Genomic DNA, 72,089 nt, shown 5'->3' on the forward strand with positions numbered 1-72,089 from the left:
ACAAATTTAAAAAAAGTAATTTGAAATACACTTTAGGACGTAGAATTGACAGGACTGAGTGCTGGATTAGATATGGGTGGATAGCACAGGGGGTCCTAAGGCCACACTATGTTTGGGGACTCACTAGAAGGAATTCTGGAACTCATTATATAGCTCTTCTCATGCTAAGATTGCTAGAGTAATATTGTAAGGATACACCGCTGGATGATAAAAGGAAAAGGACACAGGTGGAAAATGGAAGAATCCAGGTGCAGGCTTCCTTATGGTCTCTCCCTCTGGGGAGGGATAACACAAAGTTGACTTCTGCCAGCAATGAAAATTCAGAAACAGGTGTGCAATATTTCTGCCCAAGGAAGCTCATTCAAGGCTCAGCACCCAAAAGTTTTTTTTTTTAATGCTTTATTTATTTTTGATACAGAAGAGACAGAGCATGAGAGGGGGAGGGTCAGAGAGAGAGGGAGACACAGAATCTGAAACAGGCTCCAGTCTCTGAGCTAGCCGTCAGCACAGAGCCTGACGCAGGGCTCGAACCCACGAACGTGAGATCTGACCTGAGCCGAAGTCGGAGGCTTAACCGACTGAGCCACCCAGGCACCCCCTCAAAGGTTTTTTTATTGGAGGCTGGTCATGTAAGCACTTCTGTCTAGCATGTACCAAAGTTTTGGACCCTCAGAAGGAAAGCAGGTCGTGGTCAGCATAACCCATATTGTTTGTGCAAACAGTTTAGGCACAGTGAAGCATCTTTACTATTTAGGAAAATCTTATTTCAGTATAAAGAACTATTTACCAGCCACATTCCCAGATGTCAGCCAGGAGCCAACCTTACAAGCAGAGCTTTCTAAGGATAGCAGTCTTAGGTCAGCTATGTTAACTCTTTTCTGTACAGGAGAAGAAAAGGGGAGATGTGATTATGGCATCCAGGTTTCTACCTTAAACACGTGGATGAACAGGGCTTTCACTTAAACAGATAGAGGGGAAAAGGAAGTACAGGTTTATAGGATAAAATTAATATTTCAAACTTGAACATATAAAACTGAAGATAGCTATGAGATGTTAAATTATGCTTTGGTGCAATCATAAACAACCTTAGAATTTCAGTGGTTTAACACAACAGCTTATTTCTCACTTGAGTTACGTATCTTTCAAGGCCTGGTGGAAGGGAGTGAGGGAGGGTTGATGGGTGGTCTCTGTGTCATATGGTCACTCAGGGACCCAGGTCAGTGGAGGTGGAGAGGTGGAGTAAGAACTCTTCTATGCTTCGATCTAGGAGGGACACGAGGCCTCAATCAGCTGTAAGCAGGGTGGAAATGTGGGGTAGTGGATGGGATGTTTGGTGAACACCACTGCTTCTGCCACAATATCCAGGTAGGAATGTCACACAGATGTCCACAACAAACTTTCACTAAGGAGTTATGAGCAGCTATGTTGTATTGAAGCCACGCTTTCTCTTATCTGAATCACAATGGCCTTGTAAGGGCAATGTTATCACCCTTTTCTGGTTTGAAAGAATAGGAAATCCTGATTGGTTGATACTCCTCAAATGGCCTTACAGTGAAACTATCAGCATGCTATGTCTTCATTATTCACAAAATAGATTATGGTTTGGGATTGAAGGCAGTTTTTGAACTTCTCTGAGGCGAAGGGCTTATTTCTGGAAAAGCCAGCCTAGAAACAGCCTGATGCTCAGAGCAAAGAAGAGGGGCTCACAAAGGTAAGAAGAGACATTTAAAACTATGTGTAGGGCTCCTGGATGGCTCAGTCACTTAAACATCCAACTTCAGCTCAGGTCATGATCTATTGGTTCATGAGTTTGAGCCCCGCATTGGCCTGCTTCAAGTCCTCCATCCCCTTCTCTCTCTGCCCTTCCCCCATTCCCACATGCTCTCTCTCTCTCAAAAATAAACATTAAAAAAAACAACAACTATTTTTAGACCAAGATATTGATGAGCAAGTTCACAAAGGAAAAGCTGGAGTTTTCCGTGGTAGGTAACAAAACTAATGCCAGGGCTACCACTAGGTGTCAATAGTAGGAAAGGAAAGGATGAAAGAACAAATGGAGGAAGATTGTAGGGGAAGATGTAGATTGGTTCCAAGGTGTAAGAAGGTAGAAAGTATCCCCACATTCCCACTAAAGTTTTCCAAGCATTTCATATTATTACATGATTAACCCCATTAATATTTTATATAGAAATAAAAGAAAGTTTCCATTTCTCTCTCTCCCTACATACGTATGTGTGCATAACTACTGAGGTCTTCCATATATTCGAAATCAGATTTAAGGTCAATGAATCTAAGATGTGTCTTATTTTGCTGCCCAGATTATGCCAAGGCAAAAAAGAAGGACTTTCCATTAGAAACAGGAAACCTTATTCAGTCCTTTCATCACACAAGCTGAAGACTAACACCCTCCATGTGCCATAAAATAATTTGGAATGGCTAAGAGATAATATACATTATAGACGTCAAAATATATTTTCACTTTGGTAAAGCAGTTCATCAAAACTAGATGGTTAGTTTTTGCTTGGATCAGTGAAATAAATGGTCAAAAGGGAAATTATCCCATAAAATATTACTATCATCCTAAAACTATTCTGAACAGAATAGAAACTAGCATTGGAGGCAAATTCATTATTCTGGGATTCTCAGTCTTTTATATGTTGAGGCTTATAGAAAAATTGAAGTAGACGGACAAGGCACTGCATTTCAGCTGCCTCAGACCCACCGGATCCCTCTATGATCTGAGACAGTATTCAGGACATTAAATACAGATCATGGTTTTCAACCTTGAGGTGATATTGGAATCACTTGGGAAGTTAGAAAAAATATATGAACCCTCCTACCACCCCAAGTTTCACTGGTCTGGGCATGTGACTGTCTAAAACTCGCAGGTGACTCTAAGGTATAGCCCAAGTTAAGAACCACTGTATTAGAACATAGTCTAGGACACTTTAAAAAACATGTCAGACTCAACTAACTAGCTTCCAGCTTTGAACACAAGTGGGAGGTGTTGTTTCTTGTTTGTTTTTAAATTCAGAAAGTACACAGAGAAAAAGTAGCAAAGTTCAAAAACTTAAAGTGAAAAACCATCTACCACTTCCAATGCAACCATTGTTAAGATTTAAAAAAATTTTTTAAATAAAAAACTTATGTACATACGTATCTATTTGTATCATGAAGAATTATTTTTATTTACACTAAAAATTATATATTGTATCCTTTCCTTTATAATATTCATTACATTCATGAAATCTGCTCTTCGGGTATATGACTACAAAGTAATTCACAGGTCTACACTGTATTTTATTTAACCATCATTCCCTTCTTGCTGATCACTTTAGCTATTTGTAATTCTTCCGTTGCAGTGAGCATCCTTACACGTGTATTATATTCACCCTGATGAGCTTTTGTAAATATTTAATAAGGTAAATTCCTGAGAGTGAGATCGGTGGGTGCATTTAAAACGTGGGTAAATGTAGTGAGATTAACACACATTTTAAAATAAATAGATGCCACCTACGGTTGTCAAGCACACTTTTCATGACTGTCAGTCTGCAAGACCCGGCAGAGCGCGGTTGACCTCAATCAGCGGTGATGGGATCTTCAGCCTGCTGTGCCTCTGAGGCGGTCTCGGACCGCAGACTCTCTCGGGTCACGTGGGCGGCGTAGCCCCGCCCCGCGGAAGCTCCGAGCCGTGCTCGACCTCCGGCTCGCTCAGTAGAGTCACGCGGACTCGGCGGCTGGCTGGACTTGCGGAGGCGGAGCGTGGGACTAAAGGTAAGTTCAGTTCTCGCGGCGGGGTTGGGCGGGGCTCGCGAGCGCCGCTGTTTCCGGCTGGGCTGCCGAGCTGAGGTCTGGCTTCCGGCGGCGGCGGCGGCGGCGGCCGCTCCACTCGTCCGGCCTGTGCCCCCGGCCTTTCTGAGAGCTCTGGCTCTGCCAGTTGTCGGTTCAGGGTCGTTAATCGTTAATCTCCGGGCTGACTTCCGCCCAGTCACAGCGAGGCCCGCCTAGCTTGTTCACCTTAGAGTCTGGGCCCACTCGAGACCTGCGCCTGGGTGGGGCTGGCGGGGCGTTTTTAACTAGTTTTCTTGGCATCTGTGTACACTAAATCTGCTCCAGGGTTTTTGCAGCCCAGGCCGTAGTAGTTACTCATTTCCTGAGACTTGTAGGTGCAAGAGTCCAGCACATCTGGACGGCCACGTGTGGACAGTGCCGTGGGTTCCTGAGTGCCTGTGTGTCTAACTATCGTAGATGGTCTTTACTAAGGTGTTAAATACAGCTTTAAAGTCGTGCATTAAGTTGTCAGAACTGGAAGGGCCTTAGAGATGACAGCTAACATAGTTTCCCATGGTCGGGTCCTGCTCTAAAACAATTGATTTATAGTGAGCATTCCTCACTACATCCCTATGTGGCAGATCTTACAGACGTGCAAACTGCAGCACAGGGAAATGAAGCAACTTGCCCCAAATCACGCAGAGCCAGGATTCAAACCCAGGTGAACTCACCTGGTGATCACATCTCTAGCAGCAGGGAGGATGGTAGCAAATTCAGAGCAGCTATGTGACTTTATTAAATCATTAGGGAACTATTCCGTTTTAAACATTTGTTGACGCGACTCTTGCACATTAGTTTCCTAAATTTAAAAAAAAGTTCAGAACCGTGTTTGGTGATACACATATGTATATATACATACACAGATATCTACTAAAAGGCTTTGTACCTTTAAGACAGTTTACTTGCAGGTCACATGTTTTTATAAACCCATGGATGCTGCTTAGATGAAATGTTAAGATTTATATACTGTGTTCACCAAATTTAGACTCAGAAGATGTAGGTTTGAATCTTGACTGCTACTTTGGGTTTAGGAAACCTTTTGTTAAAGAGGATCTTTTACCCTTAGTTTCCTCATCTGTAAAATAGGTATACTATTTACCCCTTGGAGGTTTTGGGAGGGTTAATAAACTCCTGTATGCAAATAGTCCAAGTGGTTGGCACTCACTGAAGGATAACTAGTTTTATCTGTAATATGCTGCCATCCAAAGAGATACAAAGCTGCTATCTAAGGTTGGTCTCTTCTCTGAACCTAAAAACAAGGGTGTCACCCTGGAGCCATGCATTCTGATAATGTGTAGGCCAAGGCCCCAGACTTAGTAAAAGCACCTTTGTAAGAGATCAAGAGGAATAACAAGTAAGTTCCTTTAATTTCATGTCTCTTTTGTTTCCAGTGTCTTATGGAAACATTATTTTTTAATTCAACCTGACTGGATTCCTTATGCTGGAAAGGTATCTAATAGAGACTGAGCATCTATTTAACTAATCTGTAATTTTATATGGTCTTAGCACCTTTAGAAACCTATTTTAGGCACAGGCCAAAAAATACTGCTTGAGAAGGAAAATGGAACAAAAGGGCTAAATTTTTCAGAAATAACTTTTCTTGATCTAGCCCACAAACAGCACAGACCAGTTAATTTTTCACTTTCTTTTTATTTGGTTATGATTCTGCTATCTTAAAGTAGACTTAAATTAAGGAAATATGTGGGAGCATATGAATAGTGCATCAGAGTAGTAGTAACTAAGGTGAATACATTGACTCTTATTGTCTGAAAGGACCATGATATTCACAATATTTAAGAATAATGTGGGTGTTAATTATAAATATTGCTAGGTATCATAAAAAAATATGACCATTATTTGAAGGGTATGATAAAACTTTTGTAAGCAGAAAGCAAGACTATAATCCTAATTCTTTGAAACCTTTATCATTTAGCCCAGTGTTCTCTGCTCATTTCTTATCAGCTCGTGCAAAGTTCACTACAGTTTTCCTTGGTTGGGGTGCAAGACTGTATGTTTGAAGAGACTGAAATTTGAGGAAGGATTGTATTTGGTTCTCGTTTATTTGGAAGAGAACTTAACTAACTTTTGGTGCTACTGCACATTTCATAGATTTTACTTGGGGATACTAGCATTTCTTTTCTAGCTTTTTGCCTGGAAAAAGAAAACTAAATACTCATTTCCCCTTCTAGTGCCAAGTTTTTACATATGCTGAACAAAATTCTCAAATAGTCCCTTCATGATCTATGCAAACATGCAGAGGCACGTTTTCTGAGGATAGAAAATGCCATTTTACTTCCCTTTTCTTGGTTTTTGGATCACTTGTTACATAAATATAAAGTAGGATACAACTTATAGGTTAAAAGAGTAATTTTAAATATAAGACTGAATGTTAAACTTTCAGGCATTTAAGAAATTTTGTGTTTCCTATCCCCTTGCCTTTCTTTATAAATTTACCCTATCTACATGTATCCATCAGTAATGTTTTGTTTTGCCTGATTTTGCACTTGGTAAAAATAGAAGCATACTCCAAATCTTTAAAACATTTTTTTTCTTTAAAGTTATATTTTTGAAATTAATCCAACTTGATGCACCTAGACATTTTTTACTGCTACATTGCATTCCATTGAATGAACGTGAAAATTCTCCATTCTACTGTTGATCCATTTTGAGTTTTTTCCCCGCCTTTTGCTGTTATAACCGTTCCTGTGAGTGTCGCCTACTGTACCTGTGCATGCTTCTCTGGAATGTACTTAAAGAGGGATTACAGTCATGCCAGATTATGGTAGCACTACTTGATGTCATCACTGTCAGTTTCTCCATATCTTCACCAATACTTGCTATAATTTTTGCCACTCAATTGGATAGAAAATAGTATCCCATTTGTGACTTTGCATTTCTTAAACTTTTTCCTTTTGATGAAGTCAAACATCTTTACATGTAATCACTGGCCATTTAGACTTAATCATCTATGAAGTATTTATGTCTTTTGCCCATTTTTCTGTGTGTGTGTGTGTGTGTGTGTGTTTTCACTTTACTGATTTATAGAAGTCCTTCATATTTTCTGAATCGTAATCCTTTGTTGGTTATATGTGTTGCAAATTCCATATTTCTTTTTTTCTCCCAGCCTATTTCAGTTCATCTGTTCCCTTTTTTTCTTATCTTTATTGCCCCTCTGTTCTGTCACAAAATGTGATAAAGGCTGCACATCCGCCCAATACTATGGAGTAAATACTACCACCTGAGCAATTTGTATACTTTGGGTACCTGCCAATATCAAGCAAAACAATATAATTGTTTAGGGATGTGGTAATCCAGCCTTCTGTCAGCCACAGCTAATCCAGAAAATTATGGCATGGCCCTCATTGCCTTTTCTTAAAAATACTATTTTTTTAATTGTGAAATAATTGTTAATTTTTTAGTTTGAGTATAGTTGACAATGTTGCATTAGTTTCAGGTGTACAACACAATGATTCAGCTTCTCTATATGTTAGGCTGTGCTCACCACAAGTATAGCTACCATCTGTCACCGTACACCACTATTACAATATTACTGGCTGTATTCTCTATGCTGGGCCTTTATTCTCATGACTTATTCATTCCATAACTGGAGGTCTGAATCTCCCACTCCCCTTTACCAATTCTGCCGTTTCCTAACCCCCTTCCTTTTGACAACCATCAGTTCTCTGTGTTTATAGGTCTGATTCTGTTTATTCATTTGAGTGAAATCACGTGGTATTTGTCTTTCTTAGTCTGATTTACTTATTGTGGAATAATTTTTTAAGATAGCATATGTTATTTTTTCCATCATCTAAAAAGTAATTAGGTTAATTAGATCAAGAATTAACAGTGCAAATTTTAGAGTACCAACTTGACATTTCTGTAATTTCCCAAGATTCATTTGTGCAGTGATTTCCTTTGTATGTTGAATTCAAAGCTCCTTCCTGCCTCTCCTCATCAATACACATACACACACACAAACATCCCTCATCCTATACCTCGGTTTTGGAGCCCAGGCTTATGAAATACCTAGTGTCTGCCTTATGGCTCAGAATTACCCTTCTCAAAATAGTAGCCTGTGAAGTCCTTCTTTCAAGGCTCTCTCCTAACGAATCCACATAGCGATTTTTACTTTTAAATAACTTGTTTTACAAACTTACTTTTTAAATGATCCATGCTCTTTTTCTCCCAATATTTCCAGACTTCCAATCAGTCACACATGATTAAATAAATATTTAGAGAAGCCATCAGAAAGCCTGGAGCCTCTGGGTGCTGCCATAAGACACATATTCCCTTTTGTTGGAAGGGGATTGGGTCTAAGGTTTATAACCATTCTAAGCTAGATTTATCAAGCTCCAAGTGCCCTTTTTAAAGAAGTTCCATATATGCATGAATATGTAAAATGTTAACCTAAGACTTGAGTGAAATCAAAATGGCCGTTTCCTGTTCTCAGAGAAAGGTACATCATCATTTTGTAGAACTTCCTTTGACTATGACAATTTTACTGTATTTGAAGAGAAAAAGGATTAGGAAGGATCAGTCATCTTCCTAAAATTAGAATAAGTGAAGTTGACATGTGATTTAGAATTTTGTTAAATGCCTTAAATTATAGGCAACTGTATTCTGTTTAATACCATGGGCATTCCATGGCAGCCTTCCTAATGTTTAACAGCATCTGGGTCTCCACAACTCTCATGGGCCATCACTTTGATTTACTTCCTTTTTTATGTGTAATTCCTTATCTTGTATAAGGCAGAGTTGGATACCTCTCAAGTTCTCTGGCGCTTTTCCTAGTTTCCCAGTCTGATGAAATTTATAAAATAATGAAATGGACCTGAAATTGGAAATGTTGAGTAAAACCTAGTCTTGCCACAACCTGTAGAGTGTTTGTTACATTTTGTTTTTGAAGGCTTATGTCAACATAAACATCTATTGAGACATTATTACTAAAGACTCGTTTTGGATTAAACATGAACATATAAGCCACTTTTAAGGCTGATTGTGTGCTTAATTTTGAATGTCAAAAATAATAGCTCCTAGGTGTCATACAGTGATGTATATATAAATCATTATTTTGACTCAAGGGCTAGATCAGATCTATGCAGAGTTGACCCTTGAGCCAGTGTCAATATGAACAATATTGAAATTTTTCTTATTTTTCTCATCTTTCAATTTCTATATCTGGTCAAAAGGATATTTAAGAATCTAATAGGAGACAAACTTTAAAAATACTAGGAAAAAAATTAGTAATAATAATTCTGGATGTAAAGTCTTACTTGGATGTAAACCACTATTTGATTTCTAGGAGAATGGAGCTTAAGGAAGTAAGGAAAACTACAAGAAGAAAAGTAGGCCCAACCCTTAATTAAAGAAACAACCTTTCGGGACAGTTTTCGAGGAAGTCCATATTTTCTGCATGTATTGTGTAAATACACATAGAAGTGGCCAGCTTTAGAATGGATTTTACCTCATTGCCTGCCTTCTTGCTGGGTTACCACTTACCTGCATTTGAGGAGAATGTAGGACAGAAAAGCACCAACTGAATGTCATTTGATTAACAGTAGATTGGACACGTAGTAGTCTTGCCTCTTTGGGCTCTCTTCCACCTGATCTTTAACTGTTAATGTGCCTAAGGAATTGTATTAGACCTATCTACACTCCCTCTCCAACTTACTCCTTTGAATTCTGTAACTTGTCAAATCTCGAATTTCTCTTTCTAGTGATTCTCAACTCTAGTTTCATGTATCCAACTGTAGACTTGATATCTCTGTCTAGATGTCTCTTAGTTACCCGAAACTCAGTATGTGCAAAATGTAGCTAGTTCTTGATTTTACATTCCTGGAAAACCATTCCATTTTCAGTCTTCCCTATCACAGTTACAATCTCCCTGGTTGCACAAAACTAAAACCTGACACCTACTCTTAATTATTTTTCTGTAGCTCCTTTACTCCAGTTCATGAGCCCAACCTCTCTGGTCTCCCTCAGTTTCCTCACTGTACAATTAAAATAATACCTTTTTATAGTAACATGTTAAGAGAGTAAATGAGTTAAGTAAATGTAAAGTCTTATTAAAATAGTACCTGACATTTAATTAGCACAGTGTAATTGTGGCTGCTGCTACTGTTGTGTTGTTGTTGTTACTTTTTCACCCCCACAAAATCAACTGGTCCAAAGCACCATATTCTCCTGTGGATCACTGCAATAGCTTTCTTATATCTATTGTTTCCACTCTTGTTTGGCTACAATCTATTGTCCACACAGCTAGGGCATTCTTTTAAAAACAGATCATGTCACCTTTTCCTGCTTTATACCCTTTAACACTTTCCCTTTGCTCTTAGAATAAAATCCTCACACAGCACTGCACCACCCGGCTCCTGTTTGTCTCACCAAGCTCACTCATTACGCTCCAGCCTCCAAACCGTTCCTCATTAGCCAAGCCTCCTTTCCTCAGGTTTTCATATTTGTTGTCCTTTCAGCCTGAAATGCTTTTCTTTCAGCTCTTAGAATGTCTAGTTCATTTGCATTTTTCAGGTTCTAGTTCAACTGTCATTTCAGAATCATCTTCCTAGCCTATTCTTTGCAAAATGACTCCCATTTTCTCTCTCATATTACACAGTTCATTTTCTTCATGGCTTTTATGGTAGTGTGTAATTATCTCATTTGTGTATTTGTTTACTGGTATTTGTTTGTTGGTTTCACCAACTAGAATATAATATCTAAAAGAAAGAGACCTTATCTGTTTTACTTCTTTGAAGTGCCCGTCACATAGTACATGTTCAGAAAATATTTATCAAATGGTAAACTTTGCAAAAGGAGAATGTAAAGAGACATTGTTGAAATTTTTCTTTTCATTTTGTACTTCTGTGCTAAAGATTACTGTCAGTAGTCCCTTCTTGAGAATTTTGCCTGCTTACTTTTTAGATATATATTCCTCCCTAAATAGATTACAGAGAAATTTGTCCATCCATGATCCAAAGAAAAAAGTAGGTTGTGATTAGATGTTACCATGAACTTTTAATTTCTTTCCTATAATAAAGGGGTTGAAGTAGCTCTGCTCCAACATAATGGTCCAGGTGCATACCAAATCTCATGCCCAAATGCTGTTGGCAGCCTCTGTTCTGTCCACCCACATCTGGGAGTGAGCTTCCCTTATGCCACTTGTGGAGCCGGACTTTGTCCGGATGGTTGAAGGTTCCCATTCTCAGGCAGAGGGCAGAAACCATGAAGAAATATCCAAAAATATATTATTAAGAAGTAAAAAGTAAAACCCTTTGAGTGGTCTCAGTTTGGGTTTCATGAGTTTTATTTCACTACATGTAAAGATTCAAAATATGCTCTTGTCTAGGGAAGAAAGCTCTTTGTCAACCCTAAGGTAATATGTGGTTCTTTGTACTTTTTGAGAGTTATAAAGACCACTACAATCTCCATCCTGAGAGGAAAAGCAGGAATATTTCCCAAAAAATTGGCGGTAACAACACTAATGGAAAGAGGGTGGGGATAAGAAGAAAGATTCAGGGTTAGGAGTGAAGAAAGAAAAAGTACAGCAATTCTTGGCAAAACAGGATATGTAGTTTTTTTTCAGAAACTGTCATAGAATAAAACTTAAATACCATCCCCCCACCCCCACCATGGGAGGCCCTCAGGAAAATCGTCTTATAGAGGCTGACACCCTTGACACTGATGTGTCTTGATGTTTCTTTCTCACATGGAATTAACAGACTATGACTGTTATACATGTATACGTACATGTATGTACTTATATATATAAATTAATTGAAGAGAAAGCCATCTCTTTGAATTCCCAAACAAGGCAGAGGAAAGTAATGACAGTTTCTGAGTTAAGAAAATGAAATGTACCGGTTATACCTATCCCCTTAAGCTAGAATAGTTATCTGGTTGATTTCTAAGACTGGCTGTCCACTCCAGGCAAAATCAACCAAGAGATCCAAGACTGTTCAGACTAATAAAGAATCCCACCTTCAGGAGAAGGTTGAAAATAACACTGGTAACTGGGTGTTGTTTAGCATGGTATTGATAGGGAATAAAAGGACAATGAAACTTAAGTCCCTGGATCTTGGGACTTTGAAGTATACATCTTACACATTAAATAAATCTAATATTAGTCCAGCCTCAAAGTGGGGAGTCTTCCCTATTTGGCAAGCTTTAAGAGTTTTTAACTTGAAATCATGACTAGGACCCAGTGGTTATGAATGTTTTACTTTCTATAGCTAAAAAAAGAAGCATCCATCAGTCTTAGAGAAATCAAACATCTACAAAATGATTTTCTCTGTAGCCAAACTAAGTGAAGACTACTTGCTTTTTGTTTTGTTTTGTTCAACTAGCATGGATCTTGATAGCTCTGAACAAGATCCTGAAGTGAAGAAATATTCTCCTGTCTGTGTTGGCAGAGAAGATGACATTAAAAAATCCGAAAGAATGACAGCTGTTGTCCATGATAGAGAAGTGGTTATTTTCTACCACAAAGGAGAATATCATGCTATGGATATTCGCTGTTACCGTAAGAGTTTACTTTTCACTTTTAAACCTTGTATTTGTTTACTAACCACAAAACTATCAAAATTTCAGGCTTTTGTTTTTTCTTAGTGACTAGATGGAATATTCAATTCCTTTTCAGATTCAGGAGGACCTTTACATTTGGGAGATATAGAGGTATGTAAAATTAATTTTATTCCCTACAAATTCACGTTTTTTATTTACATTATCTCATGCAAAAATAATTCATATTTGAGTTTGAACTGTCTTTTAATGATTTGAGTATAATTGCTAATATTCTAGGAATTTACAATCCTACAATGTAAAGAAAACTATTTCACAGATGAATATGAGAAGTATGCATGCCTGTCTTCTGACTTAACAACTATACTCTGAGATTTGTACCCTACAGATATAATTGCACAAATGTTTAAGTATATATAAAGGAGAGGTTTACTGTGGCCTTATTTGTCATAATGAAAAATTGAAGGCAGCCTAAATGTTTTACCAATAGGAAACAGTTTCAGTAAGGTATGAATAGCCCTGCTATGGAAAACTGTGCAGCAACTAAATTAATGAGGCAGATCTTAGTGTATTGGTATGGAGGGATGTGAGTGATATATTTTTGAGCAGAAAAAGCAAGCCATAGAATGATAGGTCAAATGAGGCCCCATTTTTAAAATAAAAAGTAACATTCATTTTTTACTTTGACCTGCACAGTTTAATTTTTTTCAGTGATTATATATTACCTGTACAATGTAGTAAAAATGCAAATGTGTGTATTTTCAAAATTTAAAAAAGGCTTATCTGAAGAGGGAACGGAAACTGTCTTACTTCCAAAGCAGCTAGCCGCCTCATTTGTTTCCTACTTCATACAATTGATGTCTCTCCCTCCTTCCCTCCCTCTCGTCCTCTCCTCCCCCACTAGTACAAAATCAATATTTAAACTTAGTGTTCCACTCTCTCTACACCTCATGTCTACCCAGTTCCACACCTGTCCTCATGTTAAAGGACATACATGTGTTTACATCATGAACATGAATGTATGAATTATGAAAATGTGAATGTTTGTTGATTGTTCTGTGGGGGTACAGTATCAGCACTTCTGCCCTTCTGCTGTAGAGAAAAAAAAGGTAAGCACCTGGTGATGATCACGTGAAGGAATTTCCCTCAGTTTTGGACCATAATGAGAGCTGTAAGTCTTCGCTACTCCAAGTGTGGTGCATAGACCAGCAGCACTGGCATCTTCTGGGAGTTTGTTGGAACCACAGAACCTTGCTCCCTACCCAAGGGCGAATGAATTTAAATAAGATCCAGGTGATTCCCATGCTCTTTAAAATCTAAGAACCACTGATTTAGGACAGTTAACAAGCTGGGAATGGACTACTTTGGGTCACGAATCACTCTTCAGTTAACGTATACACTCATGCCGTTAGTAACCCTCTTAAGTTTATATTTGATGCTAATGTGCTCCTAGAGACTAGAGGAAATTCCTTTAGAAGCACTTGATGCCCTTGTCCCAATTCTGTCAAGGAAGCAAAGTTCACATGTTATACATAACGGCATAGCTTCAGTCACATGGTGTAGTTGCTTGAACTCATTTTTCTGATAGAGTTCTAACACACTGGGTTTCTAATCAAATGAAAAAAGGACTTGATGACTGCTAAGATTAGGTTCTGCCTTATGCTGAATACGTTGTAAGGGGAAGGAAAAAAGAGGAGCTGGCCTGTTCTTTAACCTGGTTATTCTGCAACAGAATCTGTTCTGAGTCTGAGACTTATTGTGAATGTTGGAAATATCACACTATTAAATTATTTATTTATTTCCGCAGGAGTTTGATGGACGACCATGCATAGTTTGCCCCTGGCATAAATACAAAATAACTTTGGCAACAGGAGAAGGACTGTATCAGTCTATAAACCCTAGAGATCCATCAGCAAAACCCGAGTGGTGCTCCAAAGGAGTAAAGCAAAGGATTCATACGGTGACAGTGGACAAGGGGAATATATACGTGACTCTTTCTAAAGAACCTTTTAAGTGTGACTCTGATTTTTATGCCACAGGAGACTTCAAAGTAATTCAGAGTCCTTTCTGATAAAGTTATATGGCAATGAAAAAGGTTGTGTTTGTTTGGAAAGTATTTTTAGAATAACTTTGCTTCGATACCAAAGAGGACTAATTTTCCCAACACAGGCACATCTATTACTTTAAAAAAAATCGCATAAATCTGCGCAGTTCAAAATGATGTAAGGATTATTATCAAGATCTATAGAATACCTTTCTTCCAATACTCTGGAGTGATTGGAACCTGAAGGTTATAGGTTTGGAATGTGCATTTTAAGGGTGAGAATAATTTGCAGTAACCACAATGAAGAAAAGGTAAACATAAGATCTAATAAGGAAATATGGGGGGGGATCCTTATTGTGATGTAGTAGACTTCATCATGGGAAAGTTCTAATATATACAAACCAAACCAAATGGCGTACCAGGCTCTCATCATCCAGCTCCAACAATTACCAGCGTTCTTCCATTCTTACTTCACTGATACCTCCACACACTCTCCATCTCCACCATTTGATGATTATTCTTACCTTTTTAAAGTAAAAGTTTAAATCCACTGAAATAATTAAATCTCAACTATTCAATATTTTCAAATATATAGTAGACTTTTTATACTTTAAAGCCTACAAAATGGGGTTGACTTACATGCTTCGTTTAAAAATGAGAAACATACTCAACACTTGCGTACAGCACTTGGTGCCTGTCGCAACAAGCGCCCTCCTTAATCCCCATGTACTGCACATTAACACCAAATAAATCCTGGCTCGGTTTCTCTCTGGTCAAGGCAGACACGCTCAGAGTAAGGAAGATACACACAGCTGCTGCCCAGACAGGAGGGGCGTGACGTCTCTTATTCAGTGAGCCAAAGTACTGTGAATGCCTAGATGAAATTTTCAAATAAAGATGTTCTTTCTTTTTTGAGAATTTTGTGATGTATGTAGAGCTAAGTGTTTCATGTAAATGTTACAGAGAAGAGATACAGGATGTTCTTCCTAAGAGGCCTTTCTGCTGAGTTCACACGCAGGGTTGGTGTTAAATTGGCCCATCCTGCTTTTGCATGCCAGTTATTAACGGCCAGCACTATTCTGGTTGTCTGGTGCCCACACTGTACTAGAACACTCGGGGTGCTTATCATCTGAAACTCAGCAACATCTTATATTCTTCTATAAGAATAAGAAGGACCAGAACCAGGATGAACAGATTATGAATACAGATAATTCTGTGAGAAAAGCTGTTTGTCAAAATTGGCACTTTGTCTCAAAAGCACCGGAATCTTCTTAGTGGCATAGGACTGAATTATGGCTCCAAATGTAATACTTAACATTCTAAGGGGGCCACCTGGACTCTTTCCCTTGGTTATTATAAAAATAATAAGTGGGAAAAAAAAACCCTATCACTAAGGGTCTGCTAATTTAAGCCCTTTGCTACATATTATTACATTTCCTTTCCTGATGGAATATGGGTAACATGAGGTAATACAACACTTGTTACTCATTTTTCAGACTACTAAAAAGCCAGGGTTGGACTTTTTATAAATATTGTTTATGGCAGTAGCTATTTACCAGGGACAGGAAATGTACCATCACTGGATGGGTACATCCTACCCTATTATATTAGATGCTAGCCCTCCAATGAGCAGTCAGGTCTTAACGTGTCCAGAATTTAAAACACAGGGAAGAATCCAAAGTTCCTTCTGTAGGCAAAACAGTGGCCCCTCATTTGCAGGGCTAGTTTCAGAAGCATTCTCCCTCAGAACCCAGTGGCCACAATGAGTAACATGAACTTGATTTCTGGTTCTAAATTTGTTCTTCTATATCTGGAAATTAAAAATGTATCCTATTCTCACATACAGAAATCTTCTTTAAGATTTGTAAACAATATTGTATTATAAATTTATTATATACGTGACTTACAACTCCTATAGATGAGTTATAAGAGGATTGATGACAGGCAGATTCAAACTATGCAGCCTATATATAGAAAAAAATATCCTCTCTGAAAAAGTAATGTAGCATTTTGATACAGAGTATGTCTTCCCTCCAGATAAATACAGTTGATCCTTGAACAATGCATCCCACACAGTCAAAATTCCATATATAACTTCGGACTCCCCCAAAACTTTACTAATAGTCTACTGTTAACCAGAAGCCTGACTGATAACATAGTAAATTAACACATTTTTTGAATATTCTGTGTATCATATACTGCATTCTGTAAGATAGAGACAATATTAAGAAAATCATAAGGAAGAGAATATACATTTACAGTACTATATCAAAAAAGACCTGCATGTAAGTGGGTTTGCATAGTTAAAACCCATGTTCAAGGGCCAACTGTAATTGGAAAGATACTTGAAACAAATCTTTAATAAAAACATAAATGTATTTATTATGAATATACCCATGAATATACCCTCCAAAGGGTACACTTTCTTGTTCATTAAAAAATATTATATAGGGGAATGTGCATGGCTTAGTCGGTTAAGCGTCTGACTCGTGATTTTTGGCTCAGGTCATGATCTCACATCTCATGAGTTTGAGCCTCATGTTAGGCTGTGTGCTCATAGTGCACAGGCTGCTTGGGATTCTCTCCCTCTCTGCCCCTAACCCACTCACATGTGTGCACAGGCTCGCTCTCTCTCAAAACATATAAATAAACTTTTAAAAATCATAGTCATACACATATTCTACATCAAGATTCATTTTATTTTCTCTTTTTTTTCATTTTATTTTCTCTACCATATAAACACTTGAGAATGGCATTTTAGTAGTTCCCCACCCTTTTCTAAAGACGAGCATTCAGTATATGAAAATTAGTTTCTTAGTTTTGTCAGTTGAAATGTGATTAGATAGATAACTCTTAAGCTCCACTCAGTGATACTTAAGTTCAGATTTGCTCATTCATTGATTTCAGGGCATTGGTCAAACACAGAATGTAAAACCTGGATCTCATTACTCAACTTATTGGCAGAAAGTTTGGGGTAATCTGAAATATTGTCTGGTTTCTTCAGTAATGACCTGGAAGTTTTTGCTTTGATTTCACCTTCATGAAACGTAGGCTCAGAAAACACAGGCTCAGAAAAAGCTTTTCTAAGGTTTTCACTCTCCTTTCTGTTTTGCCTTATGGATTCTTCTTCTTGGAAAATTTTCTTTACCTTCTTCAGCACAGCATTAACATAGACTGTCTAATAATAAAAAATTTTTTTGAAAAGTAAAGATTCTTCTTAAGCTACTGAACTTTCCAGTAATAAATCCAATAAAATATAAACCCAATAAAAACATAAAGCCATTAATATACTTAATTCTAATACAGAAGCACTTCCTTTTCAGGCACATGATAAACATCAGGAGATTGCTTCCTTGTTCTAAATATGTTACATCATAAGCTAGAAAGAAAATTAAAGCCTGGTATGCTTCAATAAAGACATGCTTTCCCTTTCTTTCCTCCCTAATTCATTAGATGTCTTACATCTTTACTCTCTGATTTAATTAAACTCCTTTATTCTCCTGAATTTAATGAAACATTTTCTGGGAGATGAAATTTGTCACCAAATATGTTAATATCTCAAAGTAGGTTTTTGTTTTTACTTCCCCGCCCTCAACTTTCTTATACCTATGTGTACAATTCGAAGGGTATTAACATTTTGGTAAGAATTTATTAACCCAGTAGATGAATGACTTCTTGGCAAACACATGATCCACTTTCCCTCAAAAAAAAAAAAAGCCATTCAGTACTTTGAGTGTTAAAATGAAACACAATGAGAAAATATAACTTTGAAAATTGAGAACCACCAAGAACTATATCCAGTAAACTTACTCTGTAAATTTACTAATGAAGATGATGATGCCATGTGTTTAAGGCAAATAACAAGAATAATAAAATCCACAAATATGAGAAGACCTAAACCAACTTATTTTACCAAAGTGATGCCTATAGCTGACATAACGGACAATAAACACTTAGAAGATTTTCTTAAAGAGATAATGGAAAAAAGATTGAGGGCCTTAGTTTGACAAGTTCTTCCTGAACTCCTGTCTCTTTTTTTATCTTTTCTTTTCTTTTCTTTTTTAAAAGCTCCTTCTTTCCTTTCTTTCTTTTTTCTTTCTTCTTAAAATTTTAATATTTATTTATCTTTTAGAGGCAGTACAAGCAGGGGAGGGACAGAGAGAGAGATACAGATCCAAAGCAGGCTCCAGGCTCTGAGCTGTCAGCACAGAGCCCAACAGGGGGCTTGAACCCACGAACTGTGAGATCATGCCCTGAGACTAAGTCGGTGCTAAACCGACAGCCACCCAGGTACACGCTGCCTCCTCCTTTCTTGGCCTGCATCCCACTATAGAATAAGGGAACAGCAGATGCTTCCCTTCACTTTCCTGTAGTTACTATATAGTCATGTGACCCTGTTCTAACCAACAAAATAAAGTATGTCTGCTAGGAGGAGATCAGAGGGGATTTTTGGAAGTTTTTCTCCTGTATGAAAAGGAAGACTCTTCGTCTTTTCTTCCTACTTTGGACAATGATACAGATAGGATGCCTGAGCATTAGGCAACAAACCTAAGGACCAAAAACAACAAAGAAGATAGCAGAAAAGAAAGATGGAAAGGCCCTGGGTTCATGATGACATGGTAGATCCACTTTACAACCCTGGGCACCAGGTAACTCTGGACTTCTGATTAACTGAGATGTTCAAATGTCTTCATCAATGAAGGCACTGCCAAGTATTTTCTCTTACTTGCATCCAAGTATATACCAACCCAGAGCTATAAAATTTTGAGGTCCATCACTTTCAGCTGCAAACAACTTCATTTATCCCTGTATATGATCATTTTCTATGTATGCCATGCAAGATTAGGAATGTATTTCTTCTTCCCTCACCTGCAAAATTTTATCTGTGCCCATTCTAAACACTTCTACCCCAGTCTCAGAAAATGAAGAGTCTTGATCAACGTCAGTATTTGTGTTTACTTTAACCTATAGCCTACCTCTTCTCTATTAATAATTGCCTGCCTTTTCAGTGAAAAGGAAGTCATTGAATAAAAGAAATAATCAAAAGAGGATTTATTCCTAGAATCTATTTTTAAAGTACAAATCAATAATAAAAAGGTAGAATAGAAAAATAGACTTTAACAGAAATTCACAAACGAGGAAATCCAAATGTTCACTTAGTGCATAAAAGGGGAACTCAATCACATTAATAATCAAGGAAATGCAAATTAAAGCCACAATGTGATAATACTACATACCCACAAGAATAGCTAAACTGGAAAAGATGACAATACCCACTGTTTGGCAGTATCTGCTAGAGATGAACACATGCACATTCTAGTGGCCCAGTAACTTTACCAAGGCGTATGTATAAGAATATTCATAGAAGCCATATTCACAATGGCCTAAACTATAAATAATATAAAATATATAACTACATTATATATTAGATATATAATATATATTATAATTATATATAATGGCAATGAATAATGTCAATATATGTATGTAAAATATATAAAATATGTGTATATAATATAAAATATATATTACAATTATATGTTATATATTATTATATATTATATAATATTGAGTTCATATGTTATATATTTTTATAACATTATATTTATATAATAACATAAAACATCAACCACAGAATGTTTAGTGGCATATATATTGAATATGTATATGTTCTATATATGTATATATAGAACATATCTATATATAGAACCTATCTATATTTTGACCAATGGAATAATACAAAAAAAGACAAATGTTAAAAAATATATAGTATATGATTTCATTTATATACAATTTAAACAAAACTGTCTTTGTTGTTAGAAGTCAAAATAGTGGTTACTTTTATAGAAGAGGCAAGTGATTTGTGAGGGGAACAAGAAAGAGGCTTCTAGAATGATGGTTACATTTTGTTTCTCAATGTGTGAGTGATAGGCAGGTTAATATATTTTGTGAGAATGTGTCAAGCTGTATAGTTTTGTGTCTTTGTGTGTTATACTTTTTTAAAAAAAATTTAAAGATAAGTATAAATGGCATAGATTAAAGGAAAATAACCACTTATAATTCATAAAGTCCTTTATACCTTTGTCATACTTTGTAATGAACACTTATGAATTACAGCACTTGTAATCCAAGATACATTAATATGTGTATTCCCCAATATCGTAGACCTAAAAGATGGAACACTGAGCTTAGCCAACCATGGCCTAATGGCTGGAACAAAACAACCATGGCTAAGTGAAGGTAAAACCAAAACATTTTGAACAAATCATAAAAAACTTTATAAAAATAATTTTAGTTATGTAAACAAATTAGTTTTGGGTGGATTGACTTGGGTCAGAAATGGATAGACTTTACCTCAGAAAGGTAACCTTTTTTTTAGGAAAGTAAATTTTTAATGTAAAATTGTGTACTAAGAGAATAATACCCTGGTTTATGAATTTATAATATATACCTATATCTTTAATATACATGAAACAAGCATATTTATTTCTAGATTGTAATAGTTTTCTTAACTTACCAAATAAATTAGTGCTGCATAGGAAGCATACATGATGCTAGCTAAAGCAGTCTTTGCTGGAAAAGAAAGGATTTCAAACAAAGAACCTCTCCTGACCTGCAAAAACAGAAAAGAGTTTTATTATAATAAAACTTTTCAATGTCACAATGTTAAGTTTTACCATGTTATTGTAAAATGAGAATTTCAATAGTTCTTTCTAAAGGAAGTTAGCTACTGGAACTATCAGGGTTTTTTTCACATTCCGAAAATATTTTGGCTTATTTCTCTCTCTTTTTTTTTTTTTTTTTTACAAAAAGGTACTTTCTTTTGCTATGACAGATCTATAAAAATCTATGAAAGATCTATCAAAAACCTTGCATTTCCAAAATCTAAATTACTTTTTTACTTTTAACAAGTGTGCTCACTAGGGGGTGCCACTGTGCACATTAGAAAAACAGTCTTTTCTTTGTTCAAATTCATGTAATCATCCTTTACTAAATTATTCACCTCTTCATTAAGCAAACAGCAATCAAAATACTAAGCATTTCCTGCAGATTAATGACCTGCTTGGAAATGTTAATCATGAGACTGCTGACGGCCAGCATTAACCTTAGATGAACATTAAGCTTCAGGAAATGCTCTGTGCTCACATCCAGCATGCATTTTGAAACAGAGAAGGTTTACACCAATAACGAATTTGTCTCTGAGATGTTTCTAGCTTCAGGTAGTAGCTGTCCCTGCCTCAAACATAATAGAATATATTTAGTTTAAGGGAACTGTACTCTCTTCTAGGTCACCTCTGTTGCCTTGAGTAGGGTATGAAATAAGGACATTAGGAAAAACATTCCTTTCCCATTTAGCAGTGAAGTGGCAGTTAGCCATGTTCCTCTGAGGTAAGTGCCAAGACACTCAGTGGCTTCAGTAACTCCCAAAGGTACAGGCTGTAGCTAATAAAATCATGTAAATACACAGTAAAAATGCATACAAACTAGAAAAAACTGTATGTATGTGTCCATTAAAGTTATTTATAACACTGAAAAATTAAAACAATCAATAGCAGGAGGGTTAGGTAAATTAAGCTATATCTACTCAATGGCATATAGCCTTTTAAGAGGTGCTTCTGAAGAATGTGTAACCCCACTTTGTTGAACAAACATTTGTATAGCACTGTGTTCGAAGTGCTTGTAGTATCTTCAGGTTTTGCTTACTGCTGCCACTGCTGAATGAAGGACAAAATTGCCCATCACAATTTACCTTCTTCTTTATCTTAAGTGATTTATGGAATGCTGAAGCCAAGAACACTCTCTAGCCTACCAGCTGAAGGATGGAGGTGGGGGTGGGGGTGGGGAAGAGTTCTTTCTCATTCCTTGTTTTCCAGGCCACACTAACTTCTAGATACCCAGATAGGTAGTCTGGAAAACCTCCCAGAGTTCCTGGCTTCTGGAAAGAGTTTCCAGGAAGCAAAGCAGCTGCTGTTCTTTCCCTCTGTCTAGAAGAATCATATTGATAGTGTGCCTTTGGATCCCGCTATTAGGCTACAGGCAGACAAACATACAAGTAGAGAGCAGACGTTACGGAAGAAAGCAGATACGCTCCAACAAAATGCCTCCTAGCAGAGTAAAAGATTCATGAGTTTGTGAATCTGTGAATTATATGATTATGAATGTACAGTGGGAGGTCCTTATTCAATAATTTGTAGGCCGTATACAATAAAAATAAAAGTGGCATCTGCATGCATGAGAAATGATTGTTTCTACTTTTTTTCAGATTTTGTCTTTCACCTAAAGTAATTAAAATTGATTACTTTTCAAAGTTTCAAAATAGATTATATATCTGATATATGTATGCTTCTGAATGATGAATCTATATATTGCTTAAGGGTCAGTTTTTCACCATTTTAATGCTTTTTGGTAAATACTTGCTATTCCTGTAACAAATCATTCCTATAAAAAATACATTTCCTCCAAAATTTATGTGGCTACTGGCAGGTAGCCATTTTTCAATACATGTTTTTCCAATACATGTTTTTCATATTATAAACCACACTGTTTCATCTTTGTCTTGTTCTAAGCAGGAATAGTGTATGATAAAATAGATAAATAAACAGGAGACACTTGCATATCAAAGGTTTTATTTAGATCGTCTCACCCATTTAAAAATTTTATCCTATCTTATTGTATTAGTTTTATTTGCATATGTAAAAGTATCTTGATATCAGTATTATGCCCATATATTTTTTGAATTTTTAATAGTAATATGAAATAACAGTAAAAACATTTCAATCTTTAATGAAATTTCTGACATAATTTTGTGTTCCACTTCTGCCACATAACTTTGGCTGTCTCATCTCATAAAAGGAGTATCTGTGATTATCTTATTTTCAGTAATACCGAGATAAATCACACAAAAAGCAAACTGGAAATTGTTTAGAAAATAATAAACATCCACTTATAGATGACCTGAAGGATAAAACATCACCAGGCCCAACTTAGTTTATTTTGTTCAAAACCACCTTGAAGAAGGATACCCAGGGAGGAACAGGGGGGAAACTTTAACACCGTGATTCACAAGTAAGTATTGCAAGAAGCACCGACTGGTTAATAGGTCCAGATAAAAGTCTTCCCTGTAAGTTTGGAAAAGATATATGACCATGTCCTTGCTTGAGAAAACCACAGTATTCCCTGAGCACAGGGAGGGCTCCTAGCAGTGCACAGTAAAGAAAGCTATTTAACTTTGTTTACCCAGTATTAATATCCTCTGGAACATTATTCTTGAATAAGTTCTTACTCACATAGTCCTAATAAAGCTCAAATGTCCCAATGTCTGAAGAAGTATGTCTTTAAGATTCCAGGTATTCTACTTTCTAGAAATTGTTTTTTTCCCTTTGGTCATGAATTACTAAATGGCAGGCTCATCTAAGACCTGTAGAGGTTCTCATATTTTTGAAGTTCACACATATTTTTTACACAAAATATGTGAGGTTTGAGTTTAAACCCCAAACTGGAGTCTACCTTGAAGGGTTGGGGGTGAGGAAAAAACTATGCTTAGAAAAGTGTCTGATCTTCATCCTGAAAAAGGGAGCCCAAGTTCACTGGGATCCATATATACCACAGGCATTTTAGATGCTGAGGGTTTTCTGCCCCTTTGCCCATACCTTGCCTACACCACTCCACAGCGCCTACACAAAGGAGAAACAGTCATCTCGTAATGCCACTATAAGGAAGATTCTATCATAGGAAGAGCTCCTGGTCCTGTGGCCTGCATTGCCCTGCCAAAGTCAACAACTATGTCTGGGAGCTGATGTGTCTAGGCTGGAGTCAGCATTCAAGCTAATTATCTAGGTCACTGCAGCCTAAAGCAGCTGCAAACTTTACTCATCCAGACAGCCTACAAAGCTAAGCAGATGAACCATTTTGTAAATACTGATGCAGGGCATGTTGAAAACCACCAAGAAATATCTAACCAGAGTGTTACATTCCTGAGGCCCTTCTAGGACTCAAAGATATCTTGCTATCATCTCAACCCTGCATAACCTGGACGGGTTTGAGGAGCAACCTGACTGAGCACCCCACCGGTAAAGACAGGTGCAAAGGAAGTCTGTTTCAACAAGACGGCCAGCTGGAGAAGACTGACTCCAACTATGCGCTCATGTTACAACAAGCCATCAGATCTCTTCAGGTCACTTGTATCAATTGAGTCTTTGGATAGTTCATATCGGGCTCAATATCTATGAATATGTTAACATATAGAAGACTTACTCTAGATCTGAGCACACAACCAGAAAGCCAAGAGAGCTCCCGTAACAACATTCATGTTCTAATTACCTTGAGGAGACTATTACTGTATGCTTCATCTCAGACCACATCAGAAGGCTGAAATACTATCCTAGTCATCGTCAGTGTCCTAATGAAAATGCTCCTCTATTACGTGTTCTTGAAGGAATAATCTGGCATTCCCAGATATATAACATCCAACAAGAGTGTTTGTAGGACCATTTATGGTGCTTTATATACTAAGGTATCTTTCTAGCATTAATTATCCTTAGATTAGTGACAAGACAGAGCATATGAAGAGGATCTTTAACACACACCTTCAGATAGGTTAACTAGTCTGCATATCTTCTTACATAAAGTGATGTCCTCCATGCATCAACAAAGCCTATCCCCTTGCATAGCAATTCCAAATTTCACTCCTTTTACTTCTCTGCAGATCAGGAAGTTCTACCTTGACACAGGAAACCTGGTAATCTGAAGGAATTCATGCTGGAATCCACTCTGTGTAAGCTAGATTCTGTCACTATGGAAAGGTAGCCAAGCAATGTATGTACCAGGGCTAGTGTAACTCACTCATGTAACTCACTTATCTCTCTGGTGCACTGGCACCATGGATATACTCCATTCACAGACTGATCCATTGACCCCAACCACACCCCTTGCATTACTCTCGTTCCTTTGGCTCTCCAGGCCATTGTCTTCAGTATTCATACTTCAGTTCCCTTCTCACTGAGACTTTTATATTTGAGATATGTTACTTTCTTGCCTGTTACAACTTAATTTCCTCTTGATGGTGACTGTGATTGTGATTGTCCCTAACTAATACATATTATTGAAGTATAGCTTATTCCTCATTCCTAACCCTCAAGGACCCTGGAATCTCTGACCTGAGGCTGTTCGCACTTGTCTCACTCTAGCTATATAGAACTGCTTATATTTCCTAAATAAGTCATGCTGTCTCTCACCTTAGCATCTTACTGTACAATGTTCACTTTTGGGAATAATTCTAGTTCTTCACATGGTTAATTTCTCCTCCCTGAAGATCCAGTATTATCTTCTAGAAAGCCTACACCCACTACTCTTTGGAATTATATGCTCCTTGTTGCTGAGTACACTTTGCAGACTCTGATCATGCACTTAGTACACTCTACTGACACTCATTAGTTACCTGTCATCCCCACAGTGCATAGAGGGCAAAGGCCAGACGCCTATGAATCCTAATATCTAAACTAGTGATTTTACATGCCGATTTTCAATAAATACATTGTGAATAAATGAAAAAGTAGAATAACACTTTATTTACTTCTAGAAAGAAATTTAAGTCTTACATTAAAACTCATGGAAGATACTAAGTAAAGCTGAAGGATATCTGGTTCTAGTAGTATGACAGATTGAGCTAATGTGGAGCCCTCTCACACATAAAATACTAGAAATTTTATATAAAATCAAACTCCAAAATGTAATACAAGACTGAGTTGGAAAAAAAGCAAAAAAAAAAAAAAATAAGGAAGGAAGGGAAGAAGAGAAAGAAAAGAGGAGAGGAAAGAAAGGAAAGAAAGATAGATAGATAGATAGATAGATAGATAGATAGATAGATATACAGAGAGACTGATTGATTGATTTCCAGGGTGCCTGGGTGGTTCAATTGGTTCAGTGCTAAAGTCTTGGTTTTGGCCTGAGTCATGATATCCTGGTTTATGGGACAGAGCCCCAGAGCGGGTCTGTGCTGGCAGTGCAAAGCCTAGTAGGGATTCTCTCATCCTCTCTCTCTCTTTTTCCCTCTCTCTCTCATGTTCTTTCTCCCTTTCTCTCTCTCTCTCTCTCAAAGAAATAAACATTTTTTTTTAAAAGAAAGATTCCCCTGTGCTAGAAACTAAAAAGGTGAAGCAGTAAGTATGTCAGTATACTTCCCAGGAGGTATTAAAAAGAGTTAAGTGAAAGGAAAACATGAGGAAAGTAAATAGACATAAAGAATAAAATGAAAAGGTCCAAGGTATGTTGAATAGATATTCTAGAAGAAGAAACTAGAGAAAATTAGAAAGAGGCAATATATGAACCAACAATAGCTAAGGATTTTCCAGAATTGAAGAAATTATCTTCAGATTCAAAAATCACTATGATTTGCAAGAAGGTGAAAAGCATTTTGACAACAACTAACACAACGGAAGATGTGTATCCCTCATAATCCAGTAATCAATTCCTGTTCTAGATGTACCCCTGGAGAATATCTCACACACATGGATAAGAAGTCATTTACAAGAGGGTTCACTGAAATAATGTTTGTAATAAAAACAATTTGGAAACTAAATTGCCCATCTGTCCAATAATAAACTGTGGATTATTTTTTCTTACAATGGGATACCACAAAGAAGATAATATAATAAGCCATACCTACACATATTAAAAATGTTGAGTACAGGTCCCTGGATGGCTCAGTCATTTAAATGCTTGACTCTTGATTTTGGCTTAAGTCACGATCTCACAGTTCGTGACACTGAGCTTGGTGCTGCCAGCACAGAGCCTGCTTGGTATTCTCTCTCTCGCTCTCTCTCTGCCCCTCCCCCACTTGCTCTTGTGCATACTCTCTCTCTCTCAAAATAAGTAAACGTTAGAAAAAAAGTTGAGCGAAAAAAGTTATAGAAGGATGCATATAGTATATTAGTTATATAAATTTTAAATATATGAGGAATAATAATACAAATGTACTATTGTAGTGAATAGCACAAATGTAAAAATATGAAAATATGCATAGAAATGTTCATATCAGATAGATAGGATATGATTACCTCTGGTAGAGAAAAAATGGGGAATGGATTGGGACATGGTTAATTATATATCTTTTTATGGAAGAGATAACTGAAGCAGCATTGCAAAATATTACTACCAATTTAAATTTGGGTGGGACTTCTGATAAACTACCTTTTATATGTTTTGATATATTTTGTTGATAGGAATTTTAAAAATTAAAGCTAGATTTTAAGACAATTAGAACAAAGGAGAAGAAATTTCATAGGTGTTAATTTTGAACTGATGTCAAAGAGACTGTCACAGTCAGCATATGGACCCTAGGTCATTTATTCCTTCAACCTGCTTCTTTTGCCTCAGGTTCCTGGAATAAGTTATCACAACTAAGTTCTAAATATACCTGTGAAACTCACTGTCAAGGCAAAACGACAAATGCATTGTATTTTTCAGTTCTCATGACTAGTAAAAGGAAACACAATTTAACTGGAAAGATAGATTATTTTCCTGCCATTGAATTTTCATGAGTATTGGGAGACAATCTCCATGATGTCTGTCATTGTACAGATTGGACCTTCTGAGCAAAGGACATGGAAACAGCTTTTGAAGCTAGAGAAAATATATTCCTCCGGAGAGAGTTAGAGATGCACCTCCCAAGAGCCTCACCTTCCCCCTCTGGAGATAATTTGCTTCTCTCCCCAAACCCCTCTCTCTGTCTTTCTCTCTATTCCCACCATCCCTCCCAAGGCTGGGCAGATGCACCAACATCCTTTTTTCCCCTTTTATTTATTTATTTTGAGAGAGAGAGAACGCATAGCAGGGGAGGGGAAGAGAGAGAGAGAAGGAGAGAGAGAGAATCCCAAGCAGGCTCTGCACAGGGCTCCAACTCATGAACTGTGAAATCATGACCTCAGTCGAAACCAAGAGTTGGATGCTTCATGGACTGAGCCACCCAGGTGCCCCACCAACACTCCTATAAAAGCTGAGTCTCCTAGTTTCAGGCTCCTCTCCTGTGATGCAACTCACTACATGCATAAGTCACATGTGGCTCTCATCACATCACCCTGAGGGAACTGAGGGCTTATGGAGATGACACAAGACACCGCTCTGGCTGCTGCTTTTACAGTAGATAATAAACAATCTCTGTCTCTGATTCAAGGGAGTCTCGTGTCTCTGACAGTGTGTGCGTGTGGTGTTTGTACACCTGTGGCAGCCTAGTTTGTTAGCTTCTAAAGAGTGTAAAATCTCAGATTCTTCAGTTCTAACTTAGTAAAGAGAAGCAAAAAGAAAGATTAAGTAACATAATGGATAGTGTTTTTAAACTTGATTTCATAATAAATACAGAAATATTCTTCAAAGAACACTTCTTGTATCAACCCTCTATAAAAAACAACAACAACATGGGTCTAACAATGCAAGGAAAGAAGCATCAATGCAAAACATTCCTTTTAGAAATGTATTTCAATGGGAATTATACAGCTCAGCTACATTTCTTTCTGACAACCTAAAGATACAGGAATACTTACAGAATCCAGTAGTTAACAAACACAAAGCATTTTTACTTTCTCAAACATTAGGTATTAAAGGGGAGCTTTTAATAATTGCTATCTCAAGCAATTCATAGTTGAGCTATCTGGTGATTTCCGGAAATGTTAAAATAATTAAAAAGAGATTCCTATGTAATGGCTATTTTGTTGATTCTAGGCATCCATCATCCATTTGTGCATCTTTTCAAAATAGCTCAAACTTTATCTGAGAATTCATCCTTTCCCCCATTCTCTGGTCATGTGGTCTGGACGGAGCTCTAGCCTCCACTGTAGGGAAAAAATAGGCAATCAAGTGCTAGGCCAATCAGTGCACCCCATTTCCCTGGTTTAGAGGTAAGCCCATCTTCAAGAGTGAACCTCGGGCATGTCTAGGAATGTCAGGTCAAGGAATTTCTTTCTTTGCTCCTGTAATCGAACCTGGAAGGATGGAGTCCTGAGAACAGCTGCAAATCACCTTGTATCCATGAAGGCAAAGCAGTCTGTGAATGGAGTCAACACAGAGGAAGCAGAGCCAAGAGATGGGGGAAAGAAAAAGAAGACCCTGAAGGCATTGTTTGAGCACCTCTATCCTGAAGCCTTATCAACCTTGGATTGTTCAACTATGTAAACTAATACATCTTTTTGGCTTAACTCCACTTGAGTGAGGGTTTTTCTCCCTTCAACAGCAGTCAAAATGATGCACTCTGGGGCTTAGGTGCCAGACTTGCAGATTCTGAGTCCTTTGTAGCAAATATTTAGAATAATACCCAGATGCAAAAACCCAGAGTTTACACCATAAGGTTTAGAAAAAAAGAAACTGGTCCTAAAAAAGTTCTTAAGAGCTGCTGTACCCTCAGTACAACCATGTAGAACATGTAATTTGAAATATACTTGGATGTGGATGGGTCTGTCAAAATGAGTTTATAGTTGAATGTACTCAAATATGTTAAGTCAAACAAAGATTGTCTTGGAAAGATAGCAAGGTTATGGAAAAGGAACAAAATCATTTTTAAGGCTTGTTATATGATTCGTTTTAGGTTTGCCATAAGTGACAATTTGTATACTAATATTTAGGATGAACCATTTGAAATGGAAAGCTTCATATAGTTCAGTCAAATAACAAAATAGGAAAAAAGTCCACATTACTTCCTCTTTCAGATTTACTTAAACCAGAATATATATACTATATTGAAAAAAAGACCAAACCATTCATTTCTTATTCAACTATTCTTATTTTATATGTAGGACAACCAAATGTGCCACATTTTCATTTTTCATATCTTGCAATTTCAAAACGGTTTCTTAAAAATGAGTCCATATGTCGTGCAAATGTAGTATTCACTCACCTGCATGTTGTATAGGGGCTGCTTTGGTGCATTTATCTCCCTCAGCAAATGATGCGAGGTGTCCCTTAACTCTGAAAGTCTACAAGCAATCTGAGGCTGCAGAAGTCCGGCCACTGATTTGGAGGATCTGGATATGCTGTCTAATCCTTGAATTACTGTTCCTCGGTTGATCTTCGCTAAAGCGACAGCCATTCTGATTTTGGATGGTTTTTGCATGGGTTCTCTTTTCTGGAAGAAAAACCTCTGAAAAGTGACTGATGTGTGATTCTCCAGCAAATTATTAAAATCTATTTCAGGCCAAGACCAAGTACTACATAACAGTACATTACGCATGGTCCTATGCATGTAGTCAGTGTCCAGTAATTACATCCCACCCCCTAGGTACCTAAATCTTTGAATAAATATATGATTTTTGCCTTAGCATAAATATCCAGAATTTAAGTTCCTAGCTGAAAGATCTAAAATTTTCATTTTTCAGGGGCACCTGGGTGGCTCAGTTGGTTAAGCAACTGACTTCAGCTTAAGACACAATCTCATGGTTCGTGGGTTCGAGCCCTGCATCAGGCTCTGTGCCGACAGCTCAGAGCCTGGAGCGTGCTTCGGATTCTTTGTGTGTGTCTCTCTCTTTCTGCTCCTGCTTGAGCTCTGTCTCTTTCTCACTCTCTCAAAAAAGAAATAAACACAAAAAATGTTTTTTTAAATGAAGTTTTCATTTTTCTCTTTGGGTTTATTTATTTTTGCATTGAGTTTTTTTAAAGAGAGCTTTCAAAAGTAAACAGTTCTTCTTCAATTATTATTCAGTGTTTGAATTATTTACCCAGTAATTCTTACTCAAAATTGTTACAAATATTTCCCCAGTTTACTTTAAAATGTTAAGTGATAAAGCATACATACATAATGCATTGTGCAATGTAAAAAATAAAATATCCTATATACTAATTAACAAGCTTAAGGAACTTTTACCTGTAAAAACTTAAAAACTTCTATCACCATTTGGATAGAAAAACTTTGTAGCATTAAGAAAACATATGACATGTAGATCTTTCCCTGCTGTACCAGAAGGTGAACCACAGAGAAATTTCTTACAATGTGGTTAGACTGCATTCCAGGCAACAGGCAAGTATAGTTGCCATTATTCATTTAAGTAGTTTTATGGGCTATTCTGGCTTTTGTGTACATGACGTAGGGGAAACTAATTGTTCATAACACAAATAAGCAGCTTGGAATCTCTATTTATTGAGTCCAAATATATAAACACAAAATGTCTTTTAGATGGAGTTTTTTTTGGGGGGGTCTACAATGAGCAACATGTATTTGTTGAAGAGCTTATGTACTATATATGTACTTTAAATGTATTAACTTTTATCTTGAAGAAATAATTTTAATATTGCAGTTTTGTCATGAAAATTCAATACTTCTGTTGAGCACTTGCTATTGGAGACAACTAAAAGCTGTTCCTAGCCTGTCAATGAGGATGTGTTTCTACAGATCTGGTGTCCTGTTGTGGTTTACTTTGTTAACTTTACTGGGGTGCCCAGGTGGCTCAGTCAGTTGGGCATCTGACTTTAGCTTAGGTCATGATCTCAAGGCTCATGGATACAAGCCCCACATCGGGCTCTGTGCTGACAGCTTGGAGTCTGCCTCAGATTCTTTCTCCTCTCTATCTGTCCCTCCCTCTCTCTGTCTGTCCCTCTCTAACTCATATCCATTCTCTCTCTCTCTCTCTCTCTCTCTCTCTCTCTCTCTCTCTCTAAAATACCATTAAAGAACTTTTTTAAAAAATCTGTTAACTTCACTGAAAAAGTCCCATTAGTCCACCTTTGGTCTCAACCCTCCTAGTCAATACTAACAGTTCAGAAGACAATCTAAGTTGTGGGCTGCTGAAATTGATGCAATTCCAAGTCAATTTAGAGTAGAGAAACCCTTAAAAGTAGTTATGCGGTGGGTAAAACAAGCAAAGTCACACACAGGTGCAATCAGTTGATATTATATCTGGGTTTTGAGCGCACCAGGGAGAGAAACCACAATTATCTGCAATAGCCAAAGCTCTTGCTCATACAGATTCAATTTCTCTTGCAATCCTACACTTTGCTTCATTGATTCTTCTTCCCAACTCCTCCTCAAGTTGGAGAAGCTAGAATGTCTGGTTTTACTTCTGATAATAGTTTACTGTGTTTTTCTCATAATTTTATAATCATAAAGCGGGGGCCATATTGCCAGGGCAAATAATAGTGGGACATGTGCAGTTCCACCTATACTGAAATTTCATCTAATAGTCATTCAGTGTATTAAGGACTCTATTTTTTGCAGAGGCAAGACATTAACATTATGTAGCTTCCCTTCTATACTTTGTGTCTTTACAAAATCTTGGTGATCTGTACCTGTTGGCCAGATTCATTGACTTTACTCAGATATTTCTATTAAATAATCTTGATTCATTCCCCCAAACACTATACTAGATTGATCCATTCAACCTTGTCCTCTTTCATAACACTGTATTTCTAAATATTTTCCTCTGTAGAGGAAATCAAAACTCTCCTGCAGGATCACATAATTTGTGTTGACCAAATTACAGCATTTCTGATAAACAGTATTTTTAAAAATTCAAGTGTGTATTACAATAATGTTTTAGTTCCCTTTGCATATTTCTCTTTTTAGTATTGTCATAAGTTCATAGCTTTTCCCAGCAGACTCAACCAGTTCCTAATTTAGATAATCTTTGTTTCCCCTTAATGCTGACATAGTTACAATTTGATACTTTGGTTCCCTTCATGATTTTTAAATTGCTTTCTTTTTTCTAGACTTTCATAGTTACCTCTGAAAGAAATATTACCTACAGCAACAAAATGTTCCTGACCCTTTTATTTTCCTTAACACAAAACATACAATCAACTTGTTCCCAAGAAGACCATTACTGCTCTTAAGAATAGTATTAGAAACCAAATCTGGGTACTGGGGTGCATATAAAGTGGGCTTTTTGAGGCTCTGAGAACAGGAAGGTAACAACAGAGGAGAGGCTACTTACAGTCGTTTAGACACAGCATAAGATGTTCCTCTTAAAACAAAACAAAACAAAACATAACAAAACACTCACTGAGGCTCTTGGGTGGCTCAGTTGGTTAAGACTCTTGATTTTGGCTCACGTCATGATCTCACAGCTCCTGAGATTGAGCCCTGTGTTTGGCTCTGAGCTGACAGAGCGAAGCCTGCTTGGGATTCTCTATCTCTCACTTGCTCTTTGCCCCTTCCCCACTCTCTCTCTTTCTCAAAATAAATAAATAAAAATTTAAAAAATACTAGTTTATGGTATTGATTCCAATTCACTCTTCAGTGAATTTTTATTTTTTAATTTTTTAAACATTTTTTATTCATTTTTGAGAGACAGGGCACAAGTGGGGGAGGGGCAGAGAGTGAGGGAGACACAGAATCAGAAGCAGGCTCCACGTTCTGAGCTGTCAGCACAGACCCTGACACAGGGCTCGAACCCATGAACTGCGAGATCATGACCTGAGTCAAAGTCAGATGCTTAACTGACCAAGCCACCCAGGCTCCCCTTCGGTGAATTTTTAAAATAGGCTCTAGTAAAAAAACATTTTAATAAAAAATGTTGTCCTTTTTTTGAGCTACCAGCTTTTCCTTTTTACTATCTACGCTATTTATTTTCCTACCAAACTATATGTGTAAATTTAAATGTTGACTCCAAGTTAAGAACTGCTCATTTCTTTTCCCTGGGTTGTTTTGTTTTCTTTGACTCTTGGCCTACGCATCCTGGAATTGGTTGCAAAGTGTGCAAATTTAGATGATTCTTTTTGTCCTTATCATCACCTGGGGATATTACCAAATGTCCAAAAAGAAATTCCAACTCCCCTCACCACCACCAGGTAATGTTCATTTACCACCAGAAACCTAGCATCAGTTAATCAGATTGTTTCAAGTCCTGCTCCAGATTTCACTATTTGACCTCCATTCTTTGAATATATCCTGCTTTCCCTTTTTCTTTCCTTTTTGTTTTCTAGAGCCATGCCCATTTCTCTAACCTCAGCCGTTTTCATGCTGAACTCCAATTTCTATTACATCAGCTTTTTACTACTCTACATCCAAAAAACCAGCTGGTCAGCAAGTCTTATTCAATTCTTTCTCTGAATTGTCCTAGAATTTGATCACTTCTCACTATCCCCTGTGCCAATACTCATTCTATTTATACCATCTCTTCTCCAGACTAGCAAATGGTCTTCAGTGTCTCTCTGCTTCCTTCTTGTCTATTTCCATTCTACTCCTCAGTATCTCAGCCAGAGAGATACAAGTAAAACTTGCTTTTCTGCTCAGCTGCTTTAGTGGCTTCCGAGTGCACTCAGTATAAAAGCCAAATCAAACCCTACAATGATTGCTTTTTATTTCCCTCTCTACCCTCATTGTCTTTGTCTCTCCTTTTCCCCCTCACTAGTTGTTGAGCTTGCTAGGTAATACTCCCACCTTAGAGACTTCGCATTAGCTACGCCATTTGATTCTTCAAAGGTACCAAGGTCTGCTCCCTCGCTTCCCTCAAGTCTGAACTTAAGACTCACTTTCTCAGGGCACCTGGGTGGCTCGGTTGTTTGAGTGTCTGGCTCTGGATTTTTGGCCCAGGCCATGATCAGAGTCATGGGATTGCCCCTGCCTGCATCAGGTTCTGTGCTGAGTGTGGAGCATGCTTGAGGTTCTCTCCCTCTCTCTCTACTGCTCTCCTCTGATCAGGCTCTCTCTTCCTTTCAAATTAAAAAAAAAAAAGAAAAAAGAAATGAAAAAAGAAAAAGGAATCACGTTCTCACTAAGACCCTCTCGGTTACCCTACCTTAACAGTCAGGTGTCCTCCCTGTTTCTACCATTTCATATTTCTGCTATATTTCTTCTTCTTCTTTATACCTATCATTAACACAAATAAACTTGTTTCTTGTTTTTCTACCTGACTAGGATGTAAGTTCTATGACAGTAGTGTTTTATATCCATTTGGACTGCTGACCTTTCCCTAGTACCTAGAATAGTGTCTGGCACATAGTAGGGTGCTCTAAATATTTGTTGAAATGAATGAAGAGTATCTGAAAACAGATTAATATAGAGAAATAAATATACCAAATATTAAATTAGAAACCACCTTGAAAGTTTTCAGTGTACAATGTGCTTTGTAACTTTCACAATTATGATAGTGCCATAACAACTCACCAAAGACAAAAATGTAACTGAATTATAAAACGCTTTAGTTACAGTCCTATTCTCATCATACTTAGAAATAACAATACCAATAAAAGTGATTTCCAGATATTATTGGTGCAGCCCTAAGAGTTTTGTGCCACGTGTTAAAAAAAAAAAGGCCAAGAGAATTCAGAAAAGTACATCTACAGCGATAAAAATCCAAAACTTGATATGGATTCTAATATGTTCTATTTACAACTCCCAATTTTATAATATAAAGTTAAATGCAGAATAAAACACATGATCACCTTTAATAATTAAAACCACAAAAATTGGCTCAATCATTCAAGTAAAATCATCCGAACCAAAACTTTTTAGTTTCCTAATTATAGAATACACTTTTCATTTGTTCAAATGTAAAAGTTTAATATTTTTAAATCCTCATGAAGAAATCATTTGCAATTCACAAGTGTAAACCTTTAAAACTTACTTTTTGCTAAAGGAAGTGGATATTGAAGGTACTGAGGTCTGGGTTTGACTGCAGAATACATGATATCAGAAGCTATGGCCTCAAGCCCAAGACTCTAAAATTAACTTTACTTAGCCTCAGGAAGGAAATTTCCTTCCAAATCATTAATCATGAAGAACCATTTAATAACCATTATTCTGGGTATGTCCCTCTATACAAATCCCACCAAACGTTCTGTTTGTTTGTTTCAGGCCAACAGGATGTACTTTTCCTAAATAAATACATGCATAAAATTTTTAGAAAGAGACTTAAATATGAGTCATGAAATTTAGAAACTCAATTTAAATTTAATCATGAAATCCAACTCAATTAACTAACACCCACTACGTATTCTTAAAATCACTCCTTTCAGCATATTTGGGAATGAAGGATCATCCCTCAAATAATATTTGCAATATTTACAATCTGACCTTTTAAAAAATAATTTAGTTATCCAAGCATTAGCATTGTGTTCTAAATAATTTATTTTCAAAGCACAAGTAACTTCAATCTATGCAGTCTCCCCTAAGAACTTGGGTTTCTTGCCAATCTCAGTAACACATTCTTCAAAGTAAATGGTGGAAAAAGTACAATGTAAGTGTTCTGAAAACAAGAAATAAAGTTAACTATGTTTATATGCCTCACTGAATGAGGTAAAGGCTCATAAATGAATGGCTTCAGTGAGTTGGAAATAGGAACTCAGAGTTCTTTCTTTGGGATCAGAGTATCAATCTATTTCACTATTAAACCACATTTATAGCTCAAGTGATGATGAGGCTAGTTGGAGGGTAGGAAGAGATGAAGGGAGTTGTGAAGAAAGTTGCAACCTCTTTCATTAGTAAACCTAGTTTCTTTGATGTTAGCAGTGGTGAGAGAAGCACAACTGGAAGGAGCAACAGGCATTTCCAGGCCAGTCTCTGGCTTCCTAGGATTCACTTTGAGGCTTTCTCAGGAATTACTGCCACAACTGTGCTGGCCTCAACCATTTTAAGACCTAGACCAAGCATGGTCACCTGCCCACTTCCTCCTGTAATACTCCAGAGCATACTCAAGAAAAATGTCCAACATTGAAACTAGGGGAATGTAGAAGGGTAAGCAACTAGACACCGAGTCTAAGACAGATGTACAAAGTCTGGTTTGCTGTCTGGTGGACCACCATCTGGATGCCATCTTCCCGCTGTGTATCCAGAGACCTACGCTTCACTCTCACATCCCTCCCCAAAGTCTAGACCCAAAACCCATACCATTGGTTCATATTTACTTGATATTCTAGGGACATGCTATGCTGTTTCATACTTTTTGTCTTAAGTAACACTGCTTCCTCTGCCCCTATCCACTTGCCCTATCCTTTCTTTTACTGTGGAAATTAATAATCGTTCTCTGAGACCCAATTTAAGCATCCTTCTTCCATAAATCCTTCTCTGACCATTCAGAATGGTAGAATAAGTCATTCCTCTAAGATAAATTTACCTCTTACCATATTCCAAAAACAATGACTTGTTTACAATTCTGACTCCACTAGATTAAGCTCGTTGACTGAAAGAATCCTGTGTTATCTCCGTATTCCCTGTCCCCAGTCCCAGCCGATAGGAAAGTATTTAGTAAATGTCTGATGCCTGGTTGTCTGGGTGAATGGTTAAAAGTGGTTCTAAGATCTCTCCTTCGGAATGAAATCTAGAGACTCTGTGATCACTATGTTACTCAGAGAGTTTTTTGGTTTATGTCCAGGTTTGGGCTATGATCCTCATGTTTGACATTGCCCAAACTCTGATATCTGGATAAGAAGATTTTTACTGTACTGTGTAACTTTACAACATATTCTAACTGTGGCAAAAGTATATTTATCCATTAAGAGCTGTGTACTTTGAAGTAAATTAGGTTACAAGATACTATTTTTTTCCTGATCAGAGGTCTTTTCAAAATTCTCTACCCATCTACTCTCCAACTCCCAATATTTTATCTGTCACAACTCCTTTTGGGAACAGAGGTTATATAAAACATATGCACATATGGTTTGTTTAAACTGATATTACTATTTTCTTTCCACATTAAAACATACACCCATTACATATTTATCTTTCCATTACTATAATTCATATCAGTTTTTCACTGATTTAATTGCCATAGATTTTGGTTAAAATATATCTAGGTATGTTTCTGATTTTATATTAAGCAAATCTTAAGCAAGTGTAGCAAACTACATACATTGAAATTGTGGCTCTAAGAAGGTTTCAGATTTCCAGTCTGGAGATAGATATCCATCTATCTCACTTCCTTGTCCACCATGTCTCTGCTTTCCACACACTCATGCGATGAGTAAGATTTGAAATGTGTTTTTCTGAGGCAAAATTAATTTTTTCCTAAGCTACAGGCACTGATCTCGAAATAAAGCATTAAATAATTGTTATGATATTAAAAATTCAATATACTTTTTGCAATCCTTTTCAAAGTTATGAAATCACATTACCTGATTAGACAGTGATGATCTTAGGATGGTAGGGAATTCATCTTTAAACTCATCTAGAAGGTCCATGATTACTTTCTGGATCCCCTCGACTAAGACAAAAAGAAGTTGGGGGGGGAAAGAAGCTTAAGTAAAAACATTCCCTAACTGCAAATCAAAATGGGGCACTGGGTCCACTTTGTAAGTGACTGGGAAAGCAAGTAAACCCTAGAGGACTTTATTCCTGGCTGTTTCCCACACCCATAGCCCCTTTACAACAAGATTGCATATACTTCTTCCAGAAAAGTTCTTCAACACCTGCCCACATATCCACCCCACAGGTTTGATTGGCATGACGAGTTCTTGCTTGAGTTCTAGTGGTTGGCAAGCTTGCAGGCCAGGGCTGCACCTGCCCTCCTCTGTCATTCGTGAGGGATGAGGGCACCCTTCCACTCAGGAAAGCAGGCGAGGCCAGAACCTACTGCTCATTGCCAGAATTCTTTGTTACTGCACAATGGGCCTCTGAGAACTTGTTACAGAATCTTCTAAATCACACTGACACTGAGAAGAGGAAGAATGTGTTTGAAGGCAGAAGGGGAGGAGAAGGGAGAATGAAAAATAAACTGTACTAAGGAGTTTAGCATTATATGTTGAATTTTGACCCAATTTCTATAGTGATACCTCAATTAATGGATCATCTGAGAACAAAGCTCCCTTTGAAATGAGTTGGCATATGCTTTAACAGAAACGCTTCACATACAATGCCAAGTGGAGAAGAAACTTGAGCAGTTAATTCGGAAATACTTCTGAGCAGGTTATTTTTCCTTCACTCAAATAAAGATCACTAGGCCAAAGACAGGCAAAATTATAAAATATCATTCGTCTTCCCTAAAATATCAAGCTTTTTTTTTCTTTATCATCATCTTTTCCCCTCCTAATCCTGTCCCATTTCATTATTTTCCATTTATCAAGTCTAGGAAGAATTTCATGTCATGTGGACTTGATTACTTAGTGGATATTTTAATGGGGATGAATTCAGAGTTGATTCACACAAATCCCATTTAAATTTTTTCAATGTTTATTTATTTTTGAGAGAGAGAGAGTGCAAGCAGGAGAGGGGTAGAGAGAGAGGGAGACAGAGAATCCAAAGCAGGCTCTGCACTGTCAGTGCAAAGCCCAACGTGGGGCTCAAATCCACCAACCTTGAGATGATAACCAGAGCCAAAGTTGGATGCTCAACCAACTGAACCACCCAGGTGCCACGAATCCCATTTTAATTTGAAGACTTTATATTTTATTGTAGCTAGATCATTGTCCTCAGCAAGCATAAAGCTGTGGGTGCTAGGGCTCTGCTCATAGGAACTGTCTAGGAAAGACAAATGTTCATCAGAGGGTTCTTCTCTTATGTGAAGCCTGCCAGACCCCGCTTTCACTTAGTCCTTAGCCCCCATCCGAGAACACTCTTCATAACACCCAACCATTTCTCTTACCCATGGCAGAACATGTTCCCCTCCATAATGATCCTAATGTTGAAGATAATTATGCCATTAATATTTGGAAACTGTAATCCATTGCCAGAAAGAAAATCTTATTAGATGACTAACACACAAACTGAAAGTCTGGAAGATAATGTAAACGTTTATTTGTCCTAGTAAGTCATATGCTGATCAGAATTTACCCCAGTGAACCGCTGGCAGTATCTTTGCTCTCTGGTCTTTCCCCCTGTTCTCCTCTCTACTCTCCTGGGCCCCCTAATTTCTTTTCATCCATCTGCCCACCTCTTGATGCCCTAGCTTCCAGTTAGTTTCATCCAGTTTTTGTTTTCTCACCCTCCTAGGCAGCCTATGAATTTGAAATTAACAAATCTATAAGAAAAGCAGTTCTCATGCTAAAAGGCATAACCAGACTCTGTGTGTTATGCTAACGAAGTTCTTCTTGCCTTTGCTTTCTTCTGAGTCTTCCTTGGAAAAGGAATGATGAAAAAAGACAGAGGGTAATGAGATTTAAGAAAATCCCACCTTGCCACACTTACTTTACATTTGTGACCATATATGATAATATTTTGGGTTTTGCTTAATTATCACTTTTCCTATATCCTTATGTATCATGTTATTTCAGTAATAATGTTTGACAAAATAAATAATGTTAATGGTTATATTCTTTAACTATTATATTCTTTTTTACAGCTCACAAGAGAGTGCTTCATACTTATAAAATTAATTAGGAAATAGTTACAAATACCTCCAAATAATATTTATGTCAGCCCTGCAAAATTACTTGTATTTAGAAGGCTTTAGTACAAGAAAAAGGAGAATCTTTGACTTATACAGAGCTTACAAGAAAATGAACATTTTACACACTAAGTGAAGGCAGTATCAGCTTAATTAGAGAATGAAGAATTTGAGGGTTCAGTCAGACCCAGATTTAAATTTCAACTCTATCACCTACGTACTGGGCTGCGTAACTTTGGGCAAATTATGTTTTCTAAAGCTAAATTTCATCTTTAAAAAGGTGACAGTACTTATTGATGGACCAGTTATGTTCAATAAATGGCAGCTGTTGTCAAATATACAATAGCTATTTTGCTTTTGGAAAGTTGGCAAATTCGGGTCAAAGTCACCCACGGAGTTTGCCTTGTTCACATGGGTTTCAGCCTGTTTTCATTTCTCATGCTACTGGCTGGAACCTTCCTAAGTGGATTCTTTCCTCCAACCTACTTTGAACTCAAATGATACAGAGCTACATGTCTGATTTCAACTATTTCCTATCAAGTCTCTCGAATGACTTCTTTCAGAATCACCCTGGCCCAGTCAGGGGGGATTTGGACTGGCAGCCACCCCTTTTGGTGCCAACCTCACAGATGGATGAGTTCTGTTCATCCCAGTGCTGGAGTCCCCCAGCTCACAGCAGGCTTTGAGACTCTGTACATCTCAGACTTGTATTAAATGCTTAATAATGTCAAAATAATTCTAAAAATCATTATATGAAGGAAGGGGACTGACACTTACTAAAGGTCAAATTAGTAACTGTTGTTAAAAAATAAACTGAGGGGCACTACAAATTTTAAGTTTATTTGAACAAAAATCTATTTGCATTAGGTATCGCCAAACCAGAAGCGATTAGGAGCTCTCCACAGCCAGTCGCTAGGGCCACAGCTTTCATAGGGAAGACAAGGAAACAAAGCAAGGAATTTATTTGACTTTGTATAACTTAAGGGTTTCCATTATTTAGGAAAGCCTAGTTGGCTGTTTGTAATGTTTAAATTTAGACTTAAATTGCATAATCTTAGGCATTTACAGGTTTAGGCATGGGAGCCACCTCGATCTAATGGCCTCCTTGCTTAATTAATTTAATGCTGTGCTAAAAGCTAGGTTATACCACTTATCTCTTAGTTCTCTTAACAGGTGTCAGAGATAGGAATGTTCTGAAGGCAATCTGACAATATCAAACAATACCAATACATAGATATTATCAATACCAATTATCATCATGGGAATATATCCCAATTTTTAAAAATTCTCTATAATAATTTGTATAAAAATAGTTAATGCAAGGCTATTCAGGATGGCATAAATGAAGTAGTTCAAATATAGGTTTCCCCTGCTATCAGTAAGAACTTTCCTATTCCTATCAAACATTTTATAAGCTGAAATGGAATAATGCAAAGAAGCAATTATCACTAATTTATATGGAAAGTTTGAGTGTTTTCAAACCAAAAAGTAACCTCTCTTTGGCTTTTCTGATTCCCTTGGACACATCTTGGTAAGGGATACACAAAATCAATTGAGGTAAAGCACAGATGCCCATAGACACAGTCCAAAGCTATTATGGCTGCTTGATACTGAGTGTAGTTCTGGGGAAGGAAGTGGTGGGGCCACTGTTGCTGCTCAGGTCTGCGTGGCCTCCATAACGGCTTGCTGCAACATACACACTGACGTTATTTTCATTTTTCTCTCCTCATAAAAGTGAAAAACTTCTTTAGATTTCTTCTAGGTAGTAAAACAGATATTACTGTCAGGTCTTTTATAAAAACACAGTGGGCATAATGCCAACTTTTGAAAAGTAGGGGATTCCTGTACATAGCATTCATCAAATGATTGTTATCCCAAGACTATGAAAAAGCTTCTGCTCATTGTGTTTCTAAAATGTGAAGACTAAGTATCTAACTATATGCATAAACCAAATTTAACAAAAAGTATGTAAAACAATTTAGTTTATAACCACCCAATGTTATACATAGGCTTAAAAAGGAAAATACATTAATAAAGAACAATGTTTATTGGGTTTTTTATGCCTAAAAAAACTGTGTCGTGGCAAACAAAGCACATAAATTTTAAAAACTACTATAGAAAAACTGTTTCCATATGATTATTCACTTATGTCTAGTTGATTAAATATCAAGTTTATGTCATGAAGTATGATTGAAAGTATAATATATCACTTTGTTCAGAGGCTAGTGAAAACTTTTATATCAATAAATTTAGTGTGTAGGGGAGGTCTCCACATCTACTGTTAAAGGCTCCAAGAGGTCCTGATGTTGGAGAACTGATGGAGCAGTCTGATAAAAGCCTCCGTATATATACAAGACTACAGGATCCTTCTGGGAGAGAACACAGATTTAGGTACAACGGCCAGTGCTAGCAAAGCCGGTCTCGTAACCATTCCTTAATTAGTTATGGTGATTCTGAACACAGGCTGGTGTATGTCATTCAGGTCTACCTTGATCTCACATCCAATAGGGATTCAGAGTAGATGGAAGGAAAGAAAGGCCCTAAACAGTCTTACTGAGCTTTCTTAAGGCAGTGAGCACAAACTGGCTATACAATTAGGATACACATCCTCTGCCCCCCGAAAATAAAAGAAAAAAGGGAAAGGAGGCATTTTCAGGACTTTGCCAAAGATCTTGGCTCTTTGAAAGCGTCATCTCATTAGTCATGGAGTGCATTGTGAGGATGCAGTGTCCAGGAGAGCCAAACCTGAGACAGTGCCTGAGGGAGACATAGTAGTATCCATAGAAGTAGTCACATGTGCCAAGCAGATGCTACTTGCAAGGCAGCTGACCAGATCTGTTCTGAATAATTAGACACTTCAGGAATCCCAAAAATACTTGGAGAGAAGGGAAAAGACTCAAGCCTTTGTAAAGACTTGGAGTTCTGAAGGTGGGGCAAAGCCACTGAAGTATAGGTTATTGTCCTTCTTGGGAATAACAAGCTTGGGAAATCCTGGGTCACAAGAGAAAATATACAGATCTTCTCATTACAATAAGAACTACAGACAGTTTGTGTGTCAACAGGATATTTCTAACTTAAATCATTTGAAAAATATCAGGGGAACTTATTTTGTAACAGTAACCCTAAAGGGGAGCCTGGGTAGCTCAACTGGTTAAGTTTTTCTGCCTCTTGGTTTTGGCTCAGGCCATGATTTTAGGGTTTGTGAGTTCAAACCCTGCATCAGACTCCATGCTGACCCTGGGGAGCCTGCTTGGGATTCTCTCTCCAACCCTCTGTCTCTGCCCCTCTTCTGCTCCCACTCTCTCTTCCTCTCTCAAAATAAATATATAAATATTTAAAAATTAAATACAAAAATAAAAGTAATCCTAACTAAAATTCTTCCATAAGGTAAATCATCATCTTTTTAATACCAAAAATAAATATCTGCTATATATCTTATAAATACAGATATTTCAAAAATATTTCAAAACAGTTGTATTTATAACATTTTGTTTCTTCTGAAAAATTCTTTAATAATTCTCTTCTATAATTTCAGTAGGGTGCCATTAATATAGAGTAGACTTGGAAAGCTCAATGGAAGTCTTCAAACAGTGAGAGTGAAATGGCAGGACATGCAGGAGGCAGAATTTGCAATGTTAGCACTGCTATTCAATCGTAGGAATCGTGGACATTGTTAGACAGTGGGAAGCCAAGAAGGTCAGACTTTTTGTTGTCTGTTTCCCCCAACACAATGTAAGCTCCATGAATTCAGGGTCTTGGTTCACTCAAGGGTATCTTCCCTAAACCTGGACAGTGCTTTTACAATTTTACAATATCACAGTAAATATTTCCTGAATGAATATAATCAAATCTATCATTTATATTTCAGGCAGAATGAAAAATTTTGCCACTAACAAATTCATCACAGAATCAACCAACAGATAAGTAACCATAAAACACATAAGATACATCACATACATAAATACAAACAGACACACATATACACACAATGTTTATCACACATTATGGGAAGAAAACTTTCCCCCCATATATGAAGCACTATATTTTTATTTATTTTACCCATCATAGTGAATACTAGCTCATGTGACATGTCCTAATTAACTGAAATAATTAATTCATTGTCAGCTCAATCAATAAGAATTTGAAAAAATATATGAGAGCATTTGTCTTTGATTTCCCTTTCTGATTTTTTATTTGGCAAATAATGCTGGGTATTTTCACTGCAGACAGTCTATTATTCTGTATATCTGAGAACAGAAACTAAAAGTTTAGCAAGTTCATAAGCACAGCATTGATAAATATGTGAGTAAAGTGAATGAAAATATATAATGCAATAGCAATCAAAAGAATATACATCTAAAAACTTTCAAAATATGTATTTTTAAAAACTAATCCCTAAAACTAAAAGAAATTTTTTTTAAAAAAGGTGTTTGTCAACATTTCTTGCAACACCTAAAAATGATTTATGTCCAGTGACTTTAGAACACAGCTCTGGGGCGCCTGGGTGGCTCAGTTGGTTAAGCATCCAACTTTTGACTTTGGCTCAGGTCATGATCTCACAATTCATGAGTTTGAGCCCCGTAGCAGGCACTGTGCTGATAGCACAGACATTGCCTTTCCCTGGCTCTCTTTCTCTGTATCTCTCAAAATAAACAAATAAACATTAAAAAAAAGAACACAGCTCAGAACACCACAAGGACAGAAAAAACTACATCAACATTTTAAATTTCATTACATCATTTTCAGTAATGTTAATGTTAGTTTTGCTATTTCAAATTATGTTTTTATAGTGTAAGATAAACATATTTTTAGTTAATAATGTTAAGAATCAAGAATTTCTTGATACAAGAGAAAAAAAAGACCTACTTAGGAATTAAAAGAACAAAATTAAACCTCTAATGCTAAATAGAATTGAAAATGATTTTTAAGCATGCATTTTTTTCTAGCTATACAGAGTGGAATGGCCAGAAACATTGCTAGCCACATAGAAAAGAACACTCCTTGGTTACTACTTATATCCTGGGCTTTAATATCATTCCCCACTACAATAAACTGGGAACTCTTGGTTTGGGCTCACGTCATGATCTCACAGTTTGTGGGTTCAAGCCCCACATCAGACTCCACACTGACAGACACTTTGTCTCACTCTCTCTACCCCTCCCCCACTTGCTCTTTCTGTCTTTCAAAATTTATAAATAAAAAATTTCAAAAAACCTTTTGAAAAGTGAATTGTCTTAAAAAATGATATTTATATAAAAAAGGCATTCTTAAATTTTTAAATATTCACACAGTCAAATAAAACTCTTTCTTTCTAAAGCTTCCAGTTTATTCAGGCTCCAAGTTAAACAGTCTCCTAATTTTCCTTGGTTTTATTTTTCTAAAAAGTAACTTTTTATTTAAAAATTTGTAATCCATCTATGCTTTCCTTTTTAATAGGTTGTTATTTTCTTCCATCTGAATATCAAGTTGTTTTAGTACTACTGATTAAATAAACTATTGTTCTTATTGATATCAAATACCAATATTATCACACAAACATATATGTGAACTATTTCTGGACTTCATAGTCTGGTCCACTGATCTATTACTGTCAATATAATACTGATTTGACTACAGTGACTTTATTTTATTTTATTTTATGTCTTTTATTTGATTTTGAGAGAGAGAGAGAGAGAAAGAGAGCGAGCAAGCAGGGAAGGATCAGAGAGAGAGGGAGACACAGAATCTGAAGACAGGCTCCAGGCTCTGAGCTAGCTGTCAGCACAGAGCCTGAGGCAGGGCCCGAACCCACGAACCCTGAGATCATGACCTGAGCTGAAGCCAGCCGCTGAACCGACTGAGCCACCCAGGCACCCCTACAGTGACTTTATAGTATGTTTTATTTTCTGTTAAGGAAAGTCTCTGCTGATATTTTTCATTCTATCATGTCTATTGGTATTCCTTACCCCTGCTCCCCAACTTGGTGTTTCCACTAACCTCTTAGATTTTCTATATATTCACTGACATCAATGAGGAAAAAGATAATTTCATCTTTCTTTTTTCTGTGTCTATATCAATTATTTTATTATCGTATTTAACTGCATTCATTAGGACTTCCAAAAACAATGTTAAGTATTAATGATTATGGAAGGAATACCTATCTTGTAACTGTTTTCAATTAAAACAGCCTCTATATTTTACTTCAATATTTTACCAAAAGACCAACAGCAAGTGTTATGCTAAATAATCTTAATCATATTTAGTTTCCCTCTGTGCTCATTCTAGTTTTGTTCGTTCTTAATGGGAATGGTTGTGAATTTTATCAACTTCCATTTCATAATCTATGGGCGGGATCACTTCTTTTTTTTTTTCCTCTCAGTGTGTTCATATAATAAATTCTGTATTAGCTTTCCTGATAATGGAACCATCTTTGCATTCCTGGAAACGAATATGTACTTGATTGTAGCGTATTATTCCTTTGATATCTTGCTAGTTTTTGCAATTATATTCCTAAAGTGAGATTTGTCCTTGGCTTTCTTTTCTGCATATAACAAGTTAGCCTTAAATTTACGTGACTATGGATTGAGAAGGCTTGCATCTTTTAGAGGTGTCTGGAACAGTAACTTTCATTACTCAGTATCCCTTTTCCTTTCTTTTTCCTTTTTTAAAACAGAGGTATTAGGGTGCCTGGGTGGCTCAGTTTGTTAAGTGTCCAACTCTGGCTCATGCCATGATCTCATGGTTTGTGAGTATGAGCCCTGCATCAGGCTCTCTGCTGTCAGTACAGAGCCTGCCTTGGATTCTCTGTCTTCCTTTCTTATTGCCCCTACCCTGTTTGCACTCACACGCCCTCTCTCTAAAACAAATAAACATTTTTTAAAAACCTTTTTTAAAACCCCAGAAGTTTATTTTATAAATAGGAAAATTCCCCCCCCCCTTTTTGTTAATGCTAGCTAGAGTTCCACTGTAGAAATATTTGGTCTTGATTATTTTTTTTAAATTAGATTTACCAACTTTTACATTTCATATATGTTAATTTATATATTAAAAATTTCTTCTTCTTGGGATATTTTAATAATTTATATCTCATTAGAAAATCCTCTTATATAAGATTTTCAAATATGGTGTCACAGAGCTGAATGCAATTATGTTAATCTTCTGTATCTATATTATTTCTAATCTTATACATGTTCTTTAATTTATACTCAGAATTTAAGATAAGTACAAAATTTACTTATTTTTAGTCTTTCTGATTCAATAATGAAAGTACTCTAAATAAATCTCTTACTTTAGCCCATAAATTTTTTTTAAAGAAGGGTTCTTTATAATGCTTCCTGTGATTTCCTCTTTGCTCCAAGAACAATCTTAATTATGTTTTATAATTTCCATATCATTAAGATATGATACTCTATTATTATTTATTCCTATTTGATTGGCTTTTAAATCAGAGCATATTGCCCATAAAATGTCTGCTTTCCTGATTTTAAGGTTTCTTTTGTGACCAAATACATGACCAATTTTTATAAATGTCCTAAATCATACAAAGGAACCATATATTCTTTAGTCAAGAGATGTAAAAATACATTTACATTACAAAAAACTGAGTTTATTGATTATATTATTCACTTCTTATATAGCCCACTAATTTCTGCTTATTAGCTCTGTTACTGAAAAACAAATGTTCAAATCTTCCACAAATTGTATTCTTCTCAAGTTTTCCTTGAATTTTTCATTACTTTCACCTTGCATCAAGTGCTAGCAATAATGTGGAGATCAGAAATTCTCATGCAGTGGTAATAAGAATGTAAAGTGGCATGCTGACTTCGGAAAACAGCATTATTAAGTACAATTGAAGACATGCATAGTGGTGACTACCAGTTTCAATCCTGGAAATATCCCTACTAGCACCAGAAAACATGTACTAGAATGTTCACTGCTGCTATAATTGTAATATGAAAAAAATTGTAAGCAACCCAAACATCTATAACTATAGAGTTAATAAATAAACTATAATATATCCATAATAGTTACTGCACAGCAGTAAAAATGAAAAAAATTAGAGCTACATGCAAAATCATGAATAAATCTCAGGAATGTAATAATTCTGAATGAGGAAAAGATACAGAAAAAAACACTGCAGGCTTTCATTTATATAAAGTTCAAAAATATTCAAAACTAAGCAATATGTTAAGAGTATGTCTATGTGTGGTAAAACTAAAGAAAAAGAAAGGGAACAATAAACATAAAATTCAGGATAATGGTTGCTATCTCGGAGGGTGAGACAAAGATGGAGGATGTGCACACAACAATTTCAAAGGTAATAGTACTCTACTTTTTTCCAAAACTTAATTGTATATACAAATGTCAATGTCCTATAATTATTTATATCTTACAACAATTTATAAATATATGTGATTTCCCAATATTTAATAGAAACAATAAAATGAAATAACCCGATGAACAAATTCCTATAATGATTTTTTAGGGAAAATTATCATTCATGGCTATTCTAGTAATAACAGGGAGGGGCGTCTTTCATTTATTCACTATTTATTGAGCACCTACTATGTGCCCTGTTGAGCACCTCACTGTTTAGCACTGAGTGAACAAAATTAACAAAAACCCTCACTCTATTGGAGCTTACATCCAGTGGAACAGAATCAACTAGTTATTGCTATTTTCTATGAACCAAGAAAAGCCATTTCTTTTACTAGTAACTTGCTCAGAGTTTATAGTGAATGTAAACTACATTCTCTATGATGATTCAAAAAATAAACTATGTATAACATACACCTCTGAGTGAAAAATAGATCTTATTTTAGTATTAGAAAATTTTGTTATAAACCTTTTTAAATTAAAATCATTCTTACATATTGCTCATCATATCTGTAGTCATCACTGTCCAACAAAGGTTTTTGAGCAGATACATATCTTGATAGATTCTTCCACTTAGGAAACGGGCAATCTAAATTGAAGAATGTCAAGAAAAGCAAATAAATACAAATTAAATACACCTTAGTATTCATAGTCCACATTTCTTATGGCCTTTGGTTAGAAGTCTTAGATTTATCTGCTTCTGCAATAATCTTCGCAGGAACCAATTGAGTATTTTGGTCCCTTCACTTAAGGTCACAGAATGTATAACTTCATCACCCAGATACTTAAGCAGATCTCTCTGGTCAAACCAATAATGTTCAAGCAAAATGAAGAAAAAAAAAAACAACTAGTTATTCCATGTACTTCTACATAATTATTTTTTTAAAAATTAGGTTCATTCAACAGTACCAACAATGAATACGCTGAATGATGGATCCCATTCTTTTCTTCTGAACCAACAGCAAGTCAACCACACTCTTTGAAGTGGAGCCCTGACAAGACTTAACTAAGTGTGAATTTACCTGAACTTACCAGGAGACTATACTCTTTTTCAGCCAGTAGCGACCAATCCTCTTAGGTGTGTCTAAGTTATTTCGCACATAATTTTTACATGTTCAAAGACTAATAAATTGCCTACAGTCCTAAACTATAAAGATTTTTATAACATTTATATAAACAGCAATGCCCTTTATTTAAAATAAAGTGTTTCTCACAAGTGATTTAAATTGCATCTGTCTCATTTATGGTTTTTACACATTTATACATGATTGAGTTTCAAAAAAACTCAATACTAAGTATGTCTAATATGTGTTATCTAAGCAGAGGATAGGAGGGTGGAGAATCTTTATTTTTTTCTCTTAAAGGGGTGTATTAAGCCAATATTTTTGTTTTGTTTGTTCATTTTATGATTCTATCTAAAGAAATAGAATGGTTATATATACTGCATATAAGTATTACTATCTCTATCTACAAATGGAGAGCCAGACTCTGAAAAATTTAGAGTATTTCCAAACCAGAAAATGGCAAAGCAGAGTCTCTTGTCTAGATTCTCTTTTCAAAATTTTGAATTCTTTTCACCACACATATTATTACCTCTCTTAGTTGTAGTGAGTGGCTTTCAATGTCAGGGGGGAAAATACCAACAAGAGGAGAACTACTCGAAGATGGTCTAAGAAGTTTAGAAAAGATACAGTTATCAAAAATTCTATTATGGATAGCTTTCACCTTTTCAATAAAAATCTGAGTGACCACTGTATGCCAGGCACATGGGATACAAAAATGAATAAAAGTCCTTGTTCTAAATAAAGGAGCACATAGTGTAGCACAGGCATGTTCGGAGACAATTACAATAAAATGTTATGAATACAATAACACGGACATACAGAGGATGTTGTCACCTATGGAAGCAAGAGGAAGAGTGCCAGCTTTGGGTGGCCAGAGTCTGAAAAGATTTCACCAAGTCAACAAACATTGGGCACTGTGCCAGAGGCTGGAGCTGATAAATAAAACAGACCGAATCGCAGCTCTCCTTGAGCTTGCATTATAAAAGACATTATAAACAAGAAAATAAATTAGGTCGTCCCATATTATAGTGTGAATGAAATAGATCAACATAGAAGACTGGGTCACTATCAATTGAAATGCCAAGGAAGAACTCCAGTAAAAAATTAGACCTGAGACGTCAGGGATGTATACCATTTTGAATAGCTTTGATTAGTCTCGGGGGGCAAAATCAGTCCATTTTTAAAAACAAAATTCCAGGGCGCCTGCGTGGCTCAGTCGGTTGGTCGTCTGACTTCTGCTCAGGTCCTGATCTCATGGTTCGCGGGTTCGAACCCCGTATAGGGCTCTGTGCTGACAGCTCAGTGCCTGCAGCCTGCTCCAGATTCTGTGTTTCCATCTCTCTTTCTGATCCTCCCCTGATCTCTCAGTCTCTCAAAAGACAATTTTAAAAGGTTAAAAAAATTTAAAAAATAAAACCAGAGTACCTTTCTATTATACATAGAATTTACTTTCAAGGTAATGGTGTAATTTCACTAAAACTCAAAATATCTTGATTGAAGTTTCATCATCACGCAGTTTAAAAAAGAAAGATGAAAAATCCCTTCTCCATTCTAAAAAAAAAAAAAATTTAAGTGTTTATTTATTTCTGAGAGAGAGACACAGAGGGTGAGCGGGGGAGGGTCAGAGAGAGAAAGACTCAGAAACCAAAGCAGACTCCAGAATCTGAGCCGTCAGCAAGGAGCTCTAACGGGGCTCGAACTCACAAACTGAGATAATGGCCTGAGCTGACGCCGGCCACTTAACCAACTGAACCACCTAGGTGCCCAATCCATTCTCCTTTCAATAAACAGAGCTGCTCTCAGCAGAAGCTAGCCTGGAGTGGTGGCCACGAGGTGCTGATGGCACTGAGGTCTGTCCCCACCTAGACCAGCGCTCCTGGTCGGGAGAAGGCTGCGGTGCGTTACATGCAGGAGCTGGTGCAGGTGCCAGGTGCAGGTTGCCTCCTTGCCCTCGGAGTTCGGCAGCTACTAACGCATCTCTCCCAGGTCCTTTCCAGCCCAGAAGGCCGCGGCCTCTGCCTCCACCAGCAGCCTCCCACCTGGAAATAATAAACCAGTAACCAAAGGCCCAACTACTCCCACTTCCAAACAAGTTTAACCACGAGTGTCTGCGCGAGTTCTCGCACACGCCGTGGCACGTGCTGGACGTGCGACGTCATACGTCACGCACAGGGCGGGGCGACGCCAGTTGGAGCCTGGGACAGGCGCTGGTCTCCAGGCGCAGGGAGGCTCCTGCATTGCCTGGCTTTGTAACACTCGGGACCTCTCAAAGGCCCCGGGATGTGGTCCAGGCTCCGAGGGGTTTTCTTACCATGGCCTCCAACTTACCCCTCAGTGTGGGCGTGCTTAGAGCCCTAGAATAGAGATTCAAATGCAGACCCAGAGAACTGCGCTCCTCCCTTAAATTGGAGATCCTATGGCCCCAGAGATTTGGAGTTTAGTCTGTGGAAAAGAGTAAATGGGGCAGAATGCGGTTGATTTATTTGTGATGAAAACGAAGGCTCAAGAGACAAGGTCCTGCCATACATCATTTTGAAGAAAAGGGATGATGGTTTTAGGAAGCCCAAAAATAGTACCAGGGAACAGAAAGATTTCATCTTAAAAGCTAACACCTTTCAATTCTTGTCAAGCCAGTATCCCTTATTTCTCAGAGGTTTATTCACCCTCAAACCCTTTCTCCCAAAGTATCGATTTTTTGTTAAAATTACACCAGTAGTAATTTTGAAAAAATATCATCAAAAGTAATTTTGCATAATGTGATGCCAATAAGGGACCCCAGGATTCAAAGTCAAGAGGTCTTGGGATATTAGTGCCAGGCCTGATGTGACCACCTGTAGGAAGTACAATCTCTTGCCTCAAATTTATTAGTCAGTAAAGTAAGGGAGTTGAAACAGATCTTCAAAATTTTGTTTGACATTAGCAATTGTCAGACATTATCACAGATAGTCATTGTACATTTTTTAATCTGTAGTTTGGCCAGGATCAAACCAGATATTAGGAGCACTTAGTACAGGGGGAAAAAATCAAGGATATACTTAGAGCATACTGGCAAGAAAAAAAAAAAAGAAAAATTCTTAGTCAAAGAAAGATCTCTAAAATTTAGTTTCTTGAAGACTTGTTATTAACGTTTTTTTTATTTTTAAGAGACAGCACGAGTGGGGGAGGGGCAGAGAGAGAGAGGGAGACACAGAATCTGAAATGGTCTCCAGGCTCTGAGCTGTCAGCACAGAGGCCAGCATCGGGCTCATACCCACCAATGATGAGATCATGACCTGAGTGAAGTCAGATGCTTAACTGACTGAGCCACCCAGGCACCCCTAAAATTTAGTTTATCAAACCATTCAGTTTAATCTAATTGAATATAATTCAAAATTGGCCCTTATTGGTTTGCACAAAGAGTAAATGTTGTCAATTCTTCTGTGCTTAAACAGTAGAAAGGCACATATTTAGACCTGTTCCTTAGATTTTGCAACCTTCTTTTGTTACTGGTCAAGGTTTCCTCTTCCCTTTGTGGTCTCAGCTTTCTTACTTCCTACTTAGATTTGATTCTGGCCTTGTGAGGTTTTGTTTTGCCTTGTTTTGTTTTTTAAGTCCCATCACCATATCCAAACCTTTTTCAGTCTTCATTCTTTTTGAACTTTATAAGTATCTGATGCTCAAGATAGCCCATACTTTGTAACATAGTGTTCTTTTTCTTTTGTAAGATAATTTTGTATTTTATTTCTGGCTCTTCTCTATGTCTTCTCTTCCTCCTTCCTCTCCTTTCTCCACACCCCAAAGTCTTGTACTTCATTCATTTTATCATTAAATTCTGTTTCATGAAAATCACACTTGGATATTGGCTTAAATTATTTCTTTTTTTTTTTTTTTGGTGTTTTTTTTTCTCCCTAATATTTTATTGTCAAATTGTTTTCCATACAACACCCAGTGCTCTTCCCCTTAAGTGCCCTCCACCATCACCACCACCTCTTTTCCCCCCTCCCCCTTCCCCCTCAACCCTCAGTTCATTCTCAGCATTCAATAGTCTCCCAAGTTTTGCATCCCTCTCTCTCCCCAACTCTCTCTCTCTCCTCCATTCCCCCTGGTTCTCCATTAGGTCTCTCTTGTTTTCCTGCTAGACCTATGAGTGCAAACATATGGTTTCTGTCCTTAAATTATTTCTTGTTAGAAACTTTATAAATCTCTAACTTTAATACTATTCATTGTCCAGAGTTTTCCAAACACTTGCTGAACAAAATAATAATAAAATCACCACTTATTGAATGGTAACAATCTAAGCACTAATATGTTGAATAGGTATTAAGAAAAATAAATGAAGTAATCTCAGATATGTGATAAATATAAGGCACATATAGTACGTGGAAGTCTTGATACTACACACACCGTATATGTACTTCTGGAAAATGCTACTATATTTCACTATGTACTTGTGTATCTTATAATACTATTATAAATACTACCATTTTGTGGAAAAGAGTTTATAGTCATGAATAATCAGAAAAGTAAGACATGAATTATCAGCACACCTTGCATCTTTTTTTTTTAATTTTTTTAATGTTTTATTTATTTTTGATACAGAAAGAGACAGAGCATGAGAGGGGGAGGGGCAGAGAGAGAGGGAGACACAGAATCTGAAGCAGGCTCCAGGCTCTGAGCTGTCAGCACAGAGCCTGACGTGGGGCTCGAACCCACAAACGTGAGATCTGACCTGAGCCGAAGTCGGAGGCTCAACCGACTGAGCCACCCAGGCGCCCCGCCTTGCATCTTTACTGTGGAAAGCCAATGTTTATATTACTAGAATAGCAGTTCTTAAAGTTTTTGGTCTCAAAATCTCAAATTGTTGAGAATCCCCTAGAATTTTATGTGATTTGTATCTATGATAATAACCAATTAGAAATTAGTGCTGAGAAACCTAAAATATTTGTTAATTCATATGGTAGGCAGTCTTGAAGATGGCCCCCAGTGATTCTTACCTGGTAGTATTCATGCCTTGTGGAATCCCCTCCCCTTGAGTGTGGGCTGGATTTATTGACTTTTTTTTTTTAAAGGGCACAGCCAAAATGATGGGATACCATTTTCAAGATTAGGTTACAGAAGGACTGTGACTCCTCTCTCTCTCTCTCTCTCTCTCTCTCTCTCTCTCTCTCTCTCTCTCAATGTCTGTCTCTGAAGGAAGCCAGCTGCCATGTTGTGACTTTCCCGTGGAGAGACGGCTACAGCAAGGAACTGATGTCCCTGTCCCTGGCAGTGTGGAACTGGGCTCTGCTGACAGCCGTGTAAGTGAGCTGAGAAGCTGACCCTGCCCCATGCAAGCTTTAAATGACTGCAGTTCCGCGGACATCTTGAATACACGTAACTTTGGGAGAGACCTTGAGCCAGAGGAACCCAAAGAATTGTGCCTGGATTCCTGACGCACAGAAATGGAGAGATAAGAATTGTATACTGTTAAGCAGCTAAATTTTGGCATAAGTCAGGACGCAACAGTATACAACTAATACAGTTTATTTTAAAATCGCAATAACAATCTTTTCTATGAAAAATAACTACATTTTTCAAAATGAAACACATAGTGTGATGAGTGATATTGTTTTTGTTTTTACAAATCTCTCACATGTCTAGTTTCATGGAGAACATCTGGCTTCTCAAATCTGCCTCTGAATTTAATCTGTTACAGTAAATTATTTTGGTTGAAATACATGAGGCAAAGCCAGCCTTAGGCAGATATGAGTTGTAAGAGGGAAGAGTATGTTAATGCTCTTTCCTGATTAAGTGTGGATAGTCTTCTTGATCCTATACCAGCACTCAACAGGTGGTAGTTTCCCAGGGGCAGTTGCAACATAAAGGTCATATACTCTGTTACATTAAAATTTATTGGTCTGTCCTGTACTTTGAATCTTCTACTAATGCAAAACTTCATAACATCATGCATTGATCATTTAGATAATATTGGTCCTCTGATTTATGTAGATCTTCCACGAATATATTTCATCATTCAACAATTTCCCTGTCTTCTGCTACTTTCCTCCCCAAACCCTTTGTTAATATTACCACTGTTCTTATCAGAAAAGTCTTTAAGTTTGGGGAAGCTATAATATCAAACTGTTAGTGTATAGCAAATTACTCAAACATAGCAACTTAAAACAGTCAATTTTTACTAGCCCTCCAGTTTCTGTGGATCAGGAATCCAGAGTGGCTTAGCTGTGGGTGGTTCAGGTGCAGAGTCTTTCAAGAGGTTGCAGTCAAGCTGTGGGCTGGGCCGCAGTCATTTCAAGGCTAAAGAGAGAGATAAACTACTTCCAAACTCACTCATGTGCCATTTGGCAGGCTTCAAAAGATCCACTTCCAAGTTTACTCACATGGCTGCTTGCAAGCCTCAGGTCCTTGCCAAGTGAACCTCTCCATAGGCTGCTTGAGTGTTTTTGATGTGTAGCAGTTGGCTTTGCTTTACCAGGGCTACCTCACAACCTGGCAGCTCGTCCGAGATGAGTGGAGAGAGAGAGAGAGAGAGGAGAGAGAGAGAGAGAGAGAGAGAGAGAGAGAGAGAGAGAGAGAGAATATGAATATAAAAGTGCTCACCTAAAACAGAAACAGAAACATAGTCATTTTATAACCTAATCTCAATATGATACCTCATCACTTCTGCCATATTTTATTCAGTAGAAATGGCGGAGCCCACAATCCAGGGGTGGGAAGCTAAGCCCCTCCTCTTGAGGAGGACTGACTCCAAGAATACGGGGACATAGCTACATACCACCACAATTTGTCAAACTCACGGTGCAAGACCTAAGTTTCTCCAAATTCTAATTTTTGTTTTAAATTTACCATGGGCATTAAACACTGTCACTTGTTTGACAACCTTCTTTCATTTTTGAGAAAATACCTTGGCAAACACTCAATGCTATATAACCATTGTTTCTGTCAGTTGTTCTTTCAAGTGAAAATTATATTCCATGGAAAAAGTCACTAACTCAAGTCACAGGTCAGGACAAGTACACTATTAGTTTTTCCTTGAGGCAATCATGTATTTCAGTATGCAGGAGAAGGGCTTTATGCATACTTCCTGCTAACTTGCACACAATATTAAAATGACATATACCCAAGGGTCAATATTTAATAAAATTAATCATGTTTATGGCTTCATCCAGGATATTCTTAGGTAAAATTGCCTTTTTTTTTTTTTTTTTTTGGACAGATTGTACTGCTCAGGACTTCAAACTGGGAAAACCATTGCAGGAAGGGGTAAATCTGGGAAAGCTTCATGGGGAAAGGTGTGTGTTGAGATTAGCTGAGAATTACATTTCAACTGGCAGAGAGGAGGAAAGGTGGGAGAGGCAAATAAGCAAAACCAGTGGAGCTGGAATGAAATGGGCACGTTCTGTTCAAGAGGAAAGAGAGGGAAGGCTATTTGGGAGCAAGATGTGGAGGAGAAATGGGCACCTGTGGAGGGACCCAGCCTTTTATCTTTACAAAGTAGACTCCACCTGAAGGGACAGTGTGAGGGAGGAAGGCTGCCAGAAGCCCATGGGCTTCTCAGAATGGAAAACCAGATAGAAATGCAATAGAAGGGTCTGAGCGGGGTTCCATATGACACAGTCACCTTTGACTATTTATGGCTCCTGAGGACGCCAATGCTAGTCACAACCACACAGCTAAGTAAGAGCTTGCCACTCCGGCCCCCCAACTCCCAGCAAAACTCAACTAGGAAAGGAAAATTTTAAATGGAATGAGATTAGTGTTTGAATCATTACCCTAGACTGGACTCTAAGTATAAAACTTCCTTTATTACAATGAGAGCAAGCACAGAACTATAAATCTACTGGGGATTTCAAGATAGCGGAGGTTGAATGCAGGAATAGAGGAAGAGAGTGCAAGTTTGAAGGACAGCGGGAGAAAGGAGATTGTTACTTTCAGCTTGCACGGCATTGAATTCTCCTTTAATAAAGTGGTTATAATAACTATTAAACATTTATTTTTGCCAGGCTGAGGTTCAGGTGGGCATGTTTCAATGAATGGACAAGATGTGTATATATTTAGGAGAATGGCGTTTTCAGAGTGATTGGAGCCAGGCTAACCTGTGTTCATGTCTTAGCTCTACTACGTAAAAAATGGGGCACATTGTTAATCTCTCCTGGACTCTGCATTTCCTCAATTATAAAATGGAGATAAATAATGCCTATAGTAAAGTTAGATTTCTAATTCAATAATATCCTAATTTAAAAAACTGGACTAAAATGCCTCATGATGTTACTTTTACTGAACTAAAGTTAATGGAGTATGTTTAAAGGATCATTCAGTAGCTTTTTCATTTACACCTGTACTAATAGTTCCATCTCATAACAAGATTCTCTCAAGGGAGAAATTAAGAACACAAAGTACTTGCTTTTAGTCAACAGAGCTGACTCTCTACCAGAGAGAAAAAGGAAACAAACAAACAAACAAAAAAACCCCTTCCCTGTAAGAAATATTAAACATAATGCAATAAAACCCAGGTATTTAAAAACAATTATGGCAAAAACAAAACATTTATGGCAGAGAAGCTAGCCTGATTTGGGGCTCTAGATATATTTTGTTCTCATATTTAAGAATAGTATATATTTTGGAAATATTGTTTAAGGGATGGAATACTACATAGAGACCATTTGCTTACAGATGCTTAGAGGCATTAAATGATTTTCCCTTATCACCCAGCTGCTGAGGGGCAGAAGTGGGATAAGAACCAAGACTTTCTGACTCAAAAATGTACTGCCTTTGGGCATATTCTGCACTACTATCTATAAATCACTCCCATATCTTTATTTAAATAGAGCAGAACCTCTAGTGAGGAGCAGTCAGGACTTTGATATATTGCATTTACTTCATTTATTTCTTTAAAAGTTGCAGTGAAGGGGCGCCTGGGTGGCTCAGTTTGTTAAGCATGTGGCTTTGGTCAGGTCATGATCTCACAGTTCATGGGTTCAAGCCCTGCGTCAAGCTCTGTGCTGACAGCTAGCTCAGAGCGGGAGCCTGTCTTCCAATTATTTGCCTCCCTCTCTCTCTGACCCTCCGCTGCTCATGCTGTCTCTCTCAAAAGTAAATAAAACATTAAAAAAAAAATTTAAAGTTGCAGTGAAGCACCATTAGATTTAAATCAGGTGACATTTTTATTCATTGAGATTAAGCTATATGTTCAAATGTTGCTTTCTATTCTTTTGGAAAAGGAAAAATTAAAATTAAGTATAAATAGGGGAAAACAGCATTCTTTACGTATATAACAAAGGCCTAAATTCCTCACTTCATATGGAATTCATAAATATGTAAACATGCCAAAGGGAAAAGTGTTACCAAAGACAGCTATAAAGGATCCCTCCATTTATTTAACAGATATTTTCTTAATGCTTTCCATGTACACTGTACTCTGCTGTGGTTTAGGAATAGTATTAACAAGTATTTGTTGACTTCATGTCATATTGCTAAAAAGTGGTTTACTGAGAGTAATCCCATTTTGTAAAAATATGTATGTATAGATACATAAAAATATCTGGAAGGATTAAAGTGGTTATCAATGGTGGTCAGGTTTGTTTATTTGAAACTTACGCAATAATGAACATGGATTTCTTCTGTAATAAAGTTTTGTTAGAATACCTAAAACTAACAGACATAAAATTATTCAATTATTTCACCTATTGTCAACATTTTTTTGGTAATAAAAATATTTTTTTCTCTTCTTATCCAATGGAAGATGGGCTCCAACAGAAATTGAGTCTTTCCTTTCTTTTATACGACTAAAATCCCACCTTCTGTATCCTGCCCCCAGGAGAGCACAGATACATAAACACTCACAGACATGCACACAGAAACACAAACACATGGACACAAGACAGTCTGTCACACAGCAGATACACATAAACACACCACAAAGACATACACAGAGATACAGTCTTACTAAAGCTTATTTTGGTATAAGCGAAAAAGTTTGGCAGAGATCCGGATGTTTTAGTCTTGGAAATAGCATTCATTATTCTCTAAATTGCTCAGTTCCTTTTTTTTTATTTGTGACCCCTGAATGCAATATTTTTCATGCTTGCATATTATAAAATGTATAAATTCTTTTAATGGAAAGACAGCCTATTTAAAGCAGAAATTAATTTTCTTTTGTGAAATTATATTAAAGAAATTTACTTCACAAACATTATTACCGGCAGACCTTTAAAGAGTTTAAAGAACTTAAAGAGCTTACTTTTATTTATCTTTATTATTTTTTTATTTTTTGAGAGAGTGGGTGCATGTGTGGATGCATGAGTGGGGGAGGGCAGAGGGAGAGGGAGAGAGATGTATGTAAAGAATATTCATAGCAGTATTGTTTATGATAGCCCCAAACTGGAAACAATGTGTATATTCATTAACCCTGGAATGGATATATAAATATTGATACATTCATGTGTTCAAACTCTATACAGTACTGAAAATAAATGAACTCTTGTCATATGTAACAATATGGGTGGAACTTCTATAAATACCACTGAACAAAGGAAGCATGACACAACAGAATATACACACCATGACTTTACTTACATCAAGTTCTAAAGCAGGCAACTCTATTTCCTAGGATTGCACACTTGGGTCGTGTATTGATATTCTCAAGCTAGGTAACTGAAGGTGTGAGCAGGGTTTGGAGTGGCACAGTGCCAATAACAGCAGGAGACATAACTAGATGGGAAGGGGTGAGCAGAGTGAACCCAGAGGGAGAAAGTTACGTGAAGAGTTAAAGTTAAGTCCCATAGGAACAGTGACCTTTGGTTGTTGTGATGGTTAATTTTGTATTCCAACTTGACTGGGCCATGGTGTCCAAATAGTTGTCAAACTTATTCTAGTTTTCTGTGAAGGTGTTTTAAAATATGTAATTAATATTTGTTATACACATTGTTTACTTGAGTCTAAGTAACACGCAATGTTACATTAGTTTCAGGTATACAACACAGTGATTCAGCTTCTCTGTATGTTACGCTCACCACAAGGGTAGTTACCATCTGTCACCATACAGCACTATTACAATATCATTGACTATATGCCCTATGCTGTGCCTTTTACTCCTTATTCATTTTAGGCTAACGTTTATATCAGTGAATTTTGAGTAAAGCAGATTACCCTCCATGATATGGGTAGGCCTTATCCAATCAATTGAAGGCCTTAATAGAACAGACTGACTTTCCTCAAGCAAGAAGGAATTCTGCCAACAGTCTTTGGACCCGAACTGCAACTCTTCCCCAGGTCTCCAGCCTGCTGACCTACCACACTGATTTTCAATTCACCAAACCTCCACAATTCATGAGCCAATTCTTTAAAATAAATTGCTCTCTCTCTCCTCTCCCATATACATATGTATGACATATATACCAGTCCAGTATATAGCAGTATTATATATAAACACACACACACACACACACACACACACACACACACACACACACACACACACCCTGTTAATTCTGTTTCTCTGCCTAACACTGGTGAACACAGTTAGTAATAAAACCAACCCAGCCAGCCCTTGGGGAGACTCTCTAGGAGAGGAGGCAGGCGATGAAATTATCCTGTTTCATTCCACTCCATCTGATCTCCCTGTTGATAAGTGCAAGTGGAAGCCAGAGGCCAAAGGAGCCTGTTGATACAGTTCACACAAGTTAGCTTCCCATTACATAGAGCAGGGTGGAGAAGAGAGAAGATTGGGCCTGAGCAGGCAAAGAAAGAGTTAAAGTTTATAAGGAAAAGCTGGGAAACTGTTACCAGAAACCTCAGAATGGTGGTCACTTGTAGAAGGGTGAGAAAGTCTCTAGAAGGGATGCATAGGTTGGGGTGTTTCCTCGTCTGAATGATGGTTAAATAGGTATTTGTTTTATAATTATTCATTAAAACATGTGCTTTTGTATATTTCATAATTTACAATAATAAGAACACATATAATACTTGAGTTTTAAGTCCTAACCATTTTCCAGGGGAGCAAGTTTGTAGCACTTAAAATGGTCTGTTTAAAGCACTAGAAATTTGCTATAGACAAGCATAGAGGTCCTGACAAGTGAAATAATTAAATAACTTGGGACTAAAAGATATTTTTTCTTTCTTTCTTTCTTTCTTTCTTTCTTTCTTTCTTTCTTTCTTTCTTTCTTCCTTCCTTCCTTCCTTCCTTCCTTCCTTCCTTCCTTCCTTCCTTCCTTCCTTTTAAAAGATATTGTCTTTAAAAACTAAAACTAAAAAACAAAGTTGCTTCCAACCAAATGGGGAAGAAAAAATAGTAGCTAGAGACTCAGACATGTTTAAATACTGACAGTATTGAATTGTAGAGAGGTAAATATTGAAGACACCAGAGAAGAAAGGGGAAACAGATGGAGGGCAGTTCCTCCAGTGCTGAAAGGGGAAGCACACAGAGCACTACCAGAGGCATCAGCCTTAAATAAGTTTATGGATATTTATTGCACGGAGTCTGTGAATTTGTAGCACCATCAATCTGTATGGTGACTTTCTATAGTAAGATTTTAGCAATCCAAAAAATGGGTATAGAAAAAAATCGGACAGCTGGATTGATCCAGGGTTGGAGTTTTGGACTGGAAGACTATAGAACAAGGGATGTGAGGCTAAATACACAGAGATGCACCATGGGATCTCAAATGTATAGGGTGGGAAATGAAGATAGAAGAGGGATAGCAGAGAAGGAGAACATGGAGGGGTCAAGGGTTTGGATGTTGTATGAGAACATGAGCAGGGAGTAATTGAGTGATGGAAATGGAAGGATGAAGGTTGTGTGTCTAGGCTGTGGAAAATCTGAATACATTATTGTAGATATGGAACAGTTGTGGGCAGTGATAATGCCTAGGGACTGGCCACTGAAAAGGAGGGATGAAGTGGAGGGGAGATGAGGGTCACCAAAGAAGAGGCTAAGAAGTTGAAAGAGTAACTCATGTGGACATCAACATCATGGAGGATCATAGACATATTTGGAGCAGAGAGAAAAAGTGAGCAATGTATGAGGTGAGGTTGGGGGTTGACTGGGAGGCTGCTAAATGACAGCAAGTGGAAAGATAGAAGAAAGCATGGTAAATGGCTCTTTGGATCAGAACAGTTCTTCAGGAGGATAGAGGAATAATGGTCTAGTTCTCCCTTCTACCCCAGCTGGAATTCCAGAAGGTAAACTAGAAAAGCTTTGCAGGAAAAAGTGCATGGGCAAATCTAATTTACCAGCATATCTTATAGCTGGGCCTATATCAAGGGAGATATAAGGTTAAAGTGGCTATAAAATTCAAGAAAAATTCACTCTAGAAATGCCCTAATATTGATTAGCGTGTGGTATTGATAGCCTCAATTGGCAAGGTTGGCTCTGAAAGATTCCAAGTTTTAGAAGTTTAGAAGATTCCAAGTTTTCCCTGATATGAGAATCTAGAAGTAAAGAACACATGTGCATTTAACACAGTTGTTTGGATTCTAGTTCCGCGAGTTATTATATTCCTTTGAAGCTCTAGGTTAAGAACCATATTTAGAAGATAGCTTTGTAAATGTGGCTGTTGGATGATCTTTGCAGCTAATTCCATCGTGCAGATAGATATCAGTCTCTCTTAAGGCTGAATCTGCCAATCAGAAGACAGAACTGTAGAAAATTGACCAAGTTTTTAAAAAATATTTTTTAATGTTTTTATTTATTTTTTAGAGAGAGAGAGAGAGAGACAGCATGAGCAGGGGAGGGAGGCACAAAATCGGAAGACAGGCTCCAGCTCTGAGCTAGTTATCAGCACAGAGCCCAACACAGGGCTTGAACCCACGAATTGTAACATCATGACCTGAGCCGAAGTCAGCCGCTCAACTGACTGAGCCACCCAGGTGCCCCTAGATTGACCAAGTTTTAAATAGACACACATTTCCACTTGCTGGCTTAATTCCAATTAAACTGTTTACTTATATATGCAAAATATCCTTGGGATCAAAGTGACCTATATCTTAGGTGCTTAAAAAAATGTTTGCTGAGAGGCTCCTAGGTGGTTCAGTCAGTTGAACATCTGACTTGATTTTGGATCCATCTTGATTCCAGGATTCTGGGATCGAGCCCAGTGTCAGGCTCCACATTGGGAATAGAGCTAGCTTAAGATTCTCTCTCTCTCTCTGTCTCTCTCTCTCTCTCTCTCTCTCTCTGTCCCTCTCCCTTGCTTGTGCTCTCATTCTCTCTCTCTTAAAAAACAAAACAAAACATTTGTTGAATTGAAAGGATAATAGTGGGCTTCCCATGTACACTTCCCTACAGGCAAAAGAAGGTGTTGGCCACATAAATTTCTAGGCCCTTTGGTAGTTACCCTTCTCATTATAAATGAGCAAATTGGTGTGCTAGTTTTTACACTGGCTTCTTGTGCACTGAGTTAGCACAAACTCATCCATTGAGTATGATCAGCTCTGGGTGCCCTGACAAAATTAAGTTTCTGGACTTGCAAAACTGAGGAATGAGCCCTGGAAAATGTGACTTGACTGAGGCAATGTCATCTTGAGGCCAGCCTGAGTGACCCAGCTGGACTCTCCCTGTGACACTTTTAACTGGGTTGTTTAGAACAGCAACTGTATTTAAATCATTTTTAGCTCCTGCAATAAAAAGCTTTGAGACCATGACCGAGTTGTAAGCAAAATATTGTGGTAATCACAGTTAATGCAAGATGACGAAGTAATGTATTAGAAATCAGAATGAGTTAATGAAGTGCAGTGGCTGAACGTGTCTCCTAATTCTAGAGTCTAGTGTGGGGAGTTAGTAACTGTGTATATAATTTGTGACTGTTCATGAGTAGTGACCTAGTAACAGACTGTCCCATTTAAGGCTACAGTCAATGAGTAAATGCTTGTAACAAAACAAAGCAAAGTAAACTCTGCTTTTTTCTTTGGATCTGGTTTGTTTTGTTTGTATTCTACTTCATTGCTTCGCGTGTTATGGAGAGTTGCACATTTCTGAGTGTCTCATTCTTCTTGTTCACAGAATCATAAACTTTTCCCACTACTCTGAAGAGTTGGACATAATCACCAGTAAAAACAGTATTTTTTTCTGACATGGCAACCATTCCAATAACAATTACTGATTACCCTTTTGTTTCTGTTCATGTATAAAAAGGTAGTTTCTAACTAACCAGTTCAATAAAACGTCATGTCTTGCTAGATTTCAGTAGAAAGAAAAGAGTTTTCTTGCCTCAGAATTTCATAAGTTCTTATGATTTGCCAATTTGGTAGTAACCAAAAGTATGTGGGGGAGGGAGGAAGTCACAGTACAAATATGCACACTTTTAAGTTTTACCTGCTGGTAAGTAATTTAATCCTTATTTTTATATTAAATCAGCAAGAATATACTATGGTTGAAAGACAAAACTTGAGAACTTAAAGCCCCAGGCTTGTAGGGGGGGACCTTATGCTGCAGCCTGGGTGGAGATTTAGGTTTGGGCCTGGTGGGGGGTGGTGTTCAAGTTCCTCTCTTTTGGGGGATATTTCAGTGGAAACTTTGAGAAGCTGCAATTGCCACTGGGATTAGTCTTTGCTTTGTTTCTCCCACTTACCACTTCACTGAGAAAAGTCTAGATGCTTTTGAATGAAAATCCTGAATCTTTTAATGTAGATTGAATTGCCCTTGTCCCACCCTGGTCCTAAAACTGGAAGGAGCTTGTAACACCAGAACATCTTGAGGAAGAACACTGGACAAGTCCCTTCCTTAGGAGGAACAGTATGGGCCCTGTACTGGGCGTAGGGGGCAGGGCAGTTACCAGTTGGGGATGGAGTTTGGATCTGGCTCCAGCAGGGAAATAAACTGGTAGTATAATCGGAAAGATGATAGTAACTTTGCAAGTCCAGATATTTTAATTTAAAGATGAGTGGGGAGAATATCAATAAAAAATAATACTGAAGTCTCAGGTTAAGATTTAAAACATTGAATCAGCTCTAAAGAGGACCATGAAGATTACTGTCAGTAAAAATATGCCCAGGGGATCTCTGGAGAACATGAGAATCAAGGCAAAAGGAAGAGAAAAAAATGTCCTTAAGATAAGCTGAAAATTCTAAATGACTCAGTTAGGTGATGTTAGAATGCCAAAGGACTATTCCCCAGGGATGCAACCTGTTACCTTCATATTTAATGGTACCAGCTGAGCTTTTCTTAGAAAAAAAAAAAGCCTCCAAGAAAACTTCACTGTAAAATAGAGTTTTTCCACTGCAGACAAGATTATAGAGTTGGATATGAAAAGTAAAAAGCAAGGTGAGAAAAATAAGGATCCGAAGTATTACATGAGGGCAGAAGATAGGTGAATTGGTTTGTCCTAGCCATTGAATGAAAAAGGAGGGGGCACCTGGGTGGCTCAGTCACTTATGTGTCCTACTCTTGATTTCAGTTCAAGTCATGAGCTCAGGGTTCCTGCGATGGAGCCCCTCATGAAGGCTCTGTACCACGGAGCCTGGTTGGGATTCTCTCTCTCCCTTTCTCACTGCCCCTTCCCCACTAACGCTTGTGCATGCTCTCTCTCTTTCTCAAAATAAACATAAAAAAGAAAAGAAAAAGGAGACCATTTTAAAGCAGTCTTGTAAAATGCCCAGTTGGGGTAATGCCCAGTGGATGGTCATAGCACAGATGTATAGCAGAGATGGCAAGTATAAGGAGTGTAGGAAAGGGGGAGGACTTATGGGGAATCTACCATTGTAAATGGCACAACTTTTAGTACAGGTAACACTAGAGCCAGATTTAGTAAGATTGAAAAAAATCTGTCTTTTAATGTATTTGAGAGTTTCAAAAAGGTCTATCAGCAGAGTATTAAGCCATTTACATTTAATATTTCATTAGATCTGATATTTATATTACATTTCTGTATAGCTACAAATGGAAATATTCACAAATACGTGTAAATCAATGATACAGTCAATAATGTTAGATAATGATACTTGTGTATGTATTTTTCAAGGACTAAATGACAGAGCAGGCATACTGAGGCTGAACAACCTGATTTCTTTGAAGTTCAGTCCTTTGAAAAATGCTGGTAGAAACAAGCAGTCCTGGTTCAAGGAACATATACACTGGTATTTTTAAGTAACATTTTAACTGGAAAACAGAATGATTGTTAGAAAAACACAATTGCGCACAATGATAGAGGTGGCTGGCTAATATAAATTCAAACAAACAAATGCACATTTTAGACCTTTTCTGAAAGAGTATAGGGTAGTTAGATTCTAGATTTCCACCTTGGCTTCTCCAAACAGAATTGACAGTTTTGCAACCTTGCAGTTTAGAAGAAATTTACTGGGAAGAATTACCCAGGTAATAAAATGAATAAAGCCAACTTTTCTTAGGAATGACGGTATGGTTACTGACCCTGGCATGTGACCCTGCTTAGGTTACTCTGTGGGAAGTACATGCAAGCTCCTGTTGTTGTAAAAACAAAACAAAAAAGCTAATCTTGAATTTTATGATTTTTGTGTAAATTTGCAAGCTTTATCTCTCATTAGATAAGTTAAGACAATATAAATACATTTTTCACCAGGCTGATTTCTAGGCATGTAGGTCTGCAGTTTATCTCTGTTGCCTCCTCCTACGGCCTGCTCCCTCCCGCCTCCCTCACCCGGCAGCCAGCCCTGATGCCCTATTCAGCCACACAGGACTCCACTATGGCGTTTTTCTAAGCCTGCTCTCTAGAGCACAGTCCCTGGCTACCAGATCTGCAGTCTCCAACCTTTTTTTGACTGAGTACCTGATAGGAGAGAATGTTGAACACATTCTCAACATCTTTATAAATTACATGCATATATTCCTGTTAATATATAATGGATACAATAAAACATACGGAAACAGAAACCTTTCAGTAGATGAAAGAAGATGAAGCAAATTATATTTTAAATAATTTTGAACTGTATTAATAATAATACAAAATGCATTTTCTCTAAAATGTTACTGTTAAAGCTTTTTAGAGAGAACAATAATGCAGTACTTGTCTTAACTCCTAGTTTAACACTTTGTGATACAGCAACGCGGATGTCTGCTTTTACATTCAGTTTATTTAAAGTTTCTCTGTAAAGAGCTCACAAAGATAAATGGATTTAAATGGAAGAACTGTTTCCTTAGCTGAGTTACTAAGTCATCATACTTATTTTTCAGCCCCACTTTTAATGTAAAGATTCTTGTTAGTATCTAATGAATACATTTCCAACTTGCCTAATGTTACTCATTTTGTTTCTATACTCTAATCAGAAGATGTTGTAAATGTTTATATTTTTAACAAATGACTTCAAAACCCATCAAAATCTTATTTGGAAAATGTTTAGCTGGGTTAAAATAATCCTATAATAGATGTGTTTTTATAGGTTACATGCAATGTTTTCCATGACAAAAATTACATGATGAAGGAAGTATTTTCAAATATCAACATAGTGTAATGGCTAAGGGCATAGACTCTGGAGCCTGTCTACTAAGTTGGAATCCCGACTGATTGTATAGCTGTGGGCAAGTAACTTAGCCTTTCTGTGCCTCAATTTTCTCTCCTATGAATTAGAATAGTAATATACCTACTCAACAGGGTGAATATTAAATGATTATAATTAGTAAATAAGTCAATATTAGTAAAGAACTTAATGTAATATCTGACATATAGTAAGTATACTTAAGCATATAAAGGATTAAGGGGAGAATTCTCATGTCCTGAGGTTAAGAGTGTAATAATTAAAATGATTTTTAAAGTCAGTTGGGTATTATCTACCAAAGTTTGACATACACATACCCTGTGACCTAGCATACTGCTATTTTTAATAAGAGTGGTCCTTGCTTTGTTTGTCATAGCTAAAAACTACAAACAACCCATGTCTGCACCTACAATGCGGTGGAAAAGTAAATGGTTGTGTATATATCAGTTGGATGTTATTCAGCAATAAAACGAAATTAAAGGAACAAAACACAGCTACATTGACATGAATGAATCTGACAGATGATGATGATCATAAGAACCACGATGCAAAAGAGTATATACAGTGCGATGCCACTTACAAAAAGTCCAGAACGAAGCAAAACTAAAATGTTTGCTTAGGAATGCACATGTAGTAAAGGTATACGGAAAAATAAATAATCATCACAAAAGTCAGGTGGGGCGAGGGGCACCAGGTGTGTGTGTGTGTGCGAGTGCGAGTGCGCATGTACATGCACATGTGCGTGTGTACACATGCCTGTTCCCTTGCATGGATGCTGATAATACCCTATTTTCTGACTTGGGAGATGTTTAGGAATGTTTATGTCATAATTATTTATGATAAGTTTTATGCAATTTTCTGTGTATAGGTTTGTAATTCACAATGAAGAAAAAGATTTTTTAAACTCTCTACAAGTCTCAGTTGCACAAACTTAACTGCATTGTTAACATCTTATAGCGCTATGTATTCCGGCCCCAACTTCTTTGCAGGAATAAATTCCTATAACATGTACCAAGAATGAATTTCACATGGCTGCTCTCAAGTAACCTTAGGTTGGAATCCTCCCTTTCATTTTTTTAAAAGTTCTGCGTCAAAACAATGAATCCATTGGTGATGACACTTACTCAAGTTTTGTATAAAACAGTTTTTATTTTTACAAATTAAATTATTATTTAAAATATCATTCCATGGTGTAGTTAAAAAAGAATATCTTCTCTACTATAGTTTTACTTTAGTGGCTCACACACAAAAAAATGTCATTTTAAAATGTATTTCATTATTGAAACACAGTGTAGTAAATACCACACTGAAACAAAATCTATCATAACAGAATCTAACCACCATAACGTGAGACATATTAAAAACATCTGTGCTTTCAGTTTAACTTTATGGTAAACTTCCCACATTGTGTAACTTGTTCTAATACTTGTGTCCTTGGGTCTTTAGCAATGTTTCATATGCATATTCTCAAGGTATTCGCTGTCAAAGAAATGAAGTTGTTTTTTTCCCATTTGTGTTCCATGTATAATTTCAGACATTTTCATCTTGGCAAGAAGAAAACTATTTTCCCTATTGTATGTTGTCTTTTGACTTTTATTGTTATGAAAGCTCAGAAGAAGCTTTTAGCATTTATAATGTATAAATTTTCTTTAAAGTATTGGCCTGAATAGTACATTACTAAATATGCTGAAGAATGCTGAGTTTTGCCTTCATGTTTGAATGCCTAGTTTTTAAGTGGCTAGTGGTAATGAGTTCAGAATATCATCATCTATTAACTATGATACACACAGGGTGAAGTCAGTTAGCAAAAGTAGATGTAAACTCATACTTAAAGCAAATGTTCTTCATTATTTCAATGATCATGGCCAACTTGTCAGATCTGATTAAGTCATTCATTTTTTACTTTGCAATGTGGCTTCTAAAGGACATCAGAAATGTCAACTCAGCCAACTTTTTGTTGCTTATTTTTGCATTAGTAACACTATCTCCTTTGGTCCATGATGTAACAGTTTACTTAACTATCCTATGTACATCCAATTAGATACAAAAACTGCAACAAGTGGCTATATGTTGAAAGAGAACAACGGAGAGTTCTGTACCACGTGCTGCTGTGCTCCCACCTTCTCTCCAGAGCACCCCAGGTGCCTGTCCACTTATGAACCATGTGGGGGTGCTGATGCCAGTCCTCACATTCAATATTAGTAAAGCTTATTTCTTTCCCTCTATTTTGATAAAAAAATAATAAATGTGTTGGTACATAGAAGTTCAAATACTTCATTCTAAAATTTCAGGTTCAGGTTCATCTTCTGCACCCCACTTTAGAGACCCTTGTCTTATGTAGTCTTAATATTTTGGGTTTTTTTTTGGTATAGAAATACCCTCTTTTTACTGAAAAAAGCTTGAAACTCTTAATACATTTTTTCTGGAGCTCCTGGGTGGCTCAGTTGGTTGAGTGTCCGACTCTTGGTTTTGGCTCAGGTCATGATCTGTGCACGCGCGCGCTCTCTCTCTCTCTCTCTCTCCCACCCAAAATAAATAAATAAACTTAAAAAAATAAAACATAAAATTAAATGGCAATAACACTGCTCTGATTGACTTTGAGATGGGAGAAGATGGTGCTCAGACCTCCCTAGGCATCTTACTCCCCCACCTCCTCAGGTGGAAAACTAGTTTCCTTGAAACACAGTTGGAAAAATCTTAATGCCAAGCCTAATTCTTCAGACCTACTCTTGGTAACACTTGCTTCCTCTCTAGTCATTAGGGAATCAGCATATTTTTCAAAGGCTGGTATATTAATATTCATGATCTGGGGACCAGTAATAGCTCACTGAGTTATCTCATACATACTTTAACGCTCATATGTGGCTACATTCTATCTGGAGATAAGAACATCTATTGGAATGAATATAAAATGGTGGCATTTCCGCTGCAAAAATAGGGAAACATTGTTTGGGCTGAAGGTGCTTGCTTGTGTGTTCCCCATGACTTTGAGACCCCTGATGATAATCCAATTTGTTATACCCCGGTAAAAGTAATTCTTTTAATTAAATGTTACTGAGGGAAACTACATACATATATAAACTAAATAAAAATTGTAAATAAAAGAAAAATCATTATAAAAAGTAGCCTTAAGATAATTATGAAGAGAATCTTTAAGACATCAAGAAATAGACCATCTGTGATCTTGTCTTAGGCAAGATCATTATCACTAGCTGCTATAATAATTGACCCCAAAATGTCTGACTTAACTCAATAAAGATCTATTTTCTCACTCATGTCTCAGTACAATGCACGCTGTGAGGCAGCTCTGCTCTAATCCGTCATTCAGGAGCCCAATCGTCCTCCATGCAGCAGACCAACACATTTTCAAACACATGGCTTCAACATTTCCCTAGCTTCAGACAGTTAGTAGAGAGAGGGATAAAAGACACTGGAGAGGGCACACTTTTCTTGACTGCTCAGCAGGTATTATATTCCACTACCCAGAATTAATCATATGGCTGTATCTACATATAAAAGCTTTGGGAAATGTAGTTTATCTATGGATCCTGGAAGAGAAGATGGGTTTGGTGAGCATCTAGCTGAGCTCTCTGGTATATACAGAGAAATTCCTAATGTATAATTAAG

General features: G+C 37.2%; 2 protein-coding genes across 4 annotated transcripts; one reads left to right on the forward strand and one right to left on the reverse strand.

The window, feature by feature from the left end:
* Nucleotides 1-3,692: 3,692 nt before the first annotated feature.
* RFESD (Rieske Fe-S domain containing) lies at nt 3,693-18,105 on the forward strand. Of its 2 annotated transcripts, none has more exons than XM_029942628.1 (4): nt 3,693-3,774; nt 12,171-12,346; nt 12,464-12,498; nt 14,153-18,105. In XM_029942628.1, the coding sequence occupies exons 2-4, from the start codon at nt 12,172-12,174 to the stop codon at nt 14,414-14,416; spliced, it is 474 nt and encodes a 157-aa protein (XP_029798488.1). In that variant the 5' UTR covers nt 3,693-3,774; nt 12,171; the 3' UTR covers nt 14,417-18,105. The 2 variants fall into 2 exon arrangements, with proteins under 2 accessions (XP_029798488.1, XP_029798487.1); XM_029942627.1 differs by lacking the exon at nt 3,693-3,774 and adding an exon at nt 4,956-5,280.
* Nucleotides 17,068-49,491, reverse strand: SPATA9 (spermatogenesis associated 9). 2 transcript variants are annotated; one of them, XM_029942626.1, is made up of 5 exons: nt 49,473-49,491; nt 38,417-38,505; nt 30,273-30,500; nt 20,907-21,002; nt 17,068-17,567 (listed from the first exon to the last, which is right to left on the reverse strand). In XM_029942626.1, exons 2-5 carry the CDS (start codon nt 38,480-38,482, stop codon nt 17,280-17,282), a joined length of 678 nt encoding a protein of 225 aa, XP_029798486.1. In that variant the 5' UTR covers nt 38,483-38,505; nt 49,473-49,491; the 3' UTR covers nt 17,068-17,279. The 2 variants fall into 2 exon arrangements, with proteins under 2 accessions (XP_029798486.1, XP_029798485.1); XM_029942625.1 differs by lacking the exon at nt 49,473-49,491 and adding an exon at nt 38,686-38,853.
* Nucleotides 49,492-72,089: the final 22,598 nt, after the last annotated feature.

This window comes from Suricata suricatta, chromosome 6, assembly GCF_006229205.1.
Source record: "Suricata suricatta isolate VVHF042 chromosome 6, meerkat_22Aug2017_6uvM2_HiC, whole genome shotgun sequence".
Lineage (NCBI taxonomy): Eukaryota > Metazoa > Chordata > Mammalia > Carnivora > Herpestidae > Suricata > Suricata suricatta.

Excerpts from the sequence above, each read along its gene's own strand:
- RFESD (XM_029942627.1), top strand. Across the intron at positions 12,347-12,463 it reads TATGGATATTCGCTGTTACC|ATTCAGGAGGACCTTTACAT; the intron begins GTAAGAGTTTAC and ends ATTCCTTTTCAG. Across the intron at positions 12,499-14,152 it reads TACATTTGGGAGATATAGAG|GAGTTTGATGGACGACCATG; the intron begins GTATGTAAAATT and ends TTATTTCCGCAG.
- SPATA9 (XM_029942625.1), bottom strand. The coding sequence starts at position 38,818 with ATGACAGAGGAGGGCAGGTGCAGCCCTGGCCTGCAAGCTTGCCAACCA. Across the intron at positions 38,506-38,685 it reads GAAGAACTTTTCTGGAAGAA|TCGAGGGGATCCAGAAAGTA; the intron begins GTATATGCAATC and ends TTTTTGTCTTAG. Across the intron at positions 17,568-20,906 it reads ATGCAGCACTAATTTATTTG|ACAGTCTATGTTAATGCTGT; the intron begins GTAAGTTAAGAA and ends TTTTATTATTAG.